This window comes from Populus alba, chromosome 13, assembly GCF_005239225.2.
Source record: "Populus alba chromosome 13, ASM523922v2, whole genome shotgun sequence".
Classification (NCBI taxonomy): domain Eukaryota; kingdom Viridiplantae; phylum Streptophyta; class Magnoliopsida; order Malpighiales; family Salicaceae; genus Populus; species Populus alba.
Genome location: NC_133296.1, coordinates 11071780 through 11143868, shown reverse-complemented (window position 1 = coordinate 11143868; position 72089 = coordinate 11071780). Strand labels below are relative to the sequence as shown.

The window sequence follows — 72089 nt, the reverse complement described above, 5'->3', positions numbered from 1 at the left end:
TGCATCTCATGCATAAAACATGGGGTACTAATGATCACTAAGGTTATGTATCACTGAATTATTATTGTACAACTTTGAAGTCTCAAAGCATTCTTACCAACTATTACCATCCTGCAATTGCGAAACTTAATGCCTGATACCTCTCTTCGGTTGATGAGAGTGAATAGTGGCTGTCTATGGCTACACCAAAAAAGCAATGCTGACCCCATGGGAAAGGCAAAAGCCAAATCTGCATTTTAAAGTCAACCAATTCGAAATCGGCACCTTGAACACAAATAAATCATGGCAACCGACATCTTGGATGGAATATAGATCTTCCTAAGAGCATTCAAATGACCTTGGAACGGATCGTTCATTAATACCACAAACTCCATTCTGTCATTTAATTAAAGCTCTAGCTCTCATAGAAAACTATAGAACAGCTCTTGACATGGATGAATGGCCACTCTAACATACAAACAAAATAATCATGTCTGCAATTGCAGTTAAAAACATACAGATCCTCAGCTCCAATAATTGAGTTAAAAACAATTCACCCACAACCAACAAAAGATGAACTTGAAACAGCCTAAAACTCTATTTCCTAAACAGAGGTTGTATAAACATCTCCCTACATAAAGAAAAAGTCTAGTATAACATATATTCTATATTTTTTTCTTGGACAGGATGTTATCAAATGATGATTATTCAAAACGACAATAATTGTGTCTTCCACATACTCACACAGGCAACTAATCTATGTAGAAAATTGAACCTTCAAGTAACAAATCAGGGACTAGGCAGCCTAAGTACAGCAGAATAAGCCACACAAACAAAGAAACTATTACCATATCAAATCGTCAAATTACTAAGAAACAAATTATTTTAGACAATTAGACAGAAACAGATCAAAGTGCGAATATTTAGATCCATTTGTTGATGCCAAGCCTACACAGTTTCAAGATAGAACAAACAAATTCACAGAGCTAGCTCATGAGATCCTAGACATGCCTTAATGCCTCAAGGAACCAAAGAAAATAGTATTTGGTGCATGCAATTCCAAAGCTCAAACACTAAACAAGGCCTGATACAAAATTAGATACTAGTCAATCAAATACTCTTAATTTCATGAAATCAACACAACAATTCAGAAAAAGGTAACATATCAATCTACCTGAAGCAACCACAATTACAGCAAATTTTAAATATATTCTACATAGGAGAAAAAAGTAGGTGAAAACAAACCTGATTCATGACATCCATTATCATTTCTCTGGCCATCTCAATTTGTCTCGTATCTCCAGTTACACGCACTGTTCTTTCTTTTGATTCATCCCCTTCTGGAAGATGTTGAGGTATCAGCTGAAGTAAAACAAGGTTGTGAGGACCAGTCATTGAAATTTTTTAGGGAAATTGTCAAGGTCATATCTATATGAAAGTGCATCTTGGTGCCAAGCCAGCAATATCAACTACCTGAATGCGAGCCCCTGATTTGGCTTGAAGACCTTTGATGGTTTCCCCACCCCGTCCTATGATTAGACCAACCTGGATGCAACCTTGCATCAGCATAGTTGAGAAACACAACTAAAGAATGCATCCATCAGAAATCATAAATTAACCTTCTCATTGGGAATTGGAATCTCCAGCTGATCTCCCACTCCAGCAGCTTGTGCACTAGTAGCAAGGCCCATAGCTATCAGAGAGGGTGAACCCCCAGCATCAGCCTACGACATGATATCCAAATTAAGTGCATGCAAAACAACACGAAATCATCCAAATAAATGGCAAGATAATCACATAACAGAAAAAAGAAAACTAGTAAAGCAAGTAAAATAGGTAACAAAGAAAGAAATTAAATTTCAGTACCTCTGCTATGACTGCATTGATGAGCTTCTCAGCCTTGCTTATACTACTTAAACTCCCTATTAATTCCACTGGCCTTGTTGTGCATTGTGGATCAGCTTCAGCATCCCTTGTGATTTGAATTTTAGCTCCAGAATTATACTGCAGGTAACGTATAGTATCTCCACCCTTGCCAATAAGAACTCCAACCTGCCACGGCATTTACATGAGTTTTAAACCTTTGTTGCAAGAATAATCTTTAGAACCCGACAACAAAATAAAGGGAAATAAAAACCAAGCAACTATACGCTCAAAAACTGTTTAGTAAAATTGGACAGGATGACATCTACGCTCTAAAAAAAAAAGATGAATGGATTATCATAAGAAATCCACTATATTCCCTCACATGTCATACCCAATTCCCCAACATTTTACCTGAACAAGCTTGATCAGGTTTCATTACACAATTACAAGAACAGGCTTGGTTAACACACCTTGTCATTTGGAACCTCCATTTTACGCGATGTTGTTTGATCCTCAGATAGATGTTCCTCAGCCTCCTCAGACAGCTTTTCAGCATACGGTTTCCCAGCATCCTCTAAAGATGGTTTCTCAGCATCCTCCGTCTTGGAATCATCAACAGTAGCTTGGTCAGTAGTATTAGTCTCCTGATTATCTGCATTTGGGTCTTCTTTACCATTTGTTTCCGGCACCTCCTCGGACAGAGGCTCAGCATTATCATCCTTTCCATGCTCATTCTCAACACACGGCTCTTCAGCTTCTTCCCTTGCATGTTCATCTGACTCATCTCCTTTGAAACCATTTTCGCTGGCTGTTACCAACAAAAACAAAACCATCAGAACCCACCCCCACCTCTTGATATATAGCATTCGCAACAAGATAAAACAGAAGACAAGATTTCAACAAAACTCAATTTTCAGAACAATCAAACCAACCAAAATAACAAGTCAAGTTACTATTTCTTGATATGATACTTCTTTTTTCGACAAAAAAAAAAAAGTCACTTCATTGGCACAAAAAACGACAGTAAAATAATGCATTTCCAAAAATAATTAATTTTTCAACCAAAAAATAATAAAATACCAAAATTAAGTAAATAATTTCCAATTTATTAACAGAAACCAAACCCTAAAAATCAAAACTTCAATTACCTAACCCATCGGTTTTGCTTTCATCGATCCTTAGCCGTTTAGAATCAGGCGAACCACCATCCTCCACGTCATCTGCTTTCTCATCCTCTTCAGGCTCCTGTTCGTCGGCTGGACTCGGCTCAGCTTCTTCTAGAGTTTCAGGCTCTAAATCTTCCAGCTTTCTCTTGTGATCCGACCCCACAGGAACCACAGCCGGCGCCACAACCTCCTCCTCCGCCATTCTTTCAGTAGGTAGCAGGAAGATTTGAAACTATCGTTGGTAAGAATTAAGATTAAAAATGTTTTTAAGATGAGAGAAGTTAGAGTGATTGGAAAATCAGGGATTGTAGTTTATGGTTAGGTGACGTGTAGAGTATAGTTATCATCAAGAGAGGGTTTAGGCTATTCTTTTATATATATATATATATATGAAAGAGAGAGTGGTCGATGGGTAGATATTTTGTGCAAAGAAGAGTTTAGGGTTGGGGTTAAAATTTTGGTGGGTCGTGTTTTTGGGGTCAAGGGAGAAAAGTTACGATGGTGAGAAATAATAACAAGATTTTTTATTATTCTTTTTTTGTATCTTTATATTTTTTAAAATAAATTTAAAAAAGTAATTAATAAAATATTACTAGTTATTTTTTAATTACTATAAATTACTCCTTATATAAAAAATACTTTTTATTGATTATTTATACTTTAAACAATTTGTTTTCCAAAACTTTAGGGCAAATTCTTTGTAATATACTTTTAGATCTTATATTAAATGAATACTTAAAATTATACTACTCATGTTTAAAAATTCAAATGTAATATTAAAGTCTATCAAATAAACTAAAATATTTTTTTATAGAATAGAAATTGATCATATTTGATAATTTTTTATCCTAAAATTTAGATATAAAAGAAATTAATCATAATTTTGAAAATTAGATTTTCTAAGAAAAAGGAAAAGAAAAAAATAAATAATTTAATTTCATAAAAATTTAAAATTAAAGCAACTATCACTTTATTTTTGTTAAAGTTATACTAAAAGGATGTTGAGATTGAAAGATTCTTGTATAAATGTGATTTCATTGAGTTTCTATAAATATTTGTTTATCACTCAAATAGTTTTATCAAAATGCTACTAATTAATCATTTTATATTTTAAAAAGAATAAACTATATAATATAAATTTATTCCCATGAAAAAGCATGTAGGAACATTGCAAAATCAAGTAAAGTGTGGGGATGTGACTTCAAACCCCAAGAAAAGGTGATTTAATGTTTTTACAGGGCAAAAGGAAAATGAGACATTTATGAATAATGAGAGATAGAGATTACAAAAATTAAAGTGAAAGAAAATAAAGAAAAGTTGTCAAGAAAGTAATAAAAACTCTATGAGAAAAAAAATTAAAAAAAAATCAAAATTACATATGTAAGGCCATCATTCATAATGAATTTGCAACCTTTTATATAATGATATAGATTTTGAATCTTATTTAAACATGTAAACATTAATCCTATATAGATATTGATACAAGGAAACTTTATTAAATACTAAAACAAATTAAACTCCTTTCTCTCTTAATATCAATTAAAGGGGCCACCTAATGATTTAAAAAACCTAAGATTTCTAAAATTTAGCTCTAGTTTTGAAGTTCAGGTAAAAAGTTAGTTATGTTTAAGAGAAGAATGATGTTACTATTACCAAATTATTTTTTTATGAAATGTTACCTTTACTACGTATTTTTTTCTCATATCTATTTATTTATTACCAATAATTATCCTGATTATATTTTTAAGCTTTTATTTGAAATTTGTTTTATTTATTTGTAAAAAATACAATATCAAACCCTTAAAACAGAAGTCTCGTTGATTAAATTGCTTTTGAAAAATAGGACATCGATATCTTAAAAAATAAAACTTATTGATTAGATTATTAACAAAACTTTTGACATCAACCTCTTGAAAAGAACATTTGTTGAATTGACCATTTCTAAAATAAGTTTTGGATCTATATAGATGGTTAATATTGAATTAGGCTTTGGCCCATTTAACTTGATTAGTTGTAAAATGGATTTTAAGGACACCATTCCTACTCAATGAAGCTTGATGGGATCGACTCGATCCTAATTATTATATTACATAAATTCACACCTATAATAAATATTTTTTTATCTTTTTTAATTTTTAATTTTAAAATTTATTGTTGTTTTTTTAGAATACTATCATTGTAAATATTTGGTCTCACCTTCATACAAAACACAACAAGTATAGCAATGCAAATAAACTCACCCACCCATGAAAAATCAACCAAATATTACAAATTACTTAAAACATGGAAAAATATAACATTCAAAAATTAACCAATATTAAGAGATTATTTAGAAGTGTGGTAGCGATTGCTTTTTAAAATGCTTTTTGTTAGGAAATACATCAAAAAAATATTATTTTTTTAAAGTTATATTTAATATCAGCAGTTAAAATGATAAAAAAAAAACATCAAAAATATATTAATTTTAAACAAAAAAATATAACATCAAAAATATTAATTTTTTTAAAAACATTTTTAAAACACAAAAAGAAACAGGCTATCCAAATAATCAATATGCATTGATTTGAAATTGGGGTAAAAACATGTGAGAAAATGCTAGAGAACTTGATTGGGCTACATGACACATGTTTGTCTCATGTGCTGTCTTTTGACTTTTTGGACTAGAATGCACACGTGTTTTGCGCATGTCATCTAAATAAACCTACAAATACAAAACAAAAAAAAAAATTAAACCATTTGCCTTTATTTATCTTTTAATAGTTGGTGAAGCTAATGTGTTTTTAAGGCTAAACATGGTTGCCGACTAATTGGGTTTAGACTCGGTTTTAGGTTGTTTTTATGGTGGATTGGTGTGAATTTTTGGGTGGAGGTTGTTGATGGGCTTGTCGGCATCGAGTTGAAGTGGAAAACAATAGAGGTGGGTTATTGTTGGATCGTGGAAAAAAGGGATAAGAACTAAGATACTAGCAATGCTAGATCGATAAGGAAATGACTTGATGATGGTGTTTATGGTTTGTCCTATGGTAGGCGAAAGGACAATCACGAGGTAGAGAAAAGGTTATGTGGTTTTTTTTTCTCTTAGAAAGGTGACAATTAAGAGAGAGATGGAGATGGGTTTGTGTCATTCAATTAAAGGATAAAAGGTTGATTAAATATGATTTGTAGGAGGCCGGTGGACATTGGTTGATGAAAATAATTATTTTTAAGGTATGGTTTGATGGGTTGGTTTGGTGATGTTGGTGGGAGATTGAGTTTGACTAGAGTTAATGATTTGTGGTAGGTGTAGTGAATGTGTAGGCTACGCTGATTTAGCTAGGATGTTGGTTGTCTTAGGTAGGGATTAATTTGTATAAGGGAGGATGATGGTCTGTGGTTGGAGGTTATTAAATGGTTTGTTAAAAGGAACGATGGTCTATGGTTGGAGGTTATTGGGTGGCTATTGGTATATGGTAATGAATGTGAAGGGAAGATGAAAGTTTATGTATGATGGAGAATGGTGGTTTTGGCTAGTTGGAATCCAGTAAAGTATGAGGCTATGGTTGATTTTGGGTGGTAAGGTTTGTTCAGGTTTAGAAGATGCAAGAGGAGGAAAATATTGAGCTTTTTAGTATGTTTGTGTTCGTTGTTAGTGTTATTTTTTTAGAGGAATTAAGGTTGCGGGCTGAGATGAAGGTGACAAAGGTTGTGGGTTTGTGATGGTGGTTCGATGGGTTTGTTGGTGGCAAAAAAGGTGTGCTCGTTGAGTAGAAGAATGGATTGCAGAGGAGTGGTGATTATGGGTGTTTACAGTTTGGTTTGGGTTGGGTTCAAAATTCCAACCGAACTAGGAGATAAAATTTTCTGGTAAATTGGACCGAACTGAATCAAGAACTAACTTAACACGTACCAATTCGGTCAGGTTTTTTTTTAAAAAAAACCAGAAAATCTAATCTCTTAATCACCTTTTATTGTATTATTAAACAAGTTGTTAGGTACTTGTCTAAATGTTCTATATTTTCAAAAAGAAAAAAAAATATAATATATATATATATATATACATCACACAACCAATAGAAAAAAAAAAAAGAAAAAAAAAAAGGTGTAAACATATAGTTACAATAACAAATTTTCATTAAAATTTTCAAGCATGGATCCAGGGAGTTTTAGTGATTAAAATAAGAGACAATCCCAGCTTAATTGTAATATAAACAAACATGCAAAAACAGATCAGTAGGCATGCATTAAAGGCTTTTCATTCTCTAAATAACTAAGAAACACAAAATGAGAGTTTGAATAGTCTAGAAAATCAAAAAAGAAAACAACACGTTTGAGATAAAAAAAAAAAAAGAGTATTAACCAAGGCCAATAACCGACAAATAGAGATAATCGAGTAAAAGAAAAGAACAAAATATGAGAGATGAAGGTTATCTGTAACAACCTCTCAAGTTTCAACAAGGGAGATAACAAAGGAGAGAGATGGAACAAGAGAGATAAATGTTTGGCGACTGTTTTCAACGGGAAAAAGGGGGATTTTTAGGGTTAGTGAATTAGATCAATAAGTTTTCTATTTATACCCTTTTTTTTAAATGGATTTACAACTTACACTGAGTCTGATTCGGTTACCCAATTTTAATTTTTAAAACTGAAACTGAACCGAACCAAGTTATTTTATGATTTCTAAATTGATTTGATTGTTTTTTTTTTCTCTTGGTTTGGTTTTTTGGATAATTTTTTCCTGATTTCTAGGGTTTAATTGGTTGGTCGGTTTTTTTAAATACCCTTAATGATAATTGAGTTAATAGAAGGGCAGTCTTAAAAATTTTATGGAAGGTTTATGTAATGGGAAAGTTTATTGCACCAAAGGTTAGCTATGTTGTTGTTCATATATTATTAATCCATTTTATCAATCTTTTCTTAAAAAACATACGTGGAAAGAATTGCTGAAGTTTTGTGATCTAGGTTTTGAATTTGCTGGATCAATTAGTTAAAAATTATTGGAATTTAAAGGATCAAAATCTAGGATTTTAATACCCTTTTGATTTGTGTTTTGGGATTGATGAAATTAAAATTTTGAATTGTTGTAAATTGTAATCGAAGCTTAATTGTTGTTGTAAGATTAAAATTGGATCTTGGAATATTTGTCTTTTTATTATAGTCCTTAGCTTCTTTTTTTTTCTTCCGATTTCATCCAATTAGGATTTTGATTTTGTTTTCAATTTATCCATAAATAAATTAATTGAATGCTTATTCATGGTTAGTCATTGGTTCCAAAATTATACAATTTTGACTTAATTCTCCCCCCTCCCATTCTTACTTTTCTATTCAATTTCACTCATGATTGAAATAATTACACCTTTTAGTTTGATTTTTTTTTTGTCTCTAATTTAGTTCTTGGTCTTTCATTTCTTTTAATTAAGGCCAAATTAAATATTTTTTTTTAATTACTTATGTCTCCAATTATATTCTAAATTATTCCTGATTTTTTTTTTCTTCAACTCAATCCTTGACTTGTTAAAGTCAATTATTTATCCAATTTTGCCCCTAATTGTATTTTTTGTTCCTAACTTATCAGACATGAGAAAATAAACAAAAATGATGAAAAAAAACTAGCAAAATGATTAAAATTAACAAGATTTATTGAAAAAACTTTTTTTTTTAGATTTTTATTTTATGAAATATATATAAAAATAGAGGTCAAATTGAGTTACATTAAAGCCCAATTTAATCTTATGATTTCTTATTAGTTATGATGTTGAGAATTCTCACTTTAAGTTGAATTAAACTTTATACTTCTCTATGCAGATTCAAATGCTTATGATCAATCATTTTTTCTTGGTTGAACATGATCCTAGTTGTTTAGTCGACTTTATCTTCAACATTCGTAATTGATCAAGACTCTTTCAATACAAATGATTCCATTATATTCGATCAATTTTAACTATTTTTCTCTATTTATAAACAATCATTGTTCTTCTATATTTGATATGTAAATAATGTCTCCTGTATTTCTTTATTTATCAAACGAAGTGGTATTTTTCCCTGTCATATTTCTATTTGGAATTGATCGATCAATCGAATCAACCAAATATAAAATGGCAAGTGACATTGTGCACCCAAGAAATCACTAACCATTTCTTAAAACATGCTAACATGTTAAACGTTTCAACTAATAAATTAAATTTAAAAGCATGTTCTTTAGCTTTTAAGTGTGATGTTTAGGTTTCTTAAACTACTCCTAATTCTTCATATTTCACTTAAAAAATCTTTAATCCTTATTTTACATACTTAGAAATTTTTCTATAAAGATTTATCTAAGAACCATAAACAATTTTCTTTCTTTCTAAAATAAAAATGGCAACCTCAAGCTTTATTCCATCTAAACCTATAATCATCTCTAGTTACTAAAACTCCATAGACTATTTGCCTAACATCAACAAGTCTATCATCATTACTTATAGAAACTCATAGAAAAGCACTTCTAGTACCATTATATAAAAAGGTACCTAAAGATTAAAAAAACCAATATTTCACTATAAACATTAACAAAGAAACAATTCTCTTTTAGGATGATCACATAAATTTGAATACCTGGAAGAAAACCATTCCTTAATGTCTTAATGGTGTTACCATTGAATATCTTAAATGCTTAGCAAGATGCGAGATCATTTTTATGACTAATAAAGGTGTAAAAAGAATTTTAATGTAATCTAGCTACCCAGACTCTCTTCCAAACCTAGCAAAGAGCTTTTAACTATCCTCTCTCTATTCTTATCAAAGTCCAACAACACTTTTATATTCAGGTATATATTGAAAACTATTATCTTAAATGATTTGACCATAATAGATAGTCTTTACCTATCTAAAAAGAAACTTTGTTCCTCTATATATAATTGATACTAACTTTTTTAGGAATTTTGTAATAGGCGTGCCTAAATTTAGCTTGCTCATTTAGAGAGAGAGAGAAAGAGATTTAAATTTCCTACCTTTAAAAAGCATGTAGCTTTGATGTTATACTAGGCATATAAGCACCTTATATGTTATAACTCTAATAAACCTACCAAATCATATATAAAAATGGCAATAGCTTTAATAAAGGATAGGATTATAACTCTATAGCCTTTTATCCCAAGCCATATTTATAAGGCTTTAGGAGAGTGTCAGGCTCAAACTAAAAACCTTGTTTCATGATAAAAGGTAGTATTTATAAAGGTCTTTGATAAGTACAAATATAGACAATTATGTATTTTTCAAAGTTCAGTGATATAAGAATAAACATTAACCTAAACTCTATCTTTTCAATAAACAATCTATTTTAATCTTCATTCCAAGATTTATCCTTCAATGAATATGTGGAGACTTTCCTTAATTTGATAAATAAGAGTGATATAGTAGTATCTTATTTGATATCAATAAGGTTAAAACCTTAATGTGACACACACACACACACACACACACACATACATACATACATAAACATACACTATGGGTTGATGATAGATCTTATCCAAAGTATTGCATAAAATATTGCAATGACCCGCTATTTTTCCTTAAAGAAAATTTATTTTTTAAAGGGGAAATGGTCTAAAATATATATATGCATATGATATATGAAACAATTTCCATTTAGTATTATGGTCACTAAAAATCATAATTGATATATAAAAGGTAGTATTTATAGAGGTTTATGATAAGTACAAATATAGACAATTATGTATTTTTCAAAGTTTAGTGATATAAGAATAAACATTAATCTAAACTCCATCTTTCCAATAAACAATCTATTTTAATCTTCATTTCAAGATTTATCCTTTCAATGAATATGTGGAGACTTTCCTTAATTTGGTAAATAAGAGCGATATAGTAGTATCTTATTTGATATCAATAAGGTCAAAACCTCAATATGTGTGTGTATACACACACACACACACATACACATACACATACACTATGGGTTAATGATCGATCTTATCCAAAGTATTGCATAAAATATTGCAATAACCCGCTATTTTTCCTTAAAGAAAATTTATTTTTTAAAGGGGGAAATGGTCTAAAATATATATGCATGTGATATATGAAATAGTTGCCATTTAGTATTATGGTAACTAAAAACCCTAATTGATATTTAAAATTTTAAGATAAGAGATTGGTTATGCTAAATAGAAGACACTATCACCATAAACCATTTTACCTAAGGTAAGTTGCATTATTACTTGTCTTCTATTTCTAATCGTTTTGTTGTGCCTAATCTAATAATGATTAGTCTATATAGGTAAGGATAAGTCTACTATAATAAGTTAAACCTAAGGCTTAAGTTTATTCCTTCTATATCTGAGTCATCTTTTTCACTTTTAATTACTACCATAATGATTATCGGTAAGGATTCATTCATTTTGATAATTATTAGTGAACTGACATATTTAAACCCAATTACTCCCAGTCGAGACCTGTAACCATTGATAGTTTTTTCAGGTAATGTTAGTGAATAATCAGGATGAGCTTATATTAGGCTCAATAAACCCAACCCTAAACCTAAAAGGGATGATGCCAAACACTTTATTTATCCTATGATGAAGATTAATTCTCATTTTGTTGAATGAAGTTTTATACCCTAATTTTGAACATTAGAATAGTGATATTTATAGGTTCGTCTACTCAAGAATGAGATCTAGTGGTGTGAATATCCTTTTATTGACTAAAAATTGGACCATGACCATTATAGATTCATTGGCCCAAAGGTGTGTTGATACTTTAAACAATCACATTGATGGTTCAATTTTAGAATGTTGCCTTTAATCAATATTTATACACATTAGTTAGTAAAGACTCGTGTATGCATAACCATTATTAGTGGACAATTATTTAAGGTCAAAATATTTACATTACACAAGAATATGCCACCTTGATACTCTAAATTGAAACCTAAGAGTAGTAATCTTTAAAGGTTCATTTACGATAAAAATCATTGATGGATATTTGATTTATACATTGTAAAATAAGAAAATTTGGTTTTAAGAGCTAAATAGCATACAAATATTTGATGCTACCATTATAAGAAACTGATGATGTTTGTATTGAGTATCTAGTTGAGGGAAGAGACACTTGTGGTAAGGAGAGCATTGAAGATATATGTTAAGGTTGATGATTCGTAAGGTCAGAGGAAGAACATATTCCACATGAGATGTTATATTCATAATAAAGTTTGTAGCTTTGGTAGTTGCACTAATGTAGTTAATAATACATTGGTGAAAAATTTAAACTTGTATATTATCAAACATCCCATGCTTTATAAACTATAGTGATTGAATGATGGTGGTGAAGTGAAAGTAAATAAATAAGTTTTGGTTGCCTTTTTCTATTGGTAAATATTATGATGAGGTGTTATATGGTGTTATGTCAATGCAAGCTAGTCACTTATTGCTTGGTAGATTATGATAATATGATAAGAGAGTTATGCAAGATGGAGACAAATATGTATTCCATTAAGATGAATGGATGACCTATAACTTTTGTATCTTTAACACCTAAGAAAATATATGAGGAGAAATTGAAATTGATGAAGGAAAAGATGGTTGAAAAGGAGAGCTTGTATATTAAAAGGACCTTTTTTTGCTAACAACGTTCTTATTAGTTTTGATAATGGTGCTATTCTTCAGCTTGGTAATGATTTGTTGACCATAAAATATGTTTTCCATGATATAGATTTGAATTCGAATCTTTTTAAAGAAAGGGAGGATGATACGAACCAAGCTAGGTTCGAATTTGGCCTTAAAATGTCCGCTAACCAATTTTGCGAGATCATACATACCTCTCAAACTGTATATTATAACTTGCTAAAATTTTACAGGGAAATACTAAACACATAAAAATACATTTTGGTAAATGTTTACATCAAATGGAGTTCGAGAACATATTTTTTCAGAGGGTCAAAGTTACTAGACAAATCTTGTCAAATCTATCATACCGAACATTTATGTACTGTTTAAGACATATATGGAGCTTTATGTGGCAGTTTGCTGCTATTCTATTAGAAACTAGAAATTTCAAACTTTCCAACCATATATAGTAGGCCTAATAATTCATCCAGACAAGAGAGAACAACGTGTTTGAAGTCAGGACTGAAAATTTGCCAATATTTTATTATTTATTTAACATCGAATAATAATATTTTAATTTGAGTTTTTTCTGACCCATTAGACATTGTTTATGAGTTTACTTCATTATTGGACTTATATTAGTTGATTATTAGTTTAAACCTATGAGCTTGCAACCCAAAATGGATCAATTAGGGTTAGTTAGAGGAGACTATATTATGTTTTTTTTTTTAATTACAAATTTCAGCAGCAAGTTGAAGAATAAATGTGAGTCTTTTTTTTGTTTGTTTATGGCAAATCAACCTTTCTTTGCAGGGACAAAGATCATATAGTAACTTATCAAAAATTAACCGACTTCATGACGTCATTCATATACTTAAGGTTTGTAGATATAAGGTTATCTTAGGGTCCAAATCTTTTTTCTATACCTTTGGTTCTTGGGTACATGGTTATCTCTAAATCAAGATTTTATCAAACCTGATTTTCGGCTTTTCAAGTTGGTATCTACTTCGTTGGGGATCACTTGACCACGTGATCAATAGATTCACATAAAAAAAGACCATCTTATTAGTTTTTTTTTTTAAATTCAATATCAAGTATGTGGGAGCTTATGTTTATAGGAAGTAAACATGCACCTATACATAAGGATATGAGGTTTGTGGTACAAATGTTTACAATTACAATATTTAAAAGTACTAGGTCACGTACCGTCTAACGAGAATAAAAGCTAGATTGTTTAAGCTCTAAAGTTATAGCCCTAAACACTATAAAGGATTAAATAAATTCTCTAATATTTTATATAAAAAAGTCTTGAGCAATAATATGATGTTAAAACAACACCATAACCATTTAAAAAGAGTCTAAAACTAATCTAAACAAGAAAACTAATCTAAGTAGGAAATAAATAATTAAAAGTTTCTTGTCTATGTATCTGGAAAACCTAAGAAGAAAAAAAATCAATGAGAGTGTGAAATACAATTTGGCAAAAGAAAAGAAACAAAATGAAAGTAAAGATAAGTTTGACAAAAAAAATTGTTTATTGAGAGTTGGTCTCTAACCTAATTTACTCTTGACTTGAACGAAGACTTTGATATATTTTCTGATATGGTGTTTGAGAGAGAAAGAGCATAAGCAATGTTGGACTAGAGGTTTTACTAACAAAAGAAACAAAATCAAGAAAGATAAAATAATAGAGTGACAGACAAAGAAATGGAAATGAAACCAAAGAGAAAAAATGAAAGAAATTTAAAAGATTAAATGAAAAAAAAAACATTTATCTAAAAATTTTCAGAATGAACGAGTTGGTGGTGTCTCTTATGAAAAAGGAGAGCACAAGAGAGAATGACGAAAGGGTCTGAGGTAGACGTAAGTCTGCATTATTTTTTCTATAAAAAAATAATGTTTAGGTGCTACAAACAAATTTTAAAGAAAGAAGAAAAATAAATAACTTGGGTTATAACCCTAATCGATCAAATAAGTAGGTTTTATCTTAATGAGATGATAAAAAAGTGGCAACAATAGTAAATGGACAAAAGTTGAAAAAAAAAAAAGACTACGATGACTTGGGAAAAAACTTTTTTGTAGAGCGGAAAAATGATGTTATTCAATTTCCAACCAATTAAATATGAAATAATGAAATTGGATAAAAAAAGATAAAAAAATTGAAGTGAGTCAACCTAAGTTAGCATAATAGACATGTAACTTAGGCAATAAGAGGTAGGCCAACTCAGGTTATCCCGCCAACTTGCATCTCAGGTCTTAAGGTTGGGATAACCCGATGGAAAAGAAATCAAAGAAAACCACAAAGCCATTTTATTTTAAATTTTATGTTCAATGATAAAATCATAAAAAAAATAAGCCAAATAAAAGGATGATAACCCCCGTTAACTTTTTAAACATGTGACTTAAATCATTAGAATGAAAGCACCATATATGAAAAAATCGCAAAGCCCAATCCCTGCCAAATTAAATGTTAAAGGATGAAATCAGGAAAAAAATCAATTGCATAAAAGGATCTAAAATTAAAAATTACAATTAAAAGAATAAGGATGAAAATTGATATAAAAAATAAATTAAAAGGCAATTACAAATTTTTGATTGGAGGGTTAAATTGAAAAGAAAAATAACTAACAAAAAAGATTAAAAAAAATCAAAAGAATAAGGACCAAATTGAAAAAAATAGTATACCATAAATTTGGATTGAATAATAAAATTAAAAATCAATAAAATGTTTACAAAAAAACCAAGGAAAAAAAATTAGAAATCAAAAGAAAAAAGACCAAATATGACATATCGAAATTAAAGGATGACATTAAAAACAAATAAACATTTTATAAAAAAGACCAAGAATAAAAATTAAAAATTAAAAGAATAAGAATTGAAGTTGACATATCAAAAACAAAAAGGACAAACCTATAAATTTTGAGGGAAGAGAAAGAAAAGAAGAAAAACAAAAAAGAAAGGACCACTAGCGATAAACCGCTCCATTATTGCCATCATGCGCCAGACCATCAGGAAAAGAACTCGTTGATGCTTCCAACAACATTGTAGAAGAGCATTATCTTCCACCATAGATGCCACACATTGTTCAACGTGCACGAGCATATTCTATGCGTTGACATGTGATCAACATGTGTCATCAACTTTTCCCATTTAATTAATAATTTATATGTATAAAGAGATCAACTTTCCCCCCATGAAACTGTTAATAATAATAAAAAACTAAAGTGAAAAGACCAAAAAGCCCTTGGATGCATGAATTATGTTTTTTTTATTCTAAAAGTAAACTTGCTATTTGATCATATTTTTTTTAAAAATAAAAAATAAGAGTATTTTTTTAGCTAATTTTAAAATTTCTAACTTGAACGGTAATTATATCACTCTATTGTGCTAAAAAAATTAAAAAACATTTATATCTCCAATCATTTTTTTAATAACTAAAGAGACATGTAGAAAGATCAAAATACTCACAACACCATCACAATCAATTTTTTTTTAGAAAGGGTAAAATCATAAATAATTAATAGTAAATAATAAGTTGTGTGTAAAGTGAAATCACCTAAGGTTAGTTTTTGAAATAAAAAAAATAATGCCTTGAAAATGTGTTTTTGAGAGTGTGGTTGTGGTTGTTTTTTAAAGTGTTTTTTTATTTAAAAAAGTATGCTAATAATATATTTTTTTATTTTTTAAAAATTATTTTTAAGATCAGCACATCAAAATAATTTGAAAACATCTAAAAAATATTAATTCAAAAAAAAAAAAAAATTCAAATTTTTTCAAAAATACTTTAGAAACGCAGAGTCAAACAAACCCTAACTCTTTTTCTTTGTATTATAATTTTTGTCTCGGGTTCAAACATGAGGTTGATTATGTAATGACTTGAAAATTTATATAATTATTAATTTTATAACTTGTAAAATTAGTTAAGATATAAACAAGCTTGGCTCAGATATTCATATTAATAAAAAACTAATTTTTTTTAAAATATATATTTTTAATAAAAATATGTTAATATATAATATTTTTTTTAAAATAACATATTAAAATAATTTAAAAATATTTGAAAAATTAATTCGTAGCTTAAAAATACCCTTCTCTGTGTGTGTGTGTGTAAAAATTTGCAATTGGAATCTTGAGACCAAGTTTGAAGGAAACCCATTTGATATTTCGCCAAAAAAAAAAAAGCAATATTGAGGCAAAGTTCCCATTTTTTAGTTTTCAAGAAAAGAAGAAACCCCATTTTGATAATTTAGTTTTTAGATGGCGGGTTCCAAGGCAAATCCGGCGGTTTCAGAGGAAATACTGCCTGATTTGCTAAAGAATACGCCGTCAAATATTGCAAGATTGGAGGATGTGATTGAGAATTGTAAAGGTCGTCAAAAGTATCTTGCACAGACTAGAAGTCCATCTGATGGTGGTGATGTTAGGTGGTATTTCTGTAAGGTGCCTTTGGCAGAGAATGGTGAGTTTTAGGCTTTTAACTTTTTTTTAGTCAGTTTATACACGTTTTGTTGTTTGCTAGTACTTGCTTTGTTTGATGTTAATTAATTTGCCTTGGTTTATGATAACAGCAGAAAAGGGTAATAATACTTTCTAGAATTGGAAAATTTCCATTTTCAGTGCATTTTAACTTTTAAGATTCTACTTATTATGTAGAAAAAAGTACTTGTGATTATGGTTTGCTTGTTTTTTTTTTTTTTTGTTTTTTAATTTCCTTGCTTTGCTTGGTTCCAAAATGCTTCGTTGGCCTAAACACATGGAATTTGATGCATGACTTAATGTTCCTTCATCCCTATTAGTTTGTGCTAATTTATGAGAAGAAAGAACTAACTTGCTAATTTATGAAGGGAAAGGAAAAAGAAAAAAAAGCCCTCATTTTTCTTTTTGGTGTTTCTGCAGAGTTAGCTGCCTCAGTCCCGCTCACTGAGATAGTGGGAAAGAGCGACTATTTTCGTTTTGGTATGAGGGATTCTCTTGCAATAGAAGCATCTTTCTTGCAGGTCATTTTAAATGCTTATTTGTTGGTTTGATGTTCAAGCACCCCCATTTTATGTGTATCTGGGACTGCAAGATTCTTTGTATCTGAGAACTTTTTATTGTAAACAAAACAAGCTTCTATTTGCTCATTCATGATGTTGTGGATATTCAGATCAAACATGAAAATGTAATGTTGACGTTTTTAGAGTTTGTTTGGTAGTGCAGTGAAGTGTGGTTGAAACTGTGTTTTTTGCCCCAACCATAGTTTTGAAAGTGTTTAGTTAATCAACACAATCCATAGTTTTGCATGGATCCTACTGAAAACTTTCTTTTGAAACCTTGATTACAAAAAAGCTATAATTTGTAGTTTTTCTTAAACCTACCTTTTCAAACCGTAAAAAGCTACCACAATGCCAAACACACACTCAATGACATAATTATGGTATGTATACAAGGCAATGGAGCCTGTTTCATGGCTGATGGTGCAATCATTTTTTTTTTTTTTCCAATTTTGATTTTGTGATCCACAGAGAGAAGAAGAGTTGCTCACTAGTTGGTGGAAAGAGTATGCAGAATGCAGTGAAGGCCCATTGGGTCAGCCTACCACCAGTAAGAAGTTCAATGCACTAGAAAATGCTGATTCTCCAGAGGGTGGACGAGCAGCTCAACTACATGAAGTGGAAGAGGAGAGAGTGGGTGTGCCTGTCAAGGGAGGACTGTATGAGGTATGCAAGGCCATATGTTTTTCACTGAAGTTTTAAGTAAGCAATTTCCAGCATTAGTGCATTGTGTGTGGTGAGAAAACTATCATTAGAATTCCATTGCAGCATTCTGCTCTGGCTGTTTGCTTTTTGTTAACTTGTTTCAGAACTCAGGTTTGAGTTCCTGCTGTATCAATTTTTCAGAACATCTCTGTGGTTCCATCAGTTTTTGTGTCTTGTACATCTTATTCATTTGTTAAAAAAATGGGATCATATTTGAATTTCTTCCCAGATCAGTTTGGAAAAGAGTATCAATAATTGACAGAAAATTTTAGCAAACATGTTGCTTTCAAGAAGGATAAGGAAGGACAGTTTGGTTATGGAGCTGCCTGTTTTCCATCTTTGTTGAGACTTGTATTGTTAACATGCATTTGAGTATGTAAACATGATTTTTTTGTTGCACATTATTCTTACACTTTTTTTTGTGTGAAATTTCATCCACAAAAATTCCCTGTTGACACTATCAAAAACTGGCATGGTGTCATTATGCAGGTAGATCTGGTGAAGAGACATTGTTTTCCTGTTTATTGGAATGGAGAAAATTGGCGTGTTTTGAGAGGTCATTGGTTTGCTCGTAAAGGAGGTTTGGATTGGCTCCCTCTTCGAGAGGACGTAGCTGAACAGTTAGAGATTGCATACCGGAGCCAGGTTTGCACTATCACTAACATCTATTCCTTTGATCCACAGTATTTCAAATAATGGATGGCTATTCCTTGTCAGAAATTGTTGGTTATGTCCAGTAAATTTGCATGAGAGTTTGAAGAAAAGTACTTGGGTAGAATCTTGCTGGAGTTGCATTATCTACTTTGGAAATGAATAGTTTAGGCTTCTAGTGTTCTTTATGCATTTTACTTCTTGCTATTATGAAGGTCGTTCTCTCTTCAACTTTGGACTTGTCTTTAGGTTTGGCACCGAAGGATGTTTCAACCATCCGGCCTTTTTGCAGCCCGTGTTGATCTGCAAGGCTCTACACTGGTATTTGTATCGTTTTCCGAGAAAGGATATTTACTTTTTTATTTCTTGCTATCTAGTGCAGCATATGATGCATAACAAACATGGTTGATTGTGAATGTAGGGACTTCATGCCCTTTTTACAGGAGAAGATGATACTTGGGAGGCTTGGCTCAACATTGATGCTTCTAGTTTTTCTAATATTGTTAGCTTGAGTGGGAATGAAATCAAGTTAAGGCGTGGTTACTCTGCATCTCACTCAGCAAAACCAACCCAGGTTTATTTCTATACTTTGTTCTGATACTAGTTTGGTATTTGTATAGTTCTTCTGGTTTCTGAAATTTTTTTATGTGAAAAATATATAAAAAATTTAGAAACAAGAAGGAACATGCATTACTCAATTCTACAATTTAACCATCCTTTTGTGATCACCAACAAATAACCACAGTTACACCAATGACACTGCCAACATTACTTCTCCTGCTGCCAGTGCTAATCATCAATCACCTTCAGTAGATCATATTCATTATTCTTGTGCTTTTCTTGTCTTATAAAAGAGGCTAATTATCCAGCTTACTTTACTATGACATGATGCCCAATATGTTAATAGTTTATAATTGGTATGATAAATGACTGCATTTCTTGTGGCTGATGGAAGTTTACAACTAATTGTCTCTCCTGTTAACAGTTATCAATTATTCATTATTCTTGTGCTTTTCTTGTCTTATAAACCGGGTTATTTATCCAGCTTACTTTACTATGACATGATGCCTGATATGCTTATAGTTTTTAATTGGTATGATAAAGGACTGCATTTCTTGTGGCTGATGGAAGTGAACAACTAATCGTCTCTCCTGTTAACGGTTATTTTCTTATACTTCAGGACGAACTACGACAGCGGAAGGAGGAGGAAATGGATGATTACTGCTCACAGGTATTCACTATTTCGTTCTGCAAGTTGTATGGGACTGTTTGTCTGTATATCACAAATACATGATGCGCATATGATCTTTCCTTGCTAATGTTCAGTTTCTCGATGTGTTTATCAATTATGCATCTTAATCAAAAAATTACAAACAATATGATTAGGAGAATGGCTACATATGACTTGCTTGAATTCCTTTTTTGTTTTTATATTTCCTATCTTGTGGAAAGTGGAAAAAAAATGTGGTGGCAAAATGTGTTAGATTTACCTAGTTAAAGTATGCATTTTGTTCAGATTTTCCTTTCTCTCCATAATTTGCTGTAAAATAAGTACTTCTCATGATTTTGCATCCTGCATTTGACTCTCTCATTTAACATCTTTCTGCAATAAGTTTGAAATAAACTTGTTGATAGCATAGGGTTTTAATCTTGTATTCTTGGTCTAGGTCCCTGTTCAGCATGTTGTTTTTATGGTTCATGGTATTGGCCAAAGATTGGAGAAGTCCAATCTTGTTGATGATGTTGGAAACTTCCGCCATATCACCGCTAGTCTTTCTGAACGACATCTTACTTCACACCAACGAGGTGCTCAACGAGTTCTTTTCATTCCATGCCAGGTAAATTAAATAATACTGTCATCGCAAATTCAGTCTGTCTTAGAAGGTCCAAACTTTTGGGACAATGTTACTTGTATGTTTGTGTCCATGTTGAATATTGTTGATCTCAAGAATTATTTTCAAGGAGGCATCTATTAGTATGTTTATATCCAAGTTAAACATGGTCAATTTCCAACAAATTATACCTCAAAGATTCTAATTTGTGATGTTTATACATTTGGCATTCACCATGCATAAGATCATTTTGTAAATCTATTTTATCTTGCACATTGGCTTTTCAAAGTGGACAGCTAAAATGAACTTCTCAAAAGAGAAAAATTAAATTTTCCTTCTGGGATGACATACTTTTGTGTTTAGCCTTTGATTAACTATTTATCTATTTGTATTGTTTGACTCCCCTGTGAAGATGTGATGAATGGAGACTTTGTCTCATTTTATTTTCTTAATAAATTTATCATATTGATTTAATATGAATGGAAAGATGTTGGGCAAGGCTGTCTATTGTATTGGCCTTTTCCATCTCCCCCCTCCTTGAAGAAAATGAAGTGAATACGATGATAACATTTGAACATTCAGGTTTACTTTAGCTGAATGGTGTATGGTTGCTTCTCTATTTCATAGAGTGTGTTTGGTATTGCGGTAGCTGTTGTGGTTGTGGTTTGAAAAAAGTTGTTTTATAAAAAAGTACTTTTAGTTGAGGTTGGTTTGAAAAAATAGGTGTTTGGTTAAAACTGTGGTTAAAATTGAGGTCGAAAAAAAAGTAATTTAATGTGTTTGGTTAAGAATGCTTTTGAAATTGAGATTATAAAATAATTTTAAAAAATATATATTAATATTGATGGTTTTAAATTTAAATATTGTAAAATTAATTATTCCTATTACATAATAAAAAAAATAATACTTTATATAAAATATTTTTTACTATTTCATTAAACTATTTATAATTCCATTACGTACAAAATTCATCCGATAAGAACTACAGCTTTCATAATTTTTTGAGCGTGTAATAAAATTAGATAAAATATTATCAGATATAAAATTAATATTATTGTGCGAGTAAAATTTAATTCACTCTATGCTATTTTTTTCAAGAAAAAAATATTGTTCACATCGCGAATGAATTTAATTCTCTAAACTAGTTTTTTTTTTTTTTTTTAAAAAATTAATACAATTAACACACAAAAAAAAAAAAAAAAGGGAACAGTGCAAGTGAATTGCACTGTTCACGTGAACAGTGCAATTCACTCATGAACAGTGCAGTGAATTGCACTGTTCTTTCGTTTTTACATGCTACAGTGCGCAAAGCAGGTTTTTTATGCTTTTCATTTTCAGCGTTTTAAACGCAAAAAACACGTGGGTCGCATGCACAGTAAATCAAGTTTTTTTGTTACCAAACGGCTGCTGACTGCGTTTTAAATAAAACGCAGCCGCAGCCACGTAGACAAACATACTCATAAACTAGGCCTGCTTCTGAAAAGTGTTAGTCATGGAATTGCATTGAATTATTAGCAAAAAATTATTAATTCTTTTGGGGTCTTTTTAGGGTCAGAAGCTTGCAATTATTTACCAAAAATTTCTTAATTTGAGTACGATAAAAAGTATCAATATTTATTTATTTATTTATTTATAGTTCACTAAAACCAAAGCATGTTTGGGTTTTGGTTTTGGTTGCACTCAAACTATATGGCAGAAGTAAGGGAGACTTGGGGGAGTGCTTGTATAGGGTTTATGGTTTTATGGATGGATGGTTGCATTCTACTTTCTGTAGAAACCATAGGGCATGCTAGAAATGGACTTTATGTGCTGTACAATTTGATTTCACATAAGTTGGTTGCAAACTTCTTTAAAAATTCTATTGCATGTCTTCCTGTCTGCTTCTCATATTACACACTCCTTTTTGCTTTTGTAGTGGAGAAAGGGCTTGAAGCTTAGTAGTGAAGCTGCAGTTGAAAAGATTACTTTAGATGGTGTACGTGGTTTGCGTGTTATGCTGGGCGCAACAGTTCATGATGTATTGTACTACATGAGCCCCATCTATTGTCAAGACGTTATTAATTCGGTACTGCATATTTGATCCTTCAATTTTTTCTTCCTTTTAATTGCTAATTACCCTGCAATGAAGGCTTATTATAAAGAATCATCCTTGGGTTCTGTTGTGAGATGGAGATGCCATCTTCACATATGTCTACCAGAATGGATATTCAACTTCTATTATTTACTTGTCCATATTGGATGCTCTCCTTCCAACAAAAAAGAGAAAAATAAAAGGAATAAATGAAAGCACACAAAAGCTCTTCATGTCGACACAACTTTTTTCTGATTATTAGTGAAGTAATTTTATGCTTGCGATGAATGGATGAATTTGGGAAAGAGCTGTCCTAAGAGAATCTTGACTTACCTATCTACTTCGAAAGCACTTTAATCTTTCATGGGTCTCTAATGTTATGATCTCAATTTTCATGCTCTTGGACTTTCAACTGAAGTTGTAATAACAATGGGGTAAAATAATTTTTTCCCTGAAACATGAAACAAAAGAAGTTGCAACATTTTCAAGACAACCATGAAGAATGCTAGCTTACATTATGTTGCGTTATCTATTCTATATTAAATTGAAGAACTAAATTTTATCTCTAATGTCAAGTATTGAATAATTCAGGCATAAAATTACACATCATGAACAATTACCCTAAGTAGTTAATCTTCAAATTAGAATTAAGGGTAACTTAAATAGTTATAAATATAGTCTTTTTTTTCCCCCTGTATGTGAGTGGTTCTACACAAGGAAACATGAGATATACATCTCTAATGAAATAGATGAAAAAAAAAAAAAAAAAAAGGAATGGAAGGAAGAAGTTAGGAAAATGCTTTTTTCCAGAAGAAATGGTGTGCACAGGATGGTTCATATTAAAAAATACCAGACATTAACAATTAGGAAAATGATATCAAAATTAGGCAAATTAATAAAGTGAAAGAAGTTAGCTTTGAGTCATACTTGAGTTGGAAGCTGTGTTGAGACAGGGTCTAGGAAGTGGTAGTGGTTAGAGCTGATGGCATTTCTTTCCTTCTGATAGTAAAAGATAGCTTCCTTTCCCTTTGCATACCTGCTGAAGAGACGCCTTTATAGACACCTATAGCAAAGCACCCTACGAGTACAATGTTTATCCCATATAAAAAGGAAAAGAAGCTGCTTATCTTGAAATATTTTTGACTTCGTTCAAACCAGATGCACAAAATAGTAGGAATATTGCATGTCACCTCAACACACTACCTAAATAATTACCAAACCCCTCAAATCTGATTGAGAGTAAATCTTCCAAGTTTTTAGCATGGATGGAATTGCAACAGCAATAATGGTTTGTGTGTGAGATGGTGTCTACAGTACTGACAGGACATGGAAGTAACACATTATACTTGTCTGCTTTATGCAATGGTATAGAACGTGTAACTTCTGGTAATGCCACTAGTAGCATCCATAAGTTACCAATCTACTGAGGCTGCAAAAAGTGAAATGGAATGGTTAATGAGATAGTTTGAGCTCGTGAATAAATTTGTTGCACCTCTCCATTAACATCAAAATTACTACCAGAGAAGATTGTGGGTGATGACAACATGAGTTGAATTGAGAATGTTAGGATCGGTGATTTCCTATGATTCATAAGATAATTCCCTATTAGAGAAGCATGGCAAATAGAAGAAAATGGCAACTGAGGATAAATTAAACTAACTTTTGCAGGTACCCTAAATATTGTTGAAGCCATGTCTTAGCTTTTTAGCAGTAGCTAATTTTAATTCCTGATTGATGCTAGTTCTTCATGAAAATAGCAAGGTTCTTTCGGCAAATGTATATTATTGAGTACTGTTATTTTATATTTCTTTTAGTATTTTATTCCTTTCATCTCTTCAACCAATTTGTTTGGAAAAAAATATTTTTTATTTATTTCACGGAGGCCGAAGTTGAAAGTTTAAAGCAATTCGGTTTCCGTTACAAATATGTTTCAGGTTGAATTGATTGGTATCACTTTGCTCCAGGTATCAAACCAATTAAACCGCCTGTACTTGAAGTTTCTTAAGCGGAATCCTGGTTATGATGGAAAGGTATAAGCTCTTTGAGCAAATGCTCTGTTTCTTCATCAAGCTATACTCTTGATTTCCACTGAACAGTCTCAATAGCACACTAATATTTATCCAGGTTTCGATATATGGTCATTCATTGGGAAGTGTCCTCTCATATGACATCCTGTGCCATCAAGAGAATCTATCTTCTCCATTCCCAATGGATTGGATGTATAACGAACATCCTAGGAGTGAAGAATCTTCCCTTGATACGAAGCATGACTTGTTGACCAATCTGGAGGGTAACAATTCCAACGTAGTCAGTGAAGCCAAGGACATAGTGGATCCTGTTGATGAAGAAATGATGACTGCACGATCAACTTTATTACAAGAGAAGGGGCTTGCTGATGACTTTTCCACAATCTTGAGTCCTCATGTGTCGGATTTGGATGAAACTGCGTCAGGTTCAAATTTTAAGCAAATGGGTGGAAAAGAAAGTCTCCATGAATTTGTTCATGACTCCAGTAAAGAATGTGAAGGTACAGAAATGAAGTTAGATAACCCAATGAGTGGTGTGGACAATATGGAAGTGGAAGGCAGTGAAGACACTGGCAATAAGGAAAAAGAAATTAATATGCTGATGGAAGAGGTCTGCATTTTAGATAATTCATATTCTTTAGAATATATCCAGTTTGGGTTTTCAATATGACTTTATATTCTGTATTGCAGATTGATTTCTTGAAAGCTAAAATAGCAGAATTGGAATCCAAGTGTGGTGGTGAAAATGCAAATGGTAGGGTGCATCAAATCACATAATTTATTTGCATCTTAGGTGAAGGCACTCTCATGTTTTGGCATCTCTGGATTTTTTGTGTCGAACAGAAAAGGGAAAGGCTACTGAAAACATGCCAAAGCAAACCATATCTGAGACGTTGGCACTTGGACAAGATGAAGCACCAAAGAGTTATACCCCTTATATAAAGTACACAAAACTTGAATTTAAGGTACTCAAATTCTTTTTCCTTCTAGTTGTAATTTCCTTTTATCTTTATGTTGTGGTGGTATTCTAGTTTTTGCCATGTGATAGAATTTCAAATTCAGATGGTAGAAGGGAGAATTGTTAGAAATTTCTCATTTTAGCTGAGACTGCACAAAATATCTGATAGATCATGCCATTAATTTTATTTGAATGCTCTTATATCAGGTTGACACATTCTTTGCTGTTGGATCTCCTCTTGGAGTCTTTCTTTCTCTTCGCAACATTCGGATTGGAATCGGTAATGCTTGAAATAGCATGACTCATTTTCAACATTGACTTTGAATTTTCATTGAATACTTGAAGTAGCATGTCTCATTTTCAAAATCTTGTTTTAATATTTGTTTTTCTTCAATTTTCCAGGTAAAGGGCAAAAATATTGGGCAGAGGAAAATATCACTGAAGAGATGCCAGCATGCAGTCAAATGTTCAATATTTTTCACCCATTTGATCCTGTAGCATATAGGTTTGCCTTTCCCATCAATTTTCATTTCTAAGACATTTATATTTTGTTTTTTCACATGTGAAATAGTAGTTATCATATTGAAATGGAACAGGTGCAGAAAGATCTTGGGATGAACTTTTGATTTGTTTGTATTTGTTTTGAACTGGGAGAAGTGTCAGACAGCTCCTCCTCCTCTTCCCTTGCCACGCACAAAAAACCAGCTTCTCTATGCCTACACTATTTACACTTCTTATACTTTTTTGTGCACTTTAGCCTTGTGTGCTCATGTCCCCCTTTTTTCTTGGTGTTTGTTTTCCTATTTCATTGTGGTGGTATCTGCTTAATTTGGTACAAATTGTAAAAGCCTTTTCAAATTCTTATACAGAATAGAACCTCTAGTCTGTAAAGAATTTATCAGCAAGCGTCCAGTTATTATTCCTTACCACAAAGGTGGAAGAAGGTTGCACATTGGGTTTCAGGTAAGGTTCTTAAGAAAAATATTTTTTGGATAAAAGGGGACTTCCACCATCCTAGGTTTTTATCTGTTCATTTATTCTTCCTGATATGTTCATACTCTGTTACACAGGAGCTTACTGAAGATTTAGCAGGTCGTTCTCAAGCAATAATGAATCATCTAAACTTTGTAAAGGTAATAAGCTCTAAGATTTCCCAAGGTTATCTCCTTCTTTTGTTCGCATGAAGTAAGCTAGTGTTGTGCGCATACCACACACTTCTTTCAATAATTTATTACTTAACTGGGTAAAAAGTTAAAAAGGATTGTTAAATGATTCTGGCATTAAGGATTCTCAAGTTGCATATCTCTTGGTTTGAAAGATTTTACCTTTGAATCTGTAAAATATAAAATTCCCACTCTAAACTTCGCCCTAAGTTTAATTATCTCATATTGAATGAGTTTGGATCAATAAAATGTAAGATGAAGAAATAAATATTCTAAACTGATTTATTCTGAGCCTTCGCAGGCACTCCCTTTCTCCCAAGCTAGGACTGAATCCAAGCCCTAATTCTCCTTGCTTTGCAGAGTATCTACTACATGCCCTTTGGTAATATCGCAAACAGATAGGTAGATGGACTCAATGAGACCTACATAAGCAACGACACTCATAAACTAGAACAGATGTGAACATTGATACTTAGAGAGAAGATTAGTGGATACATGAATAGACATGTGCATGCTCAATATTTAGCTTGCTATTTAGGACTACTTGTGCATTGAGGTGTAGCTTGATCTGTTAATTTTTCATTGTGGATTCACTATTCAGCTTGGGTTTGTGCTGGATGAGTCGGTCCATGTTTCACAAGAAATGTAGTTACCCATACCTTATATACATGTTTCACGCCTGCTTTCTCTTCATGTTTGAGGAAATGCTGTAGGCATAACTCTAAATATTAACTATTTAAACAGGGTAAGGTGCTTACAGTTTGCCAATCAAGGATTGCATATAGTGAAGAAGGTAGAGAAATTTTCTTTGTTTTCATCGTGTAACTTCTCTTACAATTTCTTTATACCATCTACTTCCCTTCTTCCCCCACATCAGCCCCCCCCCCCCCACAAAACAGGAAAGAAAGGATATCCCTTCTTCCTAAAAAAACTGTTTATAATCTCATTGAAAACTTCTTTATTTTTTGCTCATTGACCATTTGTTATTTTGTTATTTGTGTTTTAGAAGAAGAAAATTCCCATGAAAAAGAAGAGAGAACATATGGCTCCATAATGATGGAGAGGTTAACTGGAAGTGAGGGACGAATAGACCACATACTTCAAGTGCGTGGCAGTACATTTTCTTGCTTTTGTTTAAAGCTGCACTATTATTTCACTCCCTTGTTGAAAATGCTTTTCGCTTGTGTGAACATTTCTTTGACCAAAACTCTGTTGTACAATTGTCACATGTGAGTGCACACATGTGTATGCAGTTGAGCATGCCGTCTGCATCATTAATGCATATGCTTTCTAAAAAAAATGGGACACAACTTTTTATACCCTTCACCAGTCTCGTGTGACAAATAAATTGAAAAACGGAACAAAATTGTTCATGGGAATGTGGTTATCTACTTTTGACATTCAATGGTGTATAGATTCCCTTAATATGCACCATCTGGCTTCCAGTTATGCATATAACATGGAATGTTTCCTGTTATTCCATTATCGGTGAGAGCTTAGTGTCTTCTTTTTTTATTTTTAATTTTCTTTATCATTGAAGATATTTGTATACGTCCACCAATATAACAGGTTTAGAGATGCATTCTTCAACAATGAAGTTATTTGCATCTTATACTGGCATTCACTAATATAATAGGTTTAGAGATGCATTTGCTACTATCTATTAGTTATTAGCTAATTTTTCTATCATGATAAAGTGCTGTTTTCATACAATAGATGAAATCTACATAGCTCAAGCCCCAGATAATCTGAATTACTACAAGCAATAAAATGATATTTGCATTTTGGTGAAGTAGGGCTTTATGTTTTTGTTCATCGTTCCATGTGGTATTGGTGCTAGCACTAGTATAATTTGGTAGAACTGCTGTAATGCATTGGTACTAGTGATAGAATGAGAGGTGGTGTCATCTTCACAGTTCAACAACAGAAATTGATATGGGTAGCGTCTTTCCACATCATATAAGTAAGTAATTCCATGGGTGCCGATAGGGATATGGGGAAGAGGTTTGCGCTTCTGCCAGTTTCTGACATGACTACTTCAGAAATTGTCACAAAACAGATGTCCCAAAGATTTTCCTGTCAATTGGTAATTTGTTTGGGGTAGGGATACAATTTATTCCTAACTAAGAACAGTTTGTCCTGGTTGCTTTACTTGGTATGGGATTTTAGTTTTCCCATGTATCATAATTGTCAACCCATTTCTGATTCCCTCCCTAACCTTTGTTTGTGTGGTAACCATGCAGGATAAAACATTTAAGCATCCATATCTGCAAGCCATTGGAGCGCACACGTAAGTTCCTTGAACTTTGAGATCAAGATGTTTTATGAATCAAGATCAAGGATTTGTTTGGTTTCCATGGAGCAGAATCTACAAATAATTTTCTTATAAAATTGGTCATGCTTGTTGAACTTATTGGGGATATATTGACTAATAAATCTTTCTTTTAGAAACTTCGGACTGTTTACCTGGTTATGTTCACAGGAAGACCCAGACTTGTTAATTAAAATTGATGTTTCTGTAAGATGCTGTGCATGTATCATTGAAATGCGACATTTGTTGTCCATGTATCATTGAAGTGTTTTGCAGCCAAATCCCTGTTGAGAATATAATGCTTTTCTGGATAGGGATGCATTACTTGCATTAGCAGGTTGTTTTCCTCTCTCCAAAGAGGTTTCTTGAAGGATGTAGCATGACTCTTGCTTGTAGTTCCCATGTCATTTCATGTCTCAGTTTTATTTTTATTTTTTGCTTTTAATTCTTATGTATTGCTAGTCTGCTCTCCATTTTGTTGCAGGTAAGAAGATGCCAGTTCTGTTTTTAATTGATAAATCATGACGTGCAGGAACTATTGGAGGGATCATGACACTGCACTCTTCATTTTAAAACACTTGCATAGGGAGATACCTGAAGACCCCATCTCACCTACAGAATCCAGTGGAGGCACCTCAAAAGATAAGATTGGTTCCACAGGCTGGTATGATAACAGTGAGGCTGCTGAGGAGGAACTCCCTTTGACATTCTCTGACAGAATGATGGCTAGAAACTTCTCGAGGAAAGCAGAGAAATATATGAAAAGCCCTTGAGTACTGTCTGAAGTTCTTGTTGCGGTATGTCAGATGCAGATGCAGCTGCATGCAACAGGGCTTGGCCTTATTGTTTACCGCAAGTGTCTTTGCACTAACTGCATCATCAGACTTGGGGGGCGGAGCATGATTCTAATGCAGCTTCAAAGATTTTAGAATGAAGTTGATGTGGAATCGAAGGCCTTGCATGCAGATATTAATTATAGAGTAGTTGCTCGACCATATTTTGACACAGCAGATGTTTTGTTTTATGCTTATTATGTACATAAAAAAGGAATGCAGGCCCGTGAAAATGTATTCTGTAAAAACTGGAAAAATGTACAGTATGATAGAACTGTGTACTACTGGCTGTAACTACTGTAACATGTTTACATCAACTTTCTTTCTGACAGCTAAAGCAATGTCAATCAAGGTGTCTTGCATCATATACGAGTTCGTTTTATATAATTTGCTGCTGTCTGCTTACCTTAGAAAGGTGATTTCAAATTTGAGGGATGACCAAACCAAATTCTGTGCTGGGTTTAAATCTTTTGGTCCAAGTTTCCTGGTGGTTTTGAATACTTTAATTAATTTTAGTCTCATCGAGGCAAAACTATCCCGACTGCATTTACCGGCCTAGCTTCATCTTCAGGTGCAAAAGCGGAACTTTTTGGATGCGAAAACGGTCTTCACGATGTAGGATTTATTTATGCCAAGGAAAGCTGGAAATTTCTTAAAATGGTTAATTTTATAGGAGAATTCTTACTTGGTGATTGAAAGGACTGGAGGAGTAATTCAAAGGCAAAAGGTGGAATTTACCTTCTTAAGACTAGATATCTAGATCAATGGAACTACAATTAGGTATTTGCCTTTTTGCATATCCCATGTCCCTGCTTGTAGGTATTCCGTGACATTATTCCATAGGTCTGATGCGCGTGTCTGGTGACGACGTTGTTGGCAATGACAGAGTTTTATCTTATCTTTTGAGAGGTGTGATGTTGAAAAGGTTTTTGAATTTAATCATAATATTATAATTAATATTTAAAAGTTATTATCAATCTAAGTTACTAGAAATTTATGGTCAGTAAGAGTCTAGGTAAGTAACCAGGTTGTGTAAGAAGAAGATGCGTCACTCTTCAGTGTACACTCTACCTAAGATAAACTATATTGTTATTTGATTATTTTTCTAGGTCGGGTTTTTATTTATTGGTCTCTTCTATGGTTCAAGGTATATTTCTTTTCATGAGGGAGTTCTATTTTATCAAGTTAAATCCTAACCATTCTAAAGTATGACTTTAGCATCATATTTTTTACACCTTGTATCTTTAATACTTGATGGTGTATTCTATCGTGTAGTTTTACACCCCACAGATTATTAAAGTCTACATTTAAATCCTAAAAAATAATTATAAAAGGTTTTTTGATATTTTAGCTAAACACTAATGAATAATCATAAACTTGGTTACGATATTCATTTTGCATTTTAAAACATGAGAAAGATGCAATTTTTGTTTTTATGAAGATATGCATGGAAAAGTTTTAGGATTTGATCCGTATGCATGAAAACAAAACATATATTTTTTTTATTAAGGGGAAATTTAAAAATATTGATTTTTTTTTTTAAAGTTTCGGAGGAAACCAAGTATTTTAATACCGGATCTATATCTTACAGTGTAAGTATACAACCTAATATTAAGCAAAAATAGTACAAAAACATGTGGGAAAAGCATAAATTTTTTGAAAGGATTTTGGATTTTTTAAAAGAAATATATAATATAATATTAATTAAATATTATTAAATAAGTGGGCTGGTCGGACAGCTAACTGGGTCGAACCCATCCGGGTTAGGCCGAAATCAGCATAACAAAACTAACCCTTTTAGGGGGTGGGCCGAACTGGACCTGACCAACCATTTGGGCTGGGTTGGAATAGGTTCAACCCACCCCAAAGTTAATTATTTGCAGAACGTGAACAATAGTAGTTCACGTTCTACAGGCAGCCGAAATGATTTGCAGAAAATGAAGGTTGACAGAGGAACGACTCACTTGACGCAAAAGTCTCGATTGTGATTAGGAGGCTGAGCTGATGGTTTGGGCAGTGTCACTATAAGGAACGGTGATCGGAGTCGATCACGGGGGAAAGAAGAAGGATTTTGCAGAGGTGAGAAAGAGAAAGAAATAAAGGCTATTTCAAATGTGATGGAGTAAGCCCCCAGATCACTCCTTCCCTAAATCCCTGGGATTTTGAGTTTAACACCACCTCAATTATGATTTAAACTATCATGCTCCTTATAAGTCTTACCATGGCTAAATATATTAATTGGTCATAACTGGTACTAATTTTCCTTTTAGGTCGTGACTTATATATAGGGTTTTGTTACATTTGAAGTCTTTTACAATGATTAACTACAACTAGAACTTTTTATCTACTAATCATCTCATCAAACTTATTAATACCTCTACCATAACTTCCATTCTATCCTACCTTTCCTCCATACTTCTTGCTTCTTTTTTTTTCAACACTTTTTGAAGACATTGTTTATACTTGAAATAACGGTTAATAGGAAAGAAATGTTTTTCTCACACAAACCTCACATGTTTATCCTCACAATAAAATTCACTCCTCTTGTGTTTCACATAATTTATTAGGCTTTTCACTCTAATAATCTTGGTACTACCACTATATTATCAAACTTTGGTTCTTAAAAGTAACTTAGCAACTTATCAAACAATCAACCAAACTATGCAATGATTTATTTTATGTTTAAAGACTCAAGAATCAACAATTATTCAAACTTTTTCAAAACAAAACTTAAGGATAAACTTACGAGTACAAATGTAAATTTATGTGAATATAATGATGAAAATGAAGACATGAAATAAAAGTAAGAATTATTATTAAGATACAACAAAAACTATGAAATTCAAGAAAGTAAAGAAAACGATGCAGGAAATCAAGAATCTAAAGAAATTGATGCAAGATAATTCTATTCTATCTAAATTTGCAAGAATTCAATCAAGATCACTAAGAATTCTCAAGACAAGTTTTAGCTAAACCCTAGTTCATGCAAGATCCAAAATTTCCGAATTGCTTCTCTAAGAATTCTTTCAAGATTTGTGATTTTGATTTTTTTTAATAGGTTCTAAATTTCTCAAGTCAAAAAGATAAACATAATTTGTTATTTGTATTCAATTTTTTTCTGGGCAATTTCAAGACTTTTTTCCTATAAAAAAGCATTATTCTCTTCTTCCCTTTTCTTCTTCTTGTTTTTTTTTTTTTTTTAAAACCAAAACACCACAAAGATTAATCAAGAATTAATCTTTTTCTTTTTTATTAGCTGAAACCCTAAAGAGAAAGAAACCAAGAAAAACAAGAAAACAAACACTAAATATGAAAAAGATATAAAGAAAACCCTATAATTACCTGTAACAATGAAAATTAAAGAGATATAACTAGAAATTACTCGTGCTCTTATACCAAACTGATGTGGAATTGTCCTTTAGATTGCTAATTTAAGGTTTGAAGAAAGTTTTCAACTTGACAAAAAAAAAAAAAACAACGAAGTTGATCAATTCTTTAGAGAGTTTGCAAGTTCAATCAAGAACTTAGTAAAGGAATCATTCAACCACTCAAAGAGAAATAAATACACAATATGCAGCAACTTTTGATAAAAATTCATCAACCCTAAATCAATGTTAACAATTGATTTACATAGTAGAAAGCCAACCTTAATTTGACTTAATATATCCAAACTTGATAAATATACCTTAACATTAAAAACCTAAAATAACTAAAATAATAAAATAAAACCCAACCCAAATAAACATTAAATGTCACATACCCTATAATAAATTAAAAATAAATAAATAATAGTCCAACTAATTAGAACAAGCCAAAAGTTGAATTTCATAATTTGCTAGCAAAATTAAAGCCTAACTTAAAATGAATGGTTCTCCCTCGTCTTGATGAATTTAAAGGTCTACCATATGTCATTGCAAATGTGTAGATGTCTACTTTTCAATGCATCTAGAATCATATCAAAATTAATTCTAGAGCTCCAGTTATGGAAAAAAAAAAGTATAGAAATGTCAAAACTAGAAGATTTGAATATTCTTATTTCAATCTTTCTGTAATGTTTGGAAGCTCCCTTGTAAGCCATTTTTGAACATAAATCAAATTAATCAAGATTTGTTCTTTATTTTTTAATATCCTCTCAAAATTCATCTTAACCTAAGTATCTTAAAGAAGTCTATTAATTGTCTCATTGAACTTCTTTACTACAAGTCTTGTAATTGGACCCAACAGAACCTCTAAAGGATCTCTTGGTGTTGAAGCTAAAATCACATATAAAAAGAAAGGTTAATGTATGATAAATGACATGAATTGAAGAACAAAAAATATATCAAACCAATTCTTCAACATTATCTGGCATGATTGATGCATTAGGGATTTTGTAAAAAAAACTTAGTCTACAAGGATTGAACACCTTCTTGGTACGCTTTAAACATCTCTAATGATGATCATTGTCTTCATGTTCATTACTCTCAACATTTAAAGTTCCTTCAACATTGTCTTCCTTATCCTCGTACACACATATAATTGTGAGCGTCTTCTTAAAAATATGATGAGAGGTGCAGAAAAAAAAAGGTGTTCATTTACCAATTGTGAAAAAAAGGATTGTGCACTTCCTTCCTTTATTCATTCTCTTTGCAATAAGAATCACAAATGGTATCTTCTTTATGTAAGCATATGTTTGGGCATTATTATTTTTACCTAGATCAACATTAACTACTTGCTTGTCTCTTATATGGATAGGATAAATTATCTTTTTTCTTTATGAAGATAGTCATTCTTCTTTTTTTTTCTTTTCAGGATACTATAGTAATATTTGTAGGACTCTTGAGAATAACTTTCATGTCTTGAGGACAAACTTGGAATCACTTTGAAGTTCACCAGTTCATGTAGCATTTAGTCAATAAAAAAAGCCCAATACTTGTGAGCAAGGGAAGCTTGTATTGAGAATAAGTGTTGAGTATAGTAAAATTATGTCAAAGTTGAAACACATCTTTCTAAGTTGAAACCCTAGTTTTCCTTCCAAAATCATAGAGAATATGTTGGCAAAATTCAAATTGTCTGTTGAATCTACCAAGGGAATAAAACTTAATAATATAAGTATCACCATAATAGAAAATCAAATAGCTCGATCCAACATATATAAAGTTGTCACTCTTGAGGTCTAATAAGTTGTCATCATCACACAAAAAGTGCTGTATATTTTATATCCATTTTTCCTATGCAGTTCTGATGAAAAAGGACAAAGATAAGGAGAACGTTGATCCAATCCAACATGGGTTGGCTGATCTGTCGAACAGAGAGCCACACTTCACCAAATTTCACAAAGAGAATGGAGAACTTGGAAGGTTCGATAGTCACAAACTCAGATTGGAACATGTTCTGATTCTAATACTCAACCTCCAATTCAATGGATGCTAAAGCTGCCAATGTCTCCGGTGATCCGGCAAAAGTTTTCCTTGTTGTATCCCTTGATGCAGAAAAGAGTTTGGTGGTGGCTCGAACTTGTAGTATGGGGTTGATGCTTGCTAACCCATCAATAACTACTCAAATCAGACCTCGGGCACACTTTGTTCCTACTGTAGTTGTCTTTGCAGTCGATGGGCTTTCCATTTTATCTTCTGTCTACAGTACAAAATCTGTGGCTGAAAACTAAACTCAAGAGAAGAGAGTTGCCTTGTGAACAGCCGAAGCAAAGGCGGATGGTTTTACTATACTATTTCCCTACAGTGGCATTCTGTATTGAACTGCTGACAAACAAATCTCTGCATGTGATCCTTACAGACGTAAGGATCAATGTTACTTCACGAACCTGCAGAAGTGTATAGAGAGTTTAGTAAGATATAACCCGCCCTTTGCAATATGTTGTGGTAGTTTGACAGCTGGTAATGGTTGAACATTGTGGGAACTCATCTTTTGGTATTGTGGTAGCTTTTATAGTTATAGTATGAAAAAAAATTATTTTATAAAAAATATTTTTTAGTTGAGGTTGGTTCTGTAGTTGAAATTGAGGTTAAACAAAAAAGTAGTTTAACGTATTTGGTTAATAATGCTTTTCAAATTGAGGTTATAAACTCATTTCAAAAAATATATATTTATATTGATGGTTTTTAATTTAAATATTATAGATTTAACTACTATTATTACATTATGAAATAAATAATACTTTATATAAAATATTTTTTATTGTTTTATTAAACTATCTACAACTCCATCACGTATGAAATACATTCGATAAGGACTAAAATTGTGATTGCGATCAAATTCTGTAAATATTACATCATTAAGCGATCTCCGTCTAAATTATGTAGTGTCATTGAATAATATTAAACACTAATATTTTGAATAAAACAGAATTAAAAATAAAAAAAATATTTTTTTTATTTTATTGGGTCGGAGCCGGTTCAATGCATTTGGCTTTGAATCGGACCGGGTCCAGTCGGAATAGTGGAGGGTGACTCCACTATTCACGTGAACAGTGGAGTCACCTCCACTAGAGCTTTTTTTCACCCTGCGTGAACATGAAATGCTTTTTTTTTAGATGCAACCTCCTAAACAAACACACTTTCTTATTAGAAAACAACTTTTTATATATGTTTTTTTGTACAATGAAAATATAAAAGGAAATAATTCTGCAGAGCAATTTTGGTCTCCAGCCGATTTCTCTGTATTCCACCGTTGGATCATGCTCATTCTTGGATATATGGTGCGCCTAGATGTTACCTTTATTCTGGACGGTGGAGATCGGAAAATATTTCTCCGGCAAGGTTTCATGCATGTTGAACAGTATCTCGCCCATTTACAGGTAAGCTCAGTTTTCTTCAGATCTAGGGAGATTTAATCGTTGGATCATTATGATTTTGAGATATATTATGCACAACTCTATGATATGTAGTCTGACCATTGGGTTTGAAACAATAATCAGAGGTTGATGACTTGGTATGTCCAAAGATAACCCAAAATATTGGTAACAATGTGGTTTTATTTAAAAAAAAAAAAAAAAACCCTTCAAGATGATATTTTTTTTAATATTAAAATATGATACATTAGATTGACCAAGGTTTTGTGACATAACTCGTAAAACCTACGATTTGAATCAAGGACTCTACCGGTTTAAAAATTATTTTTTTAAAATTATTTTTTATTTAATGATATAATAACAAAAATAAATACTTGTAAATATTTAATATCAACCAAATATCAAGATGTTTGTAACACCCTATCTCACTAGGAAGATATTGTCCACTTTGGGTCTTCCAGTCCACCCAAATCCAGAGCTTCCACCTAGGTCCCCCTCACGGTTCTGTTCTTGGTAGCCACGCATAACCCCAAAATGCGTCTTACTAGTCAAGGTGAGCATGCACTTATAAGACCTTGGCTCTGGACGCTCGCTTCCGATGTGAGATCTTTCATTTCAATTTCTTCATGGTTCCACCCCATTTATATCCACACAACCAACAAGTTAGCTTTCTATTCAATCAACATGTTTATATAGCAATGTTCTTTACTATTCTTACACAATAATCATTATTTCCCTCATATAAAGAATACACAATTAATCTATAATAATGCTTTTAACAAGAACATATTTTACCATTACATCTTCCATAAAACCTACACACCCACACAATTCTAATTTCATCAAAACATGTATTTAATCAAGCTTACAACATTTTGCCAAAACTAGCAATAGATTCAAAACGCCATAAGTCATCAACCTCTGATTAATGTTTCAAACCCAACGGTCAGACTATATCTCATAGAGTTTTTCATAATATATCTCAAAATCATAATGATCAAACGGTTAAATCTCCCTAGATTTGAAGAACACCGAGCTTACTTGTAAATGGACGAAATACTGTTCAACATGCATGAAACCTTGCCGGAGAAATATTTTACGATCTCCACCGTCCAGAATGAAGGTAACATCTAGGCACACCATATATCCAAGAATGAGTATGATCCAACGGTGGAATAGAGAGAAATCAGCCGGCGACCAAAACTTCTCTGCAGAATTATTTCCTTTTGTTTTCTAGAAAAGTTCAGATGATGATTTCTGTCAAAACGGATCGTGTTCCTTCCAATCCTTCCGGTCAGTTAGTAGAGGATTGTGAGAAGAACAATATATAAAACAATCAGCATGATCCAACGGTGGATTCTAGAGATACGGCCACCGGAGTATTATTGTTTCTTCCAAATTCTGCACCCCTCTCTATAGCCGAATTCTCCATTGCCTCTCCCTCTTTTTTTATTTTTTTTTCTTTTCTTTTCCTTGAACTGGTGGCCTCTGGCTGTTTTAAATGTGCATTTTCCCCTAATTACAATTATGTCCCTCATTTATGTCTTTATGTATTTTATTTTATTTTTCATGTAAACTATCCGGTTTATTTCTGCTTAAATCGCTAGTCTTTACTGAACTCCGATTGGGATGTGATCTTTAACCAAGGTAGGAAAACATATTAATAGACTTCATGCAAAATTGCATCCCGATCCGACGATTGGATTGAGAGCTTTGCTTTCTAATGTAAACTTGGTCATTTCATGACTTTTCATAAACAATCTAGATTTTTCTTGTTCAATCTTCACATAAATTCATATTAATTGTCCTTCTAACCTTTTAAGGTCATTTTATTATTTTGGAATATATTCATTTTAGAATTTCCACTTTTATTTATTTATCAGGCTTATTACCGTTTCAAAATAACATCACTAATTTTAATCGGTGTTTGCACCTTCAGTCCTACCCTTTTCATTGCATTATCCTTTATTATAATGTATTCTTTGTTACCTCACTTATTTCCTAGAAATATTTTGTCATTTTTCTCATTATTTTATCCATCAAAACACGTTACTAATTTCTCTGTCCTTATGAATTCTAAATCAAAATTCATTTTATGGAGGTCATCTTTTCCATTATATATCATTATTTATCTATTATTTCTAATCTTGGTTTCCATCACTCATTAAAATATTACCACTTTCAGTCTTACGTTTACATGAGGGTTTACGCATCTGTATATTTAAATTATAAATTTTCAAGGTTTCACAATGTTTATTTGAGATTGCAATCAACTTTATATATATATATATATATATATATATAAATATTAATAATGATCAATTTAAATTCAATAAAAATGTTGATAGGTAAATTTGAAAGAAAAAAAATTGAAAGTAAAAAAATTTGAATAAAAACCTGAAAGGGCTTCACTACTTATATAAATAAGAAATCACCACAATAATACTGAGTTCTGTTAGAAAAGAGAATAGAAGAAGTAGACTTGTGTACAATATTTTTATACTTTGTGAGAGGAGAAGAATTAAACTAATGGACATATTCTTTTACTTTATGCACCCTTAATATTATGATACACGATGTTTTTTAATAGTTTTTTATATTTAAAAATATATTAAAATATTTTTTTTATATCAATACAATAAAATTATCTAAAAAAATAAAAATTATTTGATATTATTACACAATATTAAGAAGGCTTTTTTTGACTAAAGGAATTACTTTCTAATAGAATATGAATTTCTCAAGAAAGAAATAAGAAAGGCTAAATAATGAACTTACAAATTAATTTTAACCTTTCAAAATTATTTCCCTTGTAAACTATTGTCCACTCGATATCAAAGTAAATGGGAATCGGTTAAAATCTAGTTTTGTTAAATTAGAAAATCGTGGAAATGATTTAATTCTTCGCATGGCGTGGTTAAGAAGGTCAGCCAACTTCAGAGGGGCTTAGAGATCGCCCATTCAAATCGATTTCGCCTATACTGATCTAAGCATAATCATTAAAACCCACATAAAATACAATGCAGGGGTTGAATCTGGGTGGAAAAGAAAATTGAATTCATCCAACCACATAAAGAATTGGAAATGGTTAAAGAAAATGATGAAGCACCATTCTTATTTATCTACGAAACAAAGAAACGGGGAAAAAAAATAGAATTGTCTTGTAGATTGGATTGGATTGGCTTGTCTTGGCTTAAATTATATACTTGGATTTACAAGATGGTGATGCACCAATCTTCTTACAGTTTCAATTACTTACAGTGTTATAAGGTCACAAAGAAAGCCCCTCATCTGTTTGTTTTCTACTCCCATTGTGTGTTCTAACTTCTACTACTCAATGTCTTTTACAGCATCCTGCATCATAAACATACGAGTACAAAAATCAAACACAAGAAAAATCACATCATAAACCAATACAGTATATAGCCTTCACCGAGACAGAGTCTTTAGAAAAATGAGGATGTAACACTCGATGACATGGTAGAGATTTCTTCACTTGGTGGTGGTGATATTCATCCCATGTAGCTCATCCAATTATTAGTTTCGTCTTGTGTTTGGTCTTTTTTAACAGAATATATGAGTGAGATTCATAAGAAGATTGGTCTTCTTTGACAGAGAATATGAGTGACATTTAGAAGAACATTTATGGTAACAGTCACTCTTGCGGCTAAGTTTTATTAAGGAGTGATCTTTATAGTGAGAATTTCTTCTTTGCAGGGTAGGAGTATCGCGCCTACTTTGCACGGTATTTTATCTTGTTCCTATATAAAACTCCAAAAACTAATTATTAAATTTTATGTTCCAAGGACTTATACAATATCACATACATTGTATAAGTGTTACATATATTTTTGCAGAGAATAGTTTATCAAACATGTTATACATTCACATGTTCCAAACCAACTCCTCATGCTATACCAACCAGAGCATGAATGGAGAAGAAGAAACAAATAGTGAGTGGACGGAATAACAATTTTGTGGATTTGATTAGTTATGCAATCCATTCAAACCCCAGTTGCAGCAATTTACCCACCCGCTGTTCAAACCCAACTAATTTTTGTATGGATATAGTTCATTATAATAACTTGTCATTCTTTTTTTACTCTATTCTTTCTCCCTTACAATCTTTTAAGTTCACTGACAGTTCCTTCTACACTAATCATAATCATAAGTGGTGTGGAATCTACTTAAAAGAGATTTTAGATGTAGAATTATAATTTCATCACATTGAAAGTGCTTTAAATAATGATGTTTTACCTTAGCAAGCCGTGTTACATAAGTTGCAGCAATTGCCGTGACCAATAATCCCAGTCCAAGTGTCCAAAGCCCACCATTACCTCCACCTAATCCGAGCTCAGATTCCTCTTGCTGAAACATCACGTAAATGGCATTGAGAACAAAGGGTCGGGAAAGAAGGGTGGTGTTTGTTTACAGGGAAGCTGACTACATGTCCCCTTGACTCTTTGAGTTGAAGCCAATGACCAAAGCTGGAAAATTTTCACATATATAAAGGTGGTATTGAATTTAAGCATTAGAAAGGTGACTGATTAATATTTAAATGGAGGATTTTGCAAAATATCCACTTCTTTTCAGCTAAGATCATAATGATGTCTTAAACCATCCTTTCAAGCCAATTAATCAATAAGTTCCTTGTCACTGTGTCGATATCACATATACAGATTATTATATAGGAGCATAAGCAGTTAGCATCTGATAGGAATTTATTCCTTACTTCCTCAACAATAACTTTTGTCACCAGTACAGAGGCTCAATTGCATCCAATTAGAAGATTGAAATCAGGTCTTGGTTCTTGTATCAGTAGTAAAGAGAACACATACTCCTAGTTTCTTGATCAGGAAAAATGATGGCTTATCAATTGAAACTCTCAAATAATCATGTTCTCCTAAGTTCTGGTTAAGACTTGAGACTCCAATCTCTCATTTCTAACCAATTTTCTAGTTGATCATGTCCTCATCAGTTATAGTTGGTCCTTGTAGTTTGTTCCTGTTAGTCCTTTACGGGCAAGAAGGCCCCTACCAGCTGTGTCATTCTTCAATTCAGGATAACTAACCTTGTCTCTTGCAAATGACTAAAACTATCATAAATCTCTAGAGAGATATGGATCCACTACATGTAACTATAAATGCATTGAAAAATGTGCCAAGTTTTAACCATACAATATAATCTTATAAATTACTGGACCTCAAAGACACTCAGAACTTATGATTTCTACATCCTTTAACTTGAGACAATGCCATTTTACCAAGGCACTCATTTGTTAATGCCATGATCAATGGTGGCACTGGCTGTTCCGAGCACATGCCCATTTTCTCTATGCTCAAACTATAAGATACTAATAAGCCTAATCCAGTTCTTACTCTCTTTTTTTCACTTTCAGTGTCAGAGAAAATAAGTGCTGATTTGAAACAAAATAATTAAACCTCAGAAATGTTGCCCAAATATGTGTGGAATTCACAATATAGCAGAAAAGTAAGGAGAAACTCACAATAATTGCACGGCCAAATGCACCAGCACTCACATAAGCCCATGTTCCTGGAAGCATCCCCAACCAACTGCATGCCAATAGAATCTGAATTAGAAACTGTTGATAGCCATTACATATTAATTAAGCAGCTAAGTTTATTAGCACATTGATATGGGGGTAGAGTGAAAAGACAGTAATACTTTTCACTTCTAAAACCCTTATTGGCATCTCTTATGTGTATTTTAAAACTTGGAATCAGAGACAAAACCCTAATTTATCAAAATTTTCTAGAAAACAAGAACCAAAAACCCTAGCCATCCTCAGGCACATCATGCTGATGATGGAAAAGCTTATAATAGGATATATTCTAACGAAGTTTTGCCAGTTGTTACATGTGTTTTATGAATGTTATAATACACAGCAGAGCCAAGAACAACTTTCAAACTCTCATGCATTATAAATAATCTTGAAATCTCGAGCCACAGAAATATGGAAGTTAATTATCACATTTACATAGTAGCCTATGAGGAAACATTTTAGACACCTTTGGCAATTTTGCAGAAGATATCTAGAACTTCAAAATATTCTCATTCTATTAGATGTTTCAATTGATTAAAAAAAATCACTACACTAAAATTAACCTTGAAATGTAACATTATATCAGAAAAAAAAAATGTATGCTTTGGCAATAGAACATCATTCAGAACAGCAATCAAGCTCAATCAGGGCAAAGAATAACAACCCAGACATAGTATGATGCCATTCCAGACTTCCATGTACTCGTCAATAGAAAACACAATTACACCACAAATTTTAAGCAAGACAAACCGACCATGCAGGGGTTCGCTGTTAAAAACTGAATCATCTTAAAAGAAAGCAGGCAACAAAATACAAATACATAGAAATCAACCTTCAGGCTAGTTGAAACAACTAAATGACATCAGATAACAACACAACACTAAAATGTAGAAAATTAACTTCAAGATGGACAACATGCAGACCTTCCCAAGACATAGGGGATGAACTTAACAGATGTCAATCCGTACAAATAATTCCCGAGAGAAAATGGAAGCAAAGGGCTCAAACGAAGAAGGGTGACAACTTTGAACCCATTTTCCCCAATTGCTTTGTCAATTGCAAGAAATTTTTTATTTCCTTGAACTAGTTTAAGAATTCGCTCACGAGCAAAATATCTAGCTATCAGAAATGCGATGCTTGCAGCAACCTGAAAACATAAATGATTATCAGATGTAGCTTTCAGAATTCAGTCATTTTTTCTCCTATATTTATCATAAAAACAGGCAAGCTTACCGTTCCACTTATGGAGACAATAATGGTGCCAATAAGAGAGCCAAAAAGAAGACCTGCTGACATGGTTAATGGAATTGCTGGAATTGCAAGGATCTAGCAGAGGATGGGTAACTTCAAATCAGTTTCAGCAAATAACAACTATTATTGGACAAAACAATCATGGGGATGTTGGATTCAGAAAACATAGAACCCTAAAATGAAAATCAAGTGCTCACAAAGATATATAGGGCTACTTATATCTTCTGTTTTTTCATTAATATACGTGTGCGTGTGCGTGTGCGTGTGCGTGTGCGTGTGTGTGTGTGTGTGCACACTTGCACCATAACAAGCATTTTAGCTTGTGATGTTGCACACAAAGAATTCCTTTTTCCCCCTTCCAGATAGATAACAGAAGCAAAAAAAAAAAAAAAAAAAAAAAAAAAACAAACTGTCTGGCAAACACCTAAATTGTGTCCAATCTTATTCAAAAAGCCAATTATTCAGTTAAAATCCCACCAAAGTAGACGGTATCCTATATGGAAGGGTAAAAAAAGCGAGATCTCTTCAAATGCCATGTAAAAAAAAATCTGTATAAATCTTTGAAGTGAATATATTAGTGATAAGACATTTAGTACTGTGGTCAAGAAAAAGGATAGAATGCATACTTCCAATCCTGCATAAACTGCTACAAATAAAGCATATCCAGCTGGTCCATAACCTGTCCACAAAAGAACCAAATGAGACTCCAAAAAGTACATTAGTAAAAATAGAAATTAACTAAAAGCCTACATTCTACTATATTCTCTATCTCCCTCAAAATATAAACAATAAGGGACAGGCAGAACTAAACCCTTTCATTTGGACTAGATGGGAAACTGCTTAAAGCAAAGGCCATGTTTGCGAATTTCTGAAAAAATCTCAAATTTGCTCCATCCAAATACTTTGCATTAAATACAGTAGCATGGTTTTCCAAGTGACCCTTCACTTTTATTTTATTCTAACCATGCTTGCTTCAAATCACCACAATCCAAATAAAACAAGGTTCTAAAGTAAGAGTTCATAAAGTTTGTAGATGTAACCAACCTTAGCATCCCAATTATTTTATTCTAACCATGCTTGCTTCAAATCACCGCAAACCAAATAAAACAAGGTTCTAAAGTAAACCACTAGCCATTTTTATACCAATAGGACATTGATAGCAACCAATTTACCAAGGACTTGGCCCCTTTGTCTTAGGCTTACAACTAATTCAATTGAACTCTTCTAAGTAATTAGAAAATCCTCTTCACTCGCATTTCAATGTACATCATCGATTTCATTTAAAATCTCTCTCTCTCTCTCGGGCTTTTTTTTTTTTTTTTTTTAATTATCATGGATATGACAAGACTTTGAAATTCTAAACCATCAAGTCTCCTTTACAAAGTTAATTACTTCATAAATTTAAAGCCTCCATAATCCTCCAATCACCTTTGTTTCATACCCTCGCGCAACTTTACCATAAAAGATATTTACAAAAAAAAAAAAAAAAAATGTTATCTGCCAGCTGGGGGCTTACCAAAAGACATTTTGGACATCAAAACAAAGGTGATTAATTGAAATTACAAGCTCCAACAAATTCACATCTCGGAAGAAGTTATTTTCACGCAAAGATAATAACTTGATAATGAAAACACGATGGAAAACTTCAACGCAGAAACTGTTGATCAACTAGGCTGTAATTGAATCCCAAAAAATAGAAGAAAAAGAATTCCCATCTACACAAACTCTCAGCAATTCCATCTCATTACTACCATTTAAAGCTCCAATAAATCACCTACACCAAGCTTCCAAAAAATCATTCAACAGAGTATTGGATTCTAACTAAAACTCATCACAATTGCAAGCAGATTCACTGAGAATCTCAAATGTGTCTGTCCATTAAAAGTTCATGCTTCAAGAAACCAAATTTCTTCTGAAAACTCAAAATGGGTCATTGAGTTCTCAAAAATAACACCCAAAGATACAGAATTTCTATCACTAGATAGGAAATTTCATAGCTAATTTAAGCAAAGTATGAAACCCAAGTTCACAAAAGAAGAATTACCTTCAATAAACCCAGAAAACTGGTTCAAGAAAGCATTAATCTGATCCTTATAGATATACCCGAAAGCACCAAACCCACCAACAACACCAACCAACAAGACTCCAGCCAAAAGGGTACCTTTGAATGCAGTGTCTCCCTCCAATCCCTCTTCAGCTTCACCACCATCACCTTTAATCTTATCATCACTATCATCACCTTTTGGATTCAAGAACCACCTTAGACTTTGCGGGGCATTAGTCTTTCTAAGAGTCTGTGGTTGTTTCTTTCTTTGCTTTAAAGAAGAACAAGGAGTTAAGAAATGAATTCGTTTGTTAGGTCTAAAGCTGTAGTGAAAGAGAGTGCAAGGCGGAGGAGAAGAATGGAAATTTGACGTGAGAAATGGTGGTGGGGGTGTTAGAGGCCTTGAGTTGAGGAGGGTGCGCATTTTAAGCAGGGAGTGTGGTGTGGGATAAGACAAGAAACTGGTTCTCGTTGTTGTTGCCGTTTGGGTTGTAAGGAGTTGGCCATGTAAAGTAAAAGAAAAAATGTTGTACCGTTTTGAGATGTTTCTACCTTTCCTGTTTATTTTTACCTTTTAAAAAATTTAAAAAAAAATTAAAAAAATTTTATTTCTATTTTTATTTTAAATTAATTTTTTTTTATTTTAGATTATTTTAATATATTGATGTTAAAACTAATTTTTTAAAAATAAAAAAAATATTATTTTAATATATTTTTAAATAAAAAATAATCATAACGTTATTTTTTAATTTGTAGCTTTGGTTGCAAAGAGTGTTGGATACAGTCGGAAGATTATTTTTAAAGTATATTTTTATGAAAATATATTTAAAAAAAAATTTAAAATTTATTTTTTATAAAACAATTTAAAAATAAAAAAGTATTATTTTAAAAAAAAATAAATTACACGCACGAATCTTTGATTTGATCGTTAGGGTGGGGCTGTCCTATCGCGTTGATAAGAAATTTTCAGTTTATGGCTACCTTTTCAATCTTTATTCATTGGGAGCCGTGCACTGACTGGTGCTATGTGGCATTATGTTGTGCCACGTTTTCTATTATTTTGTGGACAGTAGTTTTTAATTTTGTGAGAAATTATATTAATTATTATTTAACATTAATTTGATACTTTACAGAAAATGGCCTTGCTATTCACTCCTTATTTACTCGCACATAAAATTATATTGCAATTATAATTTCGTTACATTATAATTATTATATATATACTAAAAAGAAATGGTGTTTTCCTGGAAAAAATAATGTATTTGTAAATTTTACAATTTTTTTACTATAATGGTGCAAAATTGTAATTTTCATTTTTTATAAAAAAAAAATTTTTTTTATATTTTTTTATATATATTTGGTATTTTTATTATTTTACACTTGGTCTATTTATGATTATTGTTTATTTAAAAAAATATATACAAAGACTAAGAAAATGATATTTTATTGTAGCAATTTCAACATTGTTTTATTTTTTGCTATGTTAAAAATTATTTTAAGATCTTATATGTTTTTATTAAAGTATATGATCTTTACTATATTTTATTATATGTAAACATTGATATTTTAATTCACAGGTTATATTTTTTACTTGATGTCAAAAAATGCATTAATAACACTTACACATTAATTCTTTTGCACTAGAAAAAAAATTATTCGACCTAAAGCGAGAGGAGTTGAATAAACACATTAACATATTTTTTTTTTTGCATTTATTGGCATAAATAATTATCCATGTATTTAATTAAATACATGTATATTTTAATTTATAATTAAAATTAAAAAATATTTGAAAAGCTTATATATTTATTTTTATCAAAAAATATTATATGACTCGTAGCGAAACATAAATCAAATAACTAATTATAAATTAAAACATGAAACACTTTCACTATTTCAATTAGTGTACCTCCTATGCAAAAGTAACTTGATGTCTTCTTTTCTAACCTCATTCTTCTTTTCTTTACCTTTGTCTTTTTTTATTTTGGTTTTTTCTTATTAACTTATTACTTTTTATTAAAAAAAAATTTATCTTACATTAACTTTGATAATCTTTTTGTTTATAGCTCAGATATGAAAAATAGAAATTCACCATGTTAGCTCAATTGTCATGCCAACACCTATTATCATGTCATCACCTATTACTATGTCATCAAACACAACCACATCAACACCATCATCATCACATACAACCATGTAGCACCACATCATTGAAGACGACCGCATCAATGCATACAACAACGCTAGCACCATGTTGCTCTGCCACAACAATGCAATATCACCATGTAAGCCATGTCGGCGAACAATGACACGTTAGTGTCATGCCAGCTAGCGACTCATAAGTGCCATGTCAGCTAACAGTGACACATAAAGAATTTTTTCCACATTAACAATAGTAAGTTCCAGCATATTGCCATCACAATCTGGTCAGTAAATCACTTTATCTTTTGATACATTGAAATTTACTACTCTAGTATTACATTTGTTATTCGAATTATCACTGATAGTACTTTCTATGCTGAAAACAAAATCCATGCATTACACTCTTGTATCTTTACTCACTTTATATATTGTCATTCAAGTTTCGCCACTAGTCTTTTTTATTAATTGCCAACCTTGTCGAAACTTGTGGAAGTTGTGACCTTTTATTTGATTAATTATTTACACTTAAGGGTTTAACAATACATGCTTAAAATTTTATTGGTGTGTTCTGTTCTTGATTAATCTCTATATTAAAAAAAATTAATTTTATTTTTGTATTATGATTTCACTTGCAGGAATTATATGTGATCTCAATTCCATTTATAAGTTAGTGTTACATGCATTTGTGAATAGTCATCTAGTATTGAACTTTAAGTTTACAGCTACCATGGATTCTACTTTGAGCAATATCCTTAAAATCAATCATGAACAAAACACCGTAGAGTTTGAGACAACTAAGTTATTTGTTGTTAGATATGCCTCGACATAACCCGAAAAAACTAAAGATTAGAGAAGGATTGTTATCTTTCACACCTATATTAAATGTGGAGATAAGGGTTGCAAGATTCTCATTAATAATAAAAGTTATATCAATAAAATATCTTCAAATATTGTAGCTCGCTTAGGCCTAAAATTTATTCTCAATCTTAAGTCATATAATGTGTTATGGGTTAATAATAACTCCATAGCATTTAATGATAGATGTTTGTTCCCTATCAAATTCATAAACTTTCACGATGAGATTTGGTGTAATATGATTCCAATGAATTTGGAGCATGTCAATTTGAGTAGGCTATGGATATATGATTTAGATGTCACCATTTCCAGTAGATCAAATTCATGTTCTTTTGATTTTAAAGGTAGAAAAATCAAACTCATTGGATTATCACCAAAAACTAGCAATAAGAACAAGAAAAAAAAGAATATGAACGAACAAAGACTTAATATTGTGAATCCATTTGAGAATGAGGTTAAGGAACAACTTATTGTGTTTGGTTTAGTTGTAAAAGAAATTTCAAGAAAATTTCTAGTGAAACTATCCAAAGAGGTAAATATGGCTAATATAATAGGTCCAAAAAAGTTTGAAAAAGAGGTTCATAAAGCGTAAGTTATGTCTTTCTTAGTTGTAATTGTTTTTAGGAGACTCTCTAGTAGAGTTGCCTAAAGAGGTAAGTGCAATGTCAAGAGAGTTTCAAGATAGTTTTCATTTTGAGTTCCCAAGTTTATGTTTGACATCCAATTTGTCACAGATTTCAAGAAGCCTTCCAAGCTTCCTAATTCTTTACCCCTATGCTTGACACCAACATGTCATAGATTTTGAACAACCTTCTAAGCTCCTTAATGCTTTGTCTTATATGCTTAACATCCAACATGTCATAAGTCTTGAGTTGTTTGATGAGCTTTCTAAATCCTTACCCTTTATTCATGATAAAGAGGCTAAAGAAGTCCCAGATTCACTAGGTTATGTCCAATCTATATCCATTTAGGATTCAAAAGGTGTGTGTTCCATTCCATACTTCCAGTCATATAAGGTTCATGGTCACAAACCTAAGATGCAAGTAAATCTTTCTTTTTGGTCTCCTCACTCTAAAATATTTGTTTCAGTGAAGTCTTTTTCATGTAGAGTTCATAATTTACATGTCAAGATCATAAAACATATTCAAACAAGTAGTGAAAAATAAAAATTTCGAACTAGTATCATGATACACTTAATGTTGAATATTATTTTATGATACAGATTATACTTGAACAATATCCTTTGAAAACCATTTATAAACTGTAAATGAGTAGTACCAGACCATTCAAAGTGTATCAAATGATTGAATCAAATAATTATATCATTAAACTACAACTAAACTTTGATATTAGCTCTACTTTTGACATAAATAACCTCATTTATATAAAACACAATAACATATCCTTGATGATCATTTTAAAACCCCTTCCCCATTATCCTTATCTTTAGCACAAAAGAAATATATTAATGATATTTTGAATGCATATTTTTTTTTTACCACAATGATAAACTTTAGTGAATCTTAGTACATGAGTTGAACGATCAGATTTAGACTATCCTTGGATTATCAAGAGATATTTAATAGCCTAATCATGATCGTTGGGAGCAATATTAGATCCATCTTGAACTACACTCGACAAGGTAGAGTTTCTTCAATCCCGAGAGAATTGGTGGGGATATCAAACTTGAGACATTATTTATGCACTTGTATGATCATAGACAATGGAGGATAGCCTAGACCTTGGAGAGATTGAGTTTTAGCTTATGTTTTTGGTTTGATTTATTTGAACTTTTAGTTAAGGTTTTTAATTAAACTTATTTGTTGGGTTTGATTTAGCTATTGTTAGATATTCAATTTATTAGGCTATAAGCTCAATTATTTGTTCTATTTAGGGTTTTAATATTTATATCCTATTTAGTTATTGTTAGATATTTTATTTATTAGACTATGAGCTCATTTGTTTGTTCTAGTTACGGTTTTAATATTTATATCATACTTTTTTAAATGTTAGACATTTGTTTATGAATTGAATAATATTTGCAAAATTGCAGACTTTTCCAACCTTAATGTTCTCTTCTTTGTATTTTTTGTTCTCTTTCTTTCGCTTTTTCTTCTTAGCTTATTACTTCATCTTTAAATCTCTTTTTGTACAACATCATAGGTACAATAGAAAAAGTATTGTCATCTTTTACTCAATTAGAACCCACTTGTTTTACTCAAGAAAACAAACATGAGGAGGGTTATACAACAATTAAAGCTGAAATCAATGCATTTATACAACATGTCACTCAGACACGAGTACCCAAACCTAACAATGTCAACATTGTTAGAAATAAGCATGTGTACAAAATCAAATGAAATGCAACTGGGACTGTTAAAAGATTTATAGCTAGATCAGTACTAAAGAAATTCTAAACCTAAATTATTATTTTCAACTGCTTGTCATCCATAAGTGGATGGTGAAATGGAAGTAATGAATATGTATTTAACTAATTTATCGCATATTATCATTCAAAAGAACTTGAAAAGTTAGGAGTGTTTAATGTTTATTGAGTTTACATATAATAAAAGTGTGCATTCTACTATTAATCACTAATTATCTAAAATTATTTATGATCTAAATCTACTAACTCCTTTGAACTTGTTGTCTTTACCTGTTAATGAAATGGTTAATCTTGATAAAAATAAGAAAGTTGAAATGGCAAAGAAACTCTGTAAGTGTTTGAAAACAAATAAAAAAAAAATGAACAATATGCATCTAGAATCAACACGGGTTATAGGCATGTTATCGTTGAATTTGATGATTGAGTTTGGATACATATAAGGAAGGAAAAATTTCTATACCATAGAAAATCTAAGTTGCATTTTAGAGGGTATGGTACATTCCAAGTCATTGAATAGATTAATGACAATGCATAAAGTTAAAACTTCTAAGTGAATATAATGTTAGTGCTACATTTAATGTTTTTAATCGTTTTTTTTATTATGTAGGTGATGATTCAAGGTTGAATCCTTTTGAAAAGAGAAAGTTAGTTAGTTAATTATGTAGATTTAATTTAAGCCTAGTATCTAATTATAATTATTTTATTCTTATTTAGTTTTATATTTAAGTAAGTTAGTTATGTGGATTTAATTTAGACCCATTAGTTAATTAGGGTTAATTTTTAACTTATATTATATAAGTAGTTAAAATAACATTGAAAATATAACTTTTATTGTTATTACTAATTGAACAACATGAGTATGTTTCTTCTTTAGTTCCTCACTCAACTTCCAAAACTTATCAAAGATTGCTTTGTGGTGTTCTAACCATGTACCTTTGATTTTTGGTTTAAGAAATCATTAGGTTAGGGTTTTCTATATGATTTTAGCTTTATTGGGTGAGTATTTCAATTCTTGATTGAGGGTTCTAAGTTTTATCCTTCCGAGTTGGCATCATCATCAATATATCTAGCCTATAAACACAGTATGATCAATTTTTTTTAGTAATCATAATAGTTTTTAAATAGTGTTTTTAGCTAAAAAATGTCATATTTAAAGCCAAAACTATCAGGTTTAGTTCTAGTTTTATGCAGGCTAATTAAAGCTCATAATAAAAGGAATTATCAGAATTAATTATTTATCAACTTTAGTTCAAAAACCTTCTATAAAAAAAGGGCTGAAAAGGAGTGTTTATACATTTTTTTTTTTTAGATTCTAAACTCTTCATCACCTTTATTTTTCAACTTATTCTCTTTCTTTTGAGCTTTGTTTTTTCATTCCAATATAAAGCTTAGGTTAGTTTTTTTTTAGAAAGATACTCATTCAATTTCTTTTGATTTGTGGACCTGGTTCAAAAGTGCTTCTAAATAAAATAACAGTGTGAGAATCTTAAAATACTTATTGCAAACATCATATTTGCACTAAGTGAGGAACAATATAGTTTAAAGGATAACAAATTAATCATTGATAACAACAATGTTTTAGCCTAATAAAATCTTAAGTGCTTCAATAAATAAGTATTTTACACTAGTTTTATTTAACTATAACTTCAATATATGTTTAGTACATAATCTAGCATTATGTTTCAATCTCTTATGCAAGTTTGGATATATGCTTAGTATTTATGATAAAATCTTCAAATGATATTTAGTTTTAATTGCATGTTTGTCTTTATATAAAAAATTACATGCTTAGATAGTAAACTTGTATGCACACTAGTTTAATTAATTAATAATATTTAGTCAACAATTAGAAGACTTTATTTTAATTAGTTTTTTATGTTTATAATTCCTTATGAAAACTAGATTAATTATTAAAACATATTTTAGCAACTTTAATCTTAAGTTAAATTTAACTTTTATCTAGTTTTCTATATTCATATATGTATTATACTTTTTTGAATCAAACAATTAAATCTATAATCTTTGTTTAACTTCCATATCTAGCTTTATGATATTTTTTTTAAATTTTTAGAAGGTTTCTAGATATCTTTTATTAGTATAACCTCTATACTTGTTTTTATATACATGCAATTCATTTAATTTTTATACAAAATTATAATAATATGATTCATGATAAAAGAACTAAAATAATATAAAAGGGATTAATAAAATCTTGTATAGTTTGTGATTATTTAAGTTTATATTATTTGTATTTTGCTTGTTTTTTCAGAAGCCAAATCTTTATTAACATATCTTTGCTATTATTTATATAGAATTATTATGATTTTAAATCAAGAAACATTTGTTACAACCAATATTGTTTTGACAAATATTACATTGGTGGCGATGATTCACCATGCACTTTAGTAAAGTGCAGTGTGCAAAACTTGAAAAGTTTAATGGATTAAGTTATGAGTAGAAAAATATTATATTCTAATCACTTTGAACTTGATAAAGTTCTTGATTGCAAAAGTGTCAAAGTTATCAAATAAGAAATCTGACATACAATGGTGACAATTGTGAACACATAGAATTATAGTGATTTTATGTGCAATAACTATATCACGAATGGATTATACAATATATTATATGATGTTTATAGTTACATAAAAAATGCCAGGGTATTATAATAAGCTTTGGATAAAAAGTACAAGATTGAAGATGCTTATATAGAAAAGTACACGATTGAAAAATTTATGGATTTTAATATGATCCAAAGACAATTACAAGCCAAGTTTTGGATATCTTGTATGATATCCAAGCTAAACTTGTATATTTTAAGTGAATCTTTTCAAGTGATTACAATTATTTAAAAATTATCGATATCTTGAAAAGATTTCATAAACTATTTTAAATATAAACGCTAAGAAATGAAACTTGAAGACTTCATTCTAAGGTTAAAGATAAAAAAAGATAATAAGTTGTTAAAAAAAATAAAGCTACTTTTTTAGTATGGCTCCTAAAACAAACATTGTGAAATAAGTGGTGAAATCCTATAATAAAATCAAAAGAAAAAAAGCTTGTTTTGAAGGGGAAAGAAATTGTCAAAAAGTTCAATGATAAATGATTCATCTACAACAATACTAGACACGTGGCCATAAATACAAACTACACATTGCCAAGGGGCTCAGACAGGATCAAGAACGAAAGTAATGGCAATCTCATAATCATATCAAATGTGAACATTTCTGGAAGGTTACATTTAACACTTCCCATTCTCCAGGAGCTACAAGACCTGGAGCAAGAAAATAAGAAAAGGCCATTCATATATTTATATGTTGGCAGAACTAAGCTCACACTATACTAGCCCTGAAGCTTCCGCAGATAAGCTTATTTTAAGAGAACAATTACAATGCATAACGACATCTCAAGCATGACCAGCACTGCCCTTGAAGAAAAGCATTATTAAGGCCTGTGGAAAGAAGTAGTGGCAAAATGTATCAAGATTGAATGCTAACCAAGAAGACGATGCTATTATGATGGAGCACCAAGATAAGAGGCCAGTAGCAATATGTCACTGAATATTCCACCGGCGGTCACTTGAGCCCCAGCACCAGGTCCGCGGACAATCAGAGGCTGTTCTTTATACCTTGTAGTTGTGAAAGCTATGATGTTATCAGAACCAGCAAGCTGTGCAAAAGGGTGACCTTTCTTGTATCTTCGCAACTCAACAAGCCCTTGTTGACTCTCCGCATCCACCACCCCAACATATCTCAAGACCTTTGGATTTTCATACAAAGAAGCGGAAACAGAAAATACAATAAAAAAATACGTTATATGAAGACAAATATTTAAGAAAACATGCTCCACCTAAACCAACACAAAGTGGCCATGGGATTTTTCTTGCAAATTGATTATGGAAGGATGACATACTTATTCAAAAAAATCTTTGATTTCAGAGATCACCGCAGTTCATAAGTACTTGATACTGTTAACACTAATGGATGGATTTTGGCTCAGTGGCACTGACCCTCAAAAAGCAGAGGAGCGGGGAATAACATCTCAACTTCAGGGCTATGCTTGCCACCAAAAGAACCAGACCAAAAGAAATTCGTGTTCTTTCCCCCCAATTTGATATCCATAATGAACTTCCCTTTACAATTCCCTTCTCCATAAACTTGATTTACGCTACATCACATAAGCTGAATCACTTCTGAACTATTTCTCTCAGTTTTAGGCCATCAGAAGAACAAAAGCCATTATCATAAATGGTTGTGAAAAGAATATATGGACCTTCCTCTATGATCCAATAACTAAATGTCTTTTAGAAAATGTGAATAAGGTTAGCATTTGAACTGAGAAAAAGTGGTTACAAACACAAAAAGTGTGTTTGATAACAAGTTCTGTTGAATGTGGTTTTGCTATTAGAATGGGAAGAAATCATAGTATAATCAACAAAGTACTAAAGTTAACAGAATTTATGGAAAAGCCAAAATATATTTTTTATTTTTACAGCAAATCACGATTTGGCATTACAATGGGGGAAAGCAACCCCGCCCCCCTCATCACAATGCCTCATATCCATTATTTACCCACGGAAATGGTATGCTTTTTCTGTAACATCTGCTAAAACTATTTAACTTGTTTGCATGGATGTTTATATAAAAGTACGAAACAACATATTATATTCCTTGTTTAAGCATCCACATGGATTCCTATGAATTTGTAGTTTGATAAGGTGGCAATCAAAGAATTCTGTTAAAAAATAAATTAGAAACAAGCAGAAACATCTGAGATATACTCACATCCCCTGCATCCTCAGCCTCTTGTCTTGCCCTAGCCATTTCATTGTCATATTGTGGTAACTGCTCCATAAACTCTTCAGCAGATGCGCTAGCCTGAAGCAAAAATTAAAAACATAATGTCGAAGGAAAACTGGTATCGCAAACCCAGTTTATGATTTACATAACATGAATCTTACTCTCAGTGGTTCAGGGACAAGACTTTGAACAGGGATATCAGACAGCTCCAACTTTAAACCAGATTCTCTTGCCAGAATAATCACCTGTAAAATGCAGCAGGTTTATGACTGCACTTAACGAACTGAATATACTGTGAGGAACTGACAAGTACAATTCACAATCAATAAAGTTGCAGTTAGTCAACTATCATGTCATGTCTTCATACTGACTGCAAGTTGGTGCTGACAACATCAGCATTTAAAAGATTTCCATCCACTGAATTCAATCAAGGTTTAGTGGCAAGAAATAACATGGGACATCCATTGACCCAACAATATATTTGACTAATGACTCAGATTCACAAGACTGATTCTATCACTCATGGGACAGAAAGTCATCCATATATATGAAATTTAAAGAACAACATCCAATAGATGTAGTTATTTGACAATAAGCGGGCATGAACTAAAAACTTTGACACATGTAATGAGGTATACAGAACCTTTCTGGCAACATCTGTTCCAGATAGATCATCCCTTGGATCCGGTTCAGTATATCCTGCCTGCTTTGCTTCTGCCACTACGTTACTAAATGCTCGCGTGCCTTTGAAATTGTTGAAGATATAACTCAAAGTTCCACTGTGATAACAAAATGGGGAGAACGCTTGTAAAAGATGTAAAGTGAAATTATTTAACATCACTGATACAGACACTTGAAAGAAAAATTGATGGAATTATATAATATAATATATTCAGAGCCTCTTGAGTGCTCATGTTTCTGTCTATTAAGCAAAAACAAGTCTCACCTGAAAATTCCTTCAATGCGCAGTATTTTATCCCCAGTTTCAAGGAGACCTCGTAAAGTGCTAATAATTGGAAGGCCAGCTCCAACAGTTGCCTCATAAAAGTAATGTGTATAGGATTGCCTTTGAAGAGCTCTCAGTTTCAAATACTGAATTTATATAGAAGAAAAGATCAAGAAGAGCAGATGTAGCAGACAAAGACATAAGCAGAGAGATGATAACAAAGGCATGACAAACATAGCAGTGACAAACTGTTCAGCGACTAACAAATAGTTGATGAGAAGCAAACTTTTCCTGTTAAGTTAGTAAGTAGAGAAACCAACCAACTTCCTCAGGCACCCATATGTAGAGCTACAACTTCAGGAATAAAAAGTGTAGCAAACCTCAAAAACTTTAGTTTAGAAAAAAAAAAAAAAAAGGAACAGAGAGAGAAATGTAATCTCTACCAAGGTTGGAATAGAAACACGATGTGCAATAATGGGGAACTAGTTCAAGAAGCAACACTCCAACAACAATACCCCAACATAGTTCATGTTACCTGATCAAGTGGTCCTGAATTTGCCTTTTTGTTTGGGGTGATTACATGAATTCCTCTTCGCAACCAATCATGATAACAACTTGCAACATTAGAGTCTGCTGTACAGTCTACCAAAACAGTATTTGGGAGAAAATGATTTCCATGCACATGTTGCCTGAATTTCTCCAGGTCAGCCACTTCACCTTTATCCTTTACAAGTTCTCTCCATCTTGACAAGTCAATTCCACTGCAGCCAGAAACTAATGAGCTTAATGAATATACAAACATAACTTTACATGACTGTTACCAAAAAGCATTACGGTTGTCCCCAAACAGAAAACAAATTAATGATCTGTAAAGGTGCAAATCATCCAACCAGATGAATCTATAGCTCTCAAATTCAACAACTTTTGGATATTTCTAAACACAAAATCTCCGAGGAAGGGAGCGTGTAAACTATGAATTTCAGTTATATACTGTTAGCAAGGGTTGAGTTCTGCTTCTAGCAAGAGTGGGAAATGGGAACAACCAAATGAACTGGGTGTACCAACCTATCCTAAATTTTAGGACAGGTTTAGGTATTGTTAATAAGGTGTGTGATAGCGTTGGATAAAGAAGAAAACATGTCATGTTTTGGTTTAGAAGCGCGGGAACGCAAACCCACCCTAGTAACAATGCACTGATGCCAACAAATTGAACAACCATGTCAATACAGCAATACCTATGGACAAATTATCTTCCAGAAGGAATCATCTTGTCCTTTTGTCTCAGGAATTTTAGTTATAAAGTTAAGCCACCAATTCTGAAGAATGGAAAAATAATGCAACTAATCTATGTAGTTGGTGTTAGCTTTTGTCAACTTAAGAGGGCTATCATAGTCAATTTTGTGTTTTGATTGAAAATGAGAACTTGAGTTATTCGAAGTGGATTTTTTTATGATGTCCAATTAAGGATAATGAGTATGACATCTTGTCTATGTAGGACAATTTTTAGGAGTATATTAGTTAAGTATGGTTGTTCTTTTTGTTTTAAATAAAGAATATGAAGGAACAAGCATTATGTAAATCCCAATACGAATTGCCCTGATTCAACTAAATTGGTATTTTTCATCCCTTTAAGAGAGGACATTTTGGACGCCAATTAAAAGGCCCTAATTCTATCGATATGCTAAATGTGTCGAGTGCTTTTGAAAGAGAGTTGCTAAATGAATGAGTTGTTGAGTGCTAATCGAACTCCCTCCCCTCCTTTCAGCATTAGATTAGTTGACAACATAAAGCCTCTTAAACCTCGGAATTCTAGATGCTTGCTCTTCAGGTTTAGGTATGGTCTTTCACTTACAATACATCATATGCAAAGGAAATTGAAGAGAATGATCTTTTGTTTGTTTGTTTATTAGTTTAGCATTTTGTTGCAGAAGTTTTAGTTATGCTATTTGATAAAAATGTGCCACATCCTAACCAATAGTTGTTCATAGGACTTCTGATCACTTTACATCTATGAATTAAACACATTATTTTTTGTATCAGGAAGAACGGTAGTCATGTTGCCTTCAACAGGAACTCAGAAAGAAAAGGTAATAGACAGTATCATACGGGCAGGAATCTGATGTAATTCTTAAGACTTACACATCATTCAAAAACATTGTTCTCGAGCCAGTGATTCCCATAACACGCAAATCAATGTTAAAATCTTCCTTAAGGACTGCTGCCTGCCAAAAGAAATTTCATAACATGTTCAGACTGATATAGCATTTAGAATAATAACAATACCTAGTTAAAAAAGAATAAAATATATGCATTACTCCATTAGGTAATGTTCTCAAAATGCTGTCTACCCATTTTGCAAGCCACAGCATGGCTTCCAACGTCAAGGGTGCAAGTATCAGTGGTCGGGAACAGTTCTTGGAACCTGATGCTCATTTATTCAAGCTTTACTGAAACCTTTCGGTGCCTAGTTCAGAGGTCATGACATACAGACTTGGGAAATAAAACTTTCATTTATTTTTAATGTAACGTCATAAGAATTCGAGTAATAATAAATCCTAGATTGAACCAGAACTTGAACATGATTTATGTAAGCAAAAACTTTGGGGAAGGTTGGTTTTTATGGGAAGAAATAAAAAGACCTGTCTATGAAATGCAGTTCTCGTTTAAGTAGAACAAGAAAGAATAAGATAGACCTCCAATAGCATTAAATCTTATTTTGGTGAAAGTATTGACACACAACATGGTATTTACTGCTTAATTTGCTATGTTGCAAAGTACATTTTGCAACATGATTTATGTAAGCAAACACTTTGGGGAAGGTTTGTTTTTATGGGAAGAAATAAAAAGACCTGTATGAAATGCAGTCCTCGTTCCAAGTAGAACAAGAAAAAACAAGATAGACATCCAATAGCCTTAAATCTTCTTTTGGTGAAAGTCACCATCGACACACCATGCAAAGTGCATTTTGGGCACTCATATAGCATTAACTCATCATTAGTAGTACTAGCGTGAGCAAGAAAACACAAAACAAACTTCTAAATGTTGATCAAGTACCACATTCTTATTTAAATAGATGACAGTTGAATGATAAGAAACAGCATTCCCATTGTATTTTACCTCTATTACAAATTTTTAAAGTCATGCTACTTTAGATCAACCGCTATTAACTCTATCATAGTTGCAAAAGATAATGGATCCATTAATGTTCACATTCAAACATTAATTATTCCATAATTACTGACATATGAAAGAAAAATAAAAGTTATATCAGCATCCAAATACACACCTGATCTCTAAGCTGGTCTAGTAATGTGGCACCAATCAAACCAGGTCCTATGATTCCCATTGCTATCGTGGTTTTCGAGAGATAAAATCTCGAGTGGACAGCTCTTAAAGCTCTTATACAATCTCCACGCTTGATAACAACTGTAATATTGTATTCAGAGCAACCTTGAGCTATGGCACGGACATTAATATTAGCCTGCATTGCAAAAACATTTCATACTTGTATCAGAAGAAAATAGCAAAAATAAATAAATAAGAAGACATAATATTGAAAGTATAAAGACGTTGAGCATCCAGACTACTCATCTCAATAAATATATATATAAATGATTTTACCTTGGCCAGAGCATTGAAAAGAGTTGCACTGACTCCATGTGTGCTGGCCATTTTCTGGCCAACAGCTGCTAAAATGCTACAATTTGGAATGACTGCAACCTGAAGAGTGATTTTGAGAAAACAATGAAGTGGGAAAATATGATTCCAATACATTAGAGAGTGAAAAAAGATAATATGCTCCGCCATTGAGAAAGCAAACTACAGGAATAGAGCTCCAAACCAAGAGTCCACATATCAGAGAACAAGCTCAGAAAAACGTAGCTGTGACAGTAAATTAAATTGGCATGAAGCAAATTATTATTAGATCAGTGCATAAGACAGGAACAGATCATATTCAAAACAAAAAAACTCATATCAGATTTCAAAAGTCCAAGAGCTCAAGTTTTGAAACTGAAATAAGATAATGTTGGCTGTTTTCGAGTATGGCTGTTCTCCAGACACGAATAGTTTTACCAAAAATGTCATGACACGTGAACTTCCACAATTCCCGTAAAATATGATAAACCAAAAACAGATAAAAAGAATTTAATGGAAAAACTAAGACGACAGTGAAATCATAAAGATTCATAGACTTGGTACTGTTTATGTTGAATTTTAGTTCAATCTAAACAGAACCTGGGAAAGACGTCCAGCATTCAAAGCTTCATGAAATCTAGACTTCAAAGCCTCAGCAACAGCTGCTACTTCCTTCTCAGGTACAGCAAAGCATACAGAATGCTCGCTACTAGCCTGCATGAAATCCAGTCACTTTGCATAAATGTTATCTGAGAAAAACACCACTCTGAAACCAGGGGATAAAGAGTACCTGGGATATAACAATGACATTAGCTCCCACATCTTTCACAGCACCAAAAATGGCACTAGCTGTACCAGGAACACCAGCCATTCCAGTTCTGCCAACGGAAGAGTAAACATAAAACGGGAGAAAAAAATGAATACAACATGAAATCAATGAATACGAAATCACCAAGAAATGCCTCACCCCTCAACATTCACAAGAGCCACATTGTCAATAGTTGCAAAACCTTTGACAAGCGACTCCAATTTCTGGCCATCTTCATTCTCAGCAGGCCGGCAGATCATCGTCCCGGGAGCAGGGAGGTTAAAAACATTCCTTATCAAAATGGGGATATCATATCGCATCACAGGCATAATAGTGCGAGGATGTAAGACATTTGCCCCAAAATAGGACTGCAAATCCACACAAATATAAACTTAGAAACATGCAGTTAGATAGTTCAGCATTGACAGGTACGAGAAGAGTGGTGAAGTTCACCATTTCCCAGGCCTCTTGGTAAGACAATGTCCTTAGTATTACAGCCTCACTAACTGCAGATGAAAAGGGAAATGAATCTTTCAGCATTACAATCCAATCTCATCACTGGTTTCCTCTCAAAAGTTATATGAGGCCATTCTCCACAATCTGAATGGTCTCCACTAGATAGTTCAGCAGTAGGGTAGAACCTTGTACAGGGCAAAAAAAAAAAACAAGTGTAAATAAACCAAGAACAAACCTTTTCTGGGGTCTGCACTGTATACCCCATCAACATCTGTCCAAATTGTGACTTGGCGAGCCCTCACCAAGGCACCCATTATAGCTGCAGAGAAGTCACTTCCATCCCGCTTCAATGTTGTGGGAATATTTTGTTGCGTACTGGCTATGAAACCAGTCGCAACTATTGTCTTTGATGGATGTCGAGAGAACCATTCTTCAAGTCTTTTTTCAGACTCCACAAAATCAGGATCAACTTGATTAGAACCAGAGGGATTTACTATAAGCACTTCTCTTGTATCCATCCATTCACAATCTAGCCCGTTCTGCACGAGAAAACAATAACCTAACAATAAATCAGATAAACTGTGAGAGTTACAATTGGCAGGTATTCTTCATGGCAATGAGCAAATAACCACTGAACCTTTCTAACAACGTATGACAACAACTGGGCAGACCACAACTCCCCATGTCCTACAACAAAGTCAGAAAAGGACTCGGTTGCATGACCAGCTGCAACACATGAAAGGAGAAAGCTGTCAGAGGCAAAACTGCAGTAGAAAGCCAGATATGACAGGAAAACAGAAAAGCACTTCATATCAACATGGATTGAAGATAAAATAAAATAAAGAGTTGCTGAAAAAATATAAACAAAATCAGATATTGCAATTTACTAGTTGCATAAGAAAGAAGAGATTTAATCCATTTCAACACCTGATCATATACATGCATGCATGTAAAGAGAGAGCAGTCCGATACCTATGTATATTGCACGAAGCATGGCTTTGAGGTTATTAATATCATGATGCAACCGGGACAAAAAACTAGCAAGATCATCACCATCAAGAAGATCCATAGCTGTTAATTTGTGCTTTTCAAAAACAGCATCAACAGCAGATACATAGGAACCATCCCGTGATTGCGCCTTGTCTATGAGATCATACATCATATCTGTCACCTTGGACATCGCCGATACAACCACCAATTTCCCCTCTGAGCTATCCTGAACAATAATTTGTGCTACATTCTTAATTCTCTCCCAGCTTCCCACACACGTGCCACCAAACTTATGAACCGACCACATATCACCTTTCGGAAGGTGAAGCTTTTCCTTGGATTCATCCAGCAAAACAGCTAAGACACGGAATGCCAAGTAACCCCATCGTACCAATCAGCTAAAAAGAAAGGAAATAAGATTCTAAACCCAACGTAGAGAAAAGAAGAGGTAACGAACCTTTAACCGAACACGAGACATGGCCGTGCAAAGAGTAAGGCTCCCTTCTTCCCCACTGGGAAACAAAACTACTCCTGAAATAAAAGGAACACAGAAATCTTCAGGAAAATGAGAAGAACAAAAAAACATTCAAAACCCAGAATACAATGATGAACAAATAAATAAAATAAAATTTGAGCATTTAAAGAAGAAGAGAAAAAGAATACAACGTTGTTGAACGCTTTTAAAAAAAAAAAAAAAAACTTAATAACGTATCAGGAATGAAGAAGAGCGGCATTGTAAAATAATGAGGAAAAATGGACGTATCTGAATTAAAATAAAAACAAGAAAAGGAACCTGGAGAGAGAAGAGCGAGGAGTAAGCGATAAAAGGGAGAAATGAGGAGAAGCAGAGATCTTCTTCTGGTTGTTGAGCTGAGAAAATGTATTTGAAGAAGAGGAGAGAATGCGTGGAGTGTTATTATGGGAGATCGAAGCAGCACAGAGAGCCATTTCTTCTCTTAAGAAAAAGCTTACAATGAATAAAAATGGCTGCACTTTTAATTATTTCTTCTCTGGGTTTTGGTGGCTTTTGCTCCGTGTTGTAATTATTAGTAGAGGAAAAGGAGACTATGATTGATGATGACGACGACGACGACGACGATGACGATGGCGATGGCGATACCTTTATTAGGCTGATTAGGAGAGGCTCCGCTAGGAGACCACTAGATGAGAACCCAATCATGCTCCAACACGTAATCCGACAAAATATCTCCCTAAGAGGTCACGTGACTTTTCATCCAGCGACGAGGCAGACAGCCCTTGCTTTGAAAAATTGTGAGGTTCTGGTCTCCAAGTACCATTTGTAATCATTTATTGATGTAAAAAAACAATTAAAACGTTAGGCAAATTCACTGTAGTCCCATTCTTTTCTTGTTTATTTTTTATTCAACGCTATACTATAAACGCAACTCCATCCCAGTAGCTAAGTGGGGAGTTAAAAATAGAAAAGGTGGTGTTTTTGTTTTTGTTTTTTTCCTCGTTTTTCATACTAAGGGAAAGCTAAACAAGATGTTATTTTAGCATTTCTCTTTAAAAAATGTTATTTCTACCCATTTTGTAAAGATATCAGAACACATTCATTGCATTAGCGTTTCCTTTACAAATAGTTTTTTTTTCTCTTTTGATTTTTTTTAAATTTATGTTTTTTTTGTTTGTTTTTAATAAAATTATTCTGATCTCATGATTCATGTCATGGGTTTGACGAGTTTACCTAAGTTGACAAGGATTGTTTTTTTTTGTTTTTTTTAATTGAATTATTTTTAATTTTATTCTTTAATATTGGGTTGATTGAAAATTATTTGGGTTGTTTTTTGACCCTTCATGTCAACTAAGTCAGATCGAGTTGTTATAATAGTTATATATATTAAATATATTAAAATACTATTGGCTCTTTTAAATGATTTTTTACCATTAGAGTGTATGTAAGGAAAAAAAAAACCTATATTTATACTATTCAAATTACCAATTTGAATCTTTTATAAAGTATTTTTCATTGGAGATGCTCTGATCCCTTTGTTTTCCCAGGAAAATTTGCTTTGAATTAGAGGAAATTTTGTCTTTCATATGATAAATTAGTCTTTGTTTAGATATATTGTAAACTTTTCCGTGTATTAATGAATAGTTAAATAACAAAAAAGCCCCCCAAATAAATAAAAGCTAGCATTGTTGAGTAGGGATATATTTTTGCCCTTTCTCTTTTTTTTTTATACAATAAAATCACACACATGCCTTTAGATCCCAAAAAAGTAACACATGGAATCAAGGATAATATGTCTTTTGCCTCTAACATTTTGTTAATTGTTAGTTTGATCATTTAGCATTTAATTAATACATTTTAATTTAAAAAGTTGTTGGCGCGTGGAAAACATTGTGTTATTTGGACAACGCGTGCAGCTTCCCTTCGTTGTCTCCTCTTCCTTCCTAGGTGGTGCGTGTCAACTTACGGTGATCGGTTTATTGTCGGTTGGCCTTTCCTTTTTTATTCATTTCTCTCTCCCAATAATAATAATAATGGTGGTGGTGGTAGTGGTAGTATTAATAGTGATAATAACAATAATTTATTATAATATTAATAGTGATAATAATAGTAGTGATTGTGATGATGTTAATAATAATAATAATAATTGTGAAGACAATAATAATAATAATGATAATGATGATGAGACAATAATAGTACTACTAATAGTGATAATATTGACAATAATATTAGTTTATAATAATAATAATAACAACAATAATAATTATATTAATAATAGTAATAATAGTGATAATAATAGACAAAATCTTTATGTATAGAAAAATCATGATACAATGTCCAAGTTGTTGATAAACAATTCTGCTTAGAATTTAAGGGCATCAAAATAGTTATAAGACTATTGGTCATCATTAGAAGACTCAATAAGTCTTGCCACCTATCATAAATGACTATTTTATATCCAATCAATCATTTTTTTTTTTATGAATATTTATATTTATGCAAATTATTTTTAAGTTTTTACATAGAGAGATATAAAAATCAAGTTTTGAAAACTTAATTTCTCTCGAAGACCTTACTTCAAACCAAACCATGAGAGATGAAGAAAAAACTCAAACTAGGCAGAATCATTGAAATAAGATCAAACAAATATTTTGCCAGATAAATCTTCCTGTCACCCATTAGATTAGGCTTGCCAGTGGTAATACAATGAGACATCCTATAAAAAGGATTTAGCCATTATATGTAAGAGTAAGTTAACTATTTAAATTGATCTAAAAAGATCTCTCATTGCTCAATTAACATGCCTTAATAAGCTAAATCAAGGCTTATAAAACGAAAGAGCATTGACTAGGGTGAAGCCCTATAAGCTTACTAATCATGACTTAATAGACTATCCATGAGAGTTTGGTGGTTTCATGTTTATTGCCTGGATCAATGACCAATCGGGACATCATTGGTTCCCCAACTTGACCTACAACAATGTGTGCACAAATATAAATGTTATGAAGTGTGTGCATATGCATAAATACATATCTAGTCTTGATAAATATGAAATCCAATCAAACCAAAATAATCATACAAAAGATATAAAATCCAATAATAACACATTAAATAGTTTAAAATAACAGGGAAAACATTAAGAACTTGAAGCAAAACGACTATATTATCATAGAATCAAATAGACAAAGCTTAGCTCTTAAAGTTCTTAGTTGATTCTTCTATAAGACATATCTTAGAGAATTAAAGGTAAAAATGAAAAATAGAAGTCTTCACCTAGTTTTATGGTAACTAGAAATCCTAAATAGTCTTTTAGAGGTTCTAGGTAAGGAGTTGTTTATGATAAAAAAAAAATGTGAAAATTACCCTAAAATATCCTACCTAAGTCAGTTACTTTATGTTGGTTTTTATAATAAAATATGTATATGGTGCTTATTTACTAACTGTCCACCTAAATTGGTATATATGTGTTTGTTAAATGCTAAAGATAATGATTTAGGATCTAGATTTGACTGCAATAACCAATTATCACTTTCCCTAAAAGATGGTGAATGGTAATTTGAGTTTTGAGTCCATCGCTTGGATTATGTTCAAAATAAACTCAAATGCCTTTACTCACACTTAATAGGCCTTATGAGATTATACCAATCTTGCCCAAGTTCACTAGATATATAAAAAAGATAGGAGTCTAAAAGTAGATTCATGCACATCATATCAATTCACAACTCTTAATATGACATCCAAGAAAAAACCTAATTAGAATTTATAACTCCCAGGTCAATGTTAAGTTACGAGGAAGATACATATCAATAAAGAAAGATAAGGATATGAAAACCAATACTAACATTGATATTTAAATACATGAATTCATTTACACTAATGCGATATCTAAGGAGAAAACTTAATAAGATTTGCATTTTTGGGCCATTATAAAAAATATACAAATCATGTCAAGGCCAAATCAAAAGCAACATAACAAATTCATATATGTTGATCAAACCAAACTTATATTCAACATAATTAAAAAAAATAAATAACAAATTATTCAAAATAAATTCAACAAATTAGGAGTTCAAAAATGACCTTCAGAATCAACCAAAAATCATTGAAAACTAGATAGGGTAGTGTTGAAAGCCACCAGAGTGGAAATGATAGGGATGGTGCATGGTGGTCATGTGTTGGAGCTAGGATGGAATGCAAGAGATGTGTGTTGGAGCTAGGATGGAATGCAAGAGATGTATGAGTTGACAACATGTATGTCTCATGCACGCTTCAAAAAATCTATACAAAGAAGTAGAGAATATATGAATTTTAAGGTGGGAAAGTAAGTCGTAATCTCTAGTAAATTCTTAGGTACAACTTATGGAGTAGATACAGAAAAGATTATAAAGAATATATATGTGACGTGGTTGGATTTTGGTGGAAAAAAAAAACAAGGGTTGTAAATGTTGATTTGTGCTAGGTTCTAGTAATTATTATTTAGTCAGAGTCTCGTGGGCAAGAATTAGGTGATTCAATAGCTTACAAATTATATGGGCTACTAGTGTTGCATGAAAGTGGTGGTGTGCCTTATAATGAAAAAAAAGATGATAACATATAAGCGCTGAGTGGAGTGAGGGAGGGGGGGCCGGAGACCATGTCACAATTGTTGTTGTTTTGGTGGTTTATTTAAGAGATGGAGATTGTTACTAATTGGAGATGGAGATAAGAGGGTTGTGCGTGGTAATCTACTATTAGGCTATTAATAGTTGATGAGTAGAGAGCTTTAAACGGCTTACGGCTTTCATGTTAGTAGGGAAAAAATAAAGAGATAAGTGGCTAAGGTTTGGTAGAAAAGGGATGAAAAGGTCTATTTATTTTTATAGTTGTTCTCTTTTTTCTTTCTTGTGTTTTTTTCCTTTTTTTTTATTTTTATAAAATCCCCCTCATGAGCAAGGTTGATTCTTTTATTTATATGATCAGGGTTGTCGAAACATAAAAATATTAGAGAAATTAGTATTTGAAAATTTTTTATATTATTTCCTTTCATTAGTTATCACATATCTTCTCCAAATATTCTAATTAAGACTGTATATTTTTTTTTTTTTGAATCTTTATTCATTTTTTTCCTCATTCAAATGATCTTCTATAATAATATTAGTCCTCCATCATCTTGGTTTCATTTTTCATTTTTGCACATCATTTTGCTCTTTAATCTTTTTATTTTTATTCTATATGTTGAGAATTGAGTTAAAAATAGGTTATGACAATATTTATTTTAACATGGCTATAATAGCTCAAATAACCAAAGCCAATGTTTGGACAAGGATAAAGTATGGCTTACCCCCTCTTAAAATAGAAAGGACTATATGGATGGCTCTTGCTTGACCATAGACCATGCTAAATTTTCTATAGTGTAAAAAAACAAAGCTAAAGAGTTATCATTATATTTTAAAGAATAGTAAAAAAATTCAATGACCCCACATCATAAAAAGAGAACTGAAAAAAAATAATAATTGTCAATCCCTAAAATCAAAATATTGAAGGATGAAATTAATAATAATAATAACAATAAAATTCTTAAAAAACAAAGCACCAATAAAACCAAGTAAATTTGTCAAAACCTACGAGCAAGATCATGCATACATGATAATCCAATAAAAGATAAAATAGAAACAAAACAAAGTTTAGTTTTAAAAGGAATTGAATTTTGAAGAACAAAATAAAAAAGGATAAAAAAGTGATAACAAAAAAATCTTGAGCCACCTAGGCAAACCTTCCACCTAGATCATGAGACACGGAGAACCTAATTGAAAAGAAAACCGAAGAAAATAAAGAAGTTTATTTTTTTAAAATGAACAGCTTCGAAGGATGTAATCGGGAAAGAAAACGATGTTAACTCGTGTTAACGTTTCAAAACCATAACTCAAGCTAGTGTTTAAATTGAAAGCACCACATCTGAAAAGCAACTATTTTAAAACTTAGGTCGACCCGACAACTTGACCCATGACCTAAGTAACCTTAGGCTTAGACGGGGTCGAGTTTTAAGAGAAATTATGGGATAATTGATTAAGTGGAAGATGATAAAAAATCCAGGTTGACCTATGTTTTGATTAGCCTGGAGAAAATCTAGTAAAAAAATGATATCATTTTGATTTTTTTTATAAAACAAAAAGATTTGATTGACTTGGGTTAACTTGAGTCAATCCACTCAACTCGTGACCCGATAATTGTCTCGGATTGACTCTCAGGTAGGGCCTAAAAAGAATAGAAAAACCCAAAGAGATCAAATCCCAATAAATTAAATGTTGAATGATGAAACAAAAACAATGAAGGATAAAAAAAATAGCAATTAAGAGAATAAAGACCTCGTTTGAAAAACAAATTGAGAGGATAAACTAAAATTTTGATCTGAAGGGAAAAATTAAAAAAACTATTAAAAAATTAAAAACAAATCTAAAAGTAAATAAAAAAGCAAGATTATGGATCTAAGAATGAAATTGAATTTTTTTTTTTTTGATAGAGAGTCTATGAATCAAAACATTGAAGGTCAAATCTTAAATATTATCATAACCTAATTTTTTTAAAAAAAATGAATGAATGAAAAATAATTTGAGAATTGGGTCAAGACAACATAAATTGAAAGTTTAAGAATTAATAAGGATGGAATTATAAATTTGGAAGTTAGTTTTACCAAAAAATTGAAAGAATTGATAAATTTGGGCACTTCATTGAAGAAATGTCAAAGTTCAAGGTCAATTTGGGTCAAAATTATAAGAAATTAAAGTCTAAAGACCAAAGTGAATAAGTAGTGATACTACAAGGGGTTAATTGATTTTTCCAGAGCTAATTTTGAAAGAATTAAAAATTGAAGAGTTAATTAAGGACTAAATTGATTAATTTGGAAACCAAAGATTGATTTGTAAATGACGCTACGATCCAAGGATCCAATTCCAATTGATTTAGGGGCAAAATTAAAAAAAAAAAAAAGATTTCCATGAATAAGGGCCTAAATGCTAAATGTTAGAATACCAGGGGGAAAATTGAAAGGTGGACTTGTCCATCTCATAATGGTGTCGTTTCAAACTATTGTTTATCCCCTTCCTCGCTTGGAATAGAGGAAGCCACCTGCAAAAGAGAAAATGTTGGTTGGCCAAGACTCCATCTCAATCCAAGCAGAATGTAGACCAAATGATCTACCACAAATCCTAAGTCAATCTTGTCTTCTTTGACCCACGACACGCCTCTAGTGTCCAGATTAAAACTCATCACCAACAGTCCAACCATGACAGGATTGTTGGTGTCCTAGTCCCAAAAAAAAAAAAAAAAACTAACACTCTCTAACCACATTTATCCTCCTTCTAGGAGGGAAGAGACATGATGAGGAACAACTAAGGGTTTAGTCTTATGAAAGCCAGACAAAAGACCACCAAAAATGGGAAGAAAAAGGAAAAGAAAAAAAAGAAAAAGGATGGATGAAGAAACACAAAGAGAGAGGGAGAAACTAGAGGCACTTTAGGGTTTTTCCTTCAGAACTCCAGCAAGGGAACTTCAACTTTCTCTTATAGTAGGTTGTTGATCCGACCAACCAAACACAAAAAAACAAAGAGAAATAAAGGTAAAAAACAAAAAAAAAACACAGGGAGCCGGAGAGGAAACACAAAGAGCAAAAGAAGTAAACACGAGAAACCAAAGAGAAGGACGATTAGAGAGAAACAAAAACAAAAATAGAAAGGAAGAAAAAAGCATTGCCCAACGAATTCACCATCACCATCGGCTTAATCTCCAGCTACACTAGGTATGTATTTCATTTTCCCCCATTATCATTTTAATTATATTGTCTTTGTAGCAAGCGTTCGTGAAATTCATGCACGCTTGCTACTAAGGCTAGCTGGGTTACTAGCCTGGGCTAATAACCAGGTTGGGCCGATTGGATCAACCCAAAAAAAAAAAAAAAAAAGAAAAAACAATTGAGACTGGGTTGGGCCTAAAAAACAGGCCTAGCCAACCCAATTTCTTTTGGACTAGGGGTGTGTTTGGAAAAACACACCTTTATGCCCTTTCCTTTTTATTTTCACCTTTTTTTTTTTTTATTATTTTGATATCTAGCCAAACGAGCCTTTATAGACATTTGAAATTTTTTTAAATAATTGAGATATGTTTTGATTTATTTATGGATTCCTTACACTTGTTTTTGTTATTGACTTTATTGTATATTTGGTTCGTAGATTTTTACTGTGAAATGCAAATCTGATATGCAATACATGCCTGCCTTTCCTTTTTTCTAAAAGAAAAAACTAATAAAAATAGTTTTTTCAATCCAAATTTTGATAATTTATTTATTGGCGTTAGAGTCAGGAATACCATATTTTTTAGGTTATGTAATATTTATCAACGCTAGAGTTAAAAATATTCATAGTTAAATATTGACTGGCACAAGAGTCAGTAATATTATAAGCAAACAAAAAAATGGAATAAAACAAATCCTTAGCAATTTAAGACAAAACCAGCAATGCATCCTACCTCATATAGGACGCTTAAGGGATAATAATATTTTGCTTTACGTGTAACCAATCTCGTATCATAGAATCCCTATTGACCAGTTAGGGTTATTAATGACTATAATACTATGTGGGATTTCCTTAAACTAGACCTTTCCCTTATAAGAACAAGATGCCTGATATCTGTTCTTTTTTCTTTGAAACTTTTAAAGGTCGCGATATCAGGTGCAACAAATATCCATAAAAAATTAAATTGAAAGGGTAAAATTAAAAAGAAAAACCAAATTCACAAAAGAATCCAAAA

The 72089-nt window shown here is 32.0% G+C and overlaps 4 protein-coding genes across 13 annotated transcripts in view; 1 reads left to right on the top strand and 3 right to left on the bottom strand.

The window, feature by feature from the left end:
- LOC118059388 (uncharacterized) overlaps positions 1 to 3425 on the bottom strand; it is a 6224-nt gene extending 2799 nt beyond the window's left edge. Inside the window, exons 1-6 of the mRNA XM_035072236.2 lie at positions 2994 to 3425; positions 2316 to 2653; positions 1846 to 2031; positions 1599 to 1703; positions 1453 to 1524; positions 1225 to 1341 (exon numbers count right to left, since the gene is read on the bottom strand). Of these exons, the coding sequence (XP_034928127.1) occupies positions 1225 to 1341; positions 1453 to 1524; positions 1599 to 1703; positions 1846 to 2031; positions 2316 to 2653; positions 2994 to 3213 (1038 nt within the window). The 5' untranslated portion in view covers positions 3214 to 3425. The remainder of the gene's footprint in view (positions 1 to 1224; positions 1342 to 1452; positions 1525 to 1598; positions 1704 to 1845; positions 2032 to 2315; positions 2654 to 2993) is intronic.
- Positions 3426 to 16682: 13257 nt separating this feature from the next.
- LOC118059374 (phospholipase SGR2) lies at positions 16683 to 30532 on the top strand. 9 transcript variants are annotated; one of them, XM_035072221.2, is made up of 21 exons: positions 16684 to 17042; positions 17480 to 17580; positions 18088 to 18282; positions 18811 to 18966; positions 19222 to 19293; positions 19394 to 19546; positions 20153 to 20203; positions 20640 to 20810; positions 22720 to 22869; positions 24810 to 24905; positions 25000 to 25512; positions 25593 to 25656; positions 25746 to 25867; positions 26068 to 26140; positions 26263 to 26365; positions 26730 to 26823; positions 26931 to 26993; positions 27768 to 27816; positions 28030 to 28127; positions 29267 to 29313; positions 29819 to 29960. In XM_035072221.2, the coding sequence occupies exons 1-21, from the start codon at positions 16841 to 16843 to the stop codon at positions 29820 to 29822; spliced, it is 2577 nt and encodes an 858-aa protein (XP_034928112.1). In that variant the 5' UTR covers positions 16684 to 16840; the 3' UTR covers positions 29823 to 29960. The 9 variants fall into 9 exon arrangements, 7 of the variants coding, with proteins under 7 accessions (XP_034928113.1, XP_034928115.1, XP_034928112.1 ...); XM_035072218.2 differs by having other exon boundaries at positions 16685 to 17042; positions 24840 to 24905; positions 29867 to 30532; XM_035072216.2 differs by having other exon boundaries at positions 16685 to 17042; positions 29867 to 30532.
- A 9565-nt stretch (positions 30533 to 40097) lies between these two features.
- LOC118059389 (uncharacterized) lies at positions 40098 to 46336 on the bottom strand. 2 transcript variants are annotated; one of them, XM_035072237.2, is made up of 7 exons: positions 45816 to 46331; positions 44398 to 44450; positions 43754 to 43846; positions 43444 to 43667; positions 42464 to 42530; positions 41215 to 41325; positions 40098 to 40311 (listed from the first exon to the last, which is right to left on the bottom strand). In XM_035072237.2, exons 1-7 carry the CDS (start codon positions 46237 to 46239, stop codon positions 40288 to 40290), a joined length of 996 nt encoding a protein of 331 aa, XP_034928128.1. In that variant the 5' UTR covers positions 46240 to 46331; the 3' UTR covers positions 40098 to 40287. The 2 variants fall into 2 exon arrangements, with proteins under 2 accessions (XP_034928128.1, XP_073259861.1); XM_073403760.1 differs by lacking the exon at positions 40098 to 40311 and having other exon boundaries at positions 41304 to 41444; positions 45816 to 46336.
- An 8038-nt stretch (positions 46337 to 54374) lies between these two features.
- Positions 54375 to 64083, bottom strand: LOC118059377 (bifunctional aspartokinase/homoserine dehydrogenase, chloroplastic). The gene is made up of 18 exons (XM_035072225.2): positions 63627 to 64083; positions 63291 to 63364; positions 62816 to 63190; positions 62481 to 62569; positions 62079 to 62382; positions 61841 to 61893; positions 61547 to 61755; positions 61370 to 61457; positions 61180 to 61293; positions 60565 to 60663; positions 60230 to 60424; positions 59083 to 59165; positions 57479 to 57704; positions 56944 to 57089; positions 56641 to 56776; positions 56159 to 56242; positions 55983 to 56075; positions 54375 to 54957 (listed from the first exon to the last, which is right to left on the bottom strand). The coding sequence occupies exons 1-18, from the start codon at positions 63779 to 63781 to the stop codon at positions 54712 to 54714; spliced, it is 2769 nt and encodes a 922-aa protein (XP_034928116.1). The 5' UTR covers positions 63782 to 64083; the 3' UTR covers positions 54375 to 54711.
- Between the last annotated feature and the right edge of the window lie 8006 nt (positions 64084 to 72089).

Coding starts and splice junctions, on each gene's coding strand:
- LOC118059374 (XM_035072216.2), top strand. CDS start 16,841: ATGGCGGGTTCCAAGGCAAATCCGGCGGTTTCAGAGGAAATACTGCCT. Junction 27,817..28,029: donor GATTGCATATAGTGAAGAAG/GTAGAGAAATTT, acceptor TTTGTGTTTTAG/AAGAAGAAAATTCCCATGAA. Junction 29,314..29,866: donor CAAGCCATTGGAGCGCACAC/GTAAGTTCCTTG, acceptor CATGACGTGCAG/GAACTATTGGAGGGATCATG.
- LOC118059389 (XM_035072237.2), bottom strand. CDS start 46,239: ATGCGCACCCTCCTCAACTCAAGGCCTCTAACACCCCCACCACCATTT. Junction 43,847..44,397: donor CAGTTTATGCAGGATTGGAA/GTATGCATTCTA, acceptor ATCCTCTGCTAG/ATCCTTGCAATTCCAGCAAT. Junction 42,531..43,443: donor ATCCCCTATGTCTTGGGAAG/GTCTGCATGTTG, acceptor ATTGGCATGCAG/TTGGTTGGGGATGCTTCCAG.
- LOC118059377 (XM_035072225.2), bottom strand. CDS start 63,781: ATGGCTCTCTGTGCTGCTTCGATCTCCCATAATAACACTCCACGCATT. Junction 59,166..60,229: donor TAGACCAGCTTAGAGATCAG/GTGTGTATTTGG, acceptor TTCTTTTGGCAG/GCAGCAGTCCTTAAGGAAGA. Junction 56,076..56,158: donor TTGTCCCTGAACCACTGAGA/GTAAGATTCATG, acceptor TTTTTGCTTCAG/GCTAGCGCATCTGCTGAAGA.